The 72,089-nt window shown below is 35.7% G+C and overlaps 3 protein-coding genes across 9 annotated transcripts; all 3 read left to right on the top strand.

Annotated features, from left to right (window-relative positions):
• The first annotated feature begins 780 nt into the window (after positions 1–780).
• Positions 781–26,656, top strand: LOC127813055 (uncharacterized). 7 transcript variants are annotated; one of them, XM_052353768.1, is made up of 5 exons: positions 781–964; positions 1,047–1,124; positions 1,244–2,006; positions 21,407–21,534; positions 25,735–26,656. In XM_052353768.1, exons 1-5 carry the CDS (start codon positions 890–892, stop codon positions 26,203–26,205), a joined length of 1,515 nt encoding a protein of 504 aa, XP_052209728.1. In that variant the 5' UTR covers positions 781–889; the 3' UTR covers positions 26,206–26,656. The 7 variants fall into 7 exon arrangements, with proteins under 7 accessions (XP_052209728.1, XP_052209734.1, XP_052209730.1 ...); XM_052353774.1 differs by having other exon boundaries at positions 25,822–26,656; XM_052353770.1 differs by having other exon boundaries at positions 21,416–21,534.
• Positions 26,657–32,829: 6,173 nt separating this feature from the next.
• Positions 32,830–33,600, top strand: LOC127813464 (uncharacterized). Its single transcript, XM_052354426.1, has 2 exons — positions 32,830–33,311; positions 33,400–33,600. The coding sequence occupies exons 1-2, from the start codon at positions 32,931–32,933 to the stop codon at positions 33,598–33,600; spliced, it is 582 nt and encodes a 193-aa protein (XP_052210386.1). The 5' UTR covers positions 32,830–32,930.
• Positions 33,601–64,744: 31,144 nt separating this feature from the next.
• LOC127813438 (endoglucanase 6) lies at positions 64,745–69,752 on the top strand. Its single transcript, XM_052354399.1, has 9 exons — positions 64,745–65,473; positions 65,631–65,843; positions 66,409–66,609; positions 67,395–67,484; positions 67,586–67,750; positions 67,962–68,246; positions 68,340–68,688; positions 68,792–68,857; positions 68,969–69,752. The coding sequence occupies exons 1-9, from the start codon at positions 65,294–65,296 to the stop codon at positions 69,265–69,267; spliced, it is 1,848 nt and encodes a 615-aa protein (XP_052210359.1). The 5' UTR covers positions 64,745–65,293; the 3' UTR covers positions 69,268–69,752.
• Positions 69,753–72,089: the final 2,337 nt, after the last annotated feature.

Below are 72,089 nucleotides of genomic sequence, written 5' to 3' on the forward strand. Positions count from 1 at the left end.
AAAAAGAAAAAATACCTAGGTGTGGTGTGGTGGATGCGGACGGACGAGACGATGGATAGACAGTGGCCGGTCGGCAACTCAGTGTCGGCTCTGAGCATAACCAAAAACAAAGTTAAATACCAGAGAGAGAGAGAGAGAAGCGATGGCCGATCAGAGACTCATATGTGGCTGTGTGAGTATATTGATGTCTAACATAAAGGCGAGGCGACGGACGGGCCAGGACAACGGAGGCCACGAAGGAATCGACTACCAAGGGCGACGGACGACGGCAATGACGATGCGTCGACGACGACCGGGGTTCGAATTGGGGTTTCTGGGTTAGGGTTAGGGTTTCGCTCTCTAGCTCTCTGAAATTGGGAAATTGATGTATGACGCGTGGACGAATCGACTAAGGGTCTAAGGCTAAGTGGGGGATTAACGCAAAACAACGTCGTTTCTAGATATACAAAATGACGTCGTTTAATATATCGGTTGGTTCGATTTCTTCAAGTAAACGGTTGAGAAAATCGAACCGCTCAACCTCTATCCCTTTAAATTGAACCGGTCACTGCCAACTTAAATAACCGAATCGAATTGGTCGGTTCGATCGGTTGATTCTGTTAAATCGAAATAATGCACACCCCTAATTAGAGTAGATGTATAATTTAGAAGTACCATAATACTATTTAAAATTATAAAATAATAATTTACTAACTCCAAAATGGCACACCCCACGAGATGCTCTAAGGCACACAATCTCAAAAAATAGTTATATTTCTCTACTTCTTTGAATAAATCATCTCACTGTCACTCTCACTGTCCCATGACTTTCAATAAACAACACAACCGATTCAACCGATCTCAGATCTCCATAAAGAAACAATTCTAAAATAGCTTGCGCCCGTCTCCCATGGACTCTGGTCCAACCTTCGTCCTCAATCTCTGCGGTGAGAGGCGTTGCGTAGTCGAATCTACAACCGACAAGGTTAGCACTCCATCAATTTGCGATTGTGTGAAACATTGGCTTATTCTTGTGTAAAATGAAGTAGTTGCGTTAATTTGAGAAGATGGAGCGGAGTAGTGCGATTCTGCTGGTTTTTTCTTGGGTCCTAATCGCGGTTTGCAATGCCGGTACAGATTTGGAGGTAAATAACGAAGGAAATTATCATTTTGGTTTAGTTACATGGTTTGTTTAATGAATGTAATGCCTTTTTTAATTTGAGATACGCAGTTTGTTTGCTGATTTCGAGCTTTTGGTATTTAGGCAGGAGTAGATCCGGTTGTTGATTTAGGTGTAAAAAGTTCCGCAACTTTGAGAAATGACAGCAATTTGAACGAGAAAACTGGTGGGCTGAACTCGATTGTAGAGTCTAACATAGTCGACCCAGTAAAGAAGGGACAAGATCAGGTGGCTGGACAAACAGAGTATGCTCTGAGTAGTAAGGCTAGCGAGAGGAATCCAGAGGAACGAAAGGAAGGGGGGTTGAAAGAAGATCCCATTCAAGAGAAAGATAAGAATGGGTTTGTGGGGGAGGGTGGGAAGAAAGAGATATTGGGTGAAGATTCTGAATCCAAATATGTGAAGAAATTGGGCGAAGGGTCTGTGTCCAAAGACGTGAAGGAGGTTGACAAGCAAGAGAAGTTGGGTGAAGGGTTTGAATCGAAGAATTCAAAAGAAGGGGTAGAGGCTGATAAGGAAGAGAAATTGGGGAAGGTGTTGGAATCCATAGAAGTAAGGGAGGGTGAGAAGCAAGAGAGATTAGGTCAAGGTTCTGAATTCAAAGAAGTGATGGAAGATGACAAGAAAGAGAAATCAGGACAAGAGTCTGAATCCAAAGAAGTAATGAAGGGTGAGAAGAAAGAGAAATCAGGAGAAGGGTCTGAATCCAAAGAAGGAAGCAAAGAGTTGCCAGTTTCCTTTCCGTTGGGGAAGAAGGAGGGCTCCCATGGCGAAGAATGTGATGCATCTAATAGCTGCAAGGCCGAAAACAACAAACTGGTAGCATGCTTGAGAGTCCCTGGAAATGGTATGTGTTGATTCCTTCTCTTGTCAGTTTTATTTTCATTTTGTTATTTAGCATTTTCATCCTTTGTATTTTAATCATTGTCAATGGTTATGTGATTTGACATCCAGTTCATTTAATTTCCCAAATAGCAGTTTAAATGTGACTCCCAGTGTAATGCGTCACTCATCTTGTAATTATCCTTCAGCAATTTTCCAAACAAGAACAAAATATAATTCCGATTAAGTTCCTTCATCTGCTGGCAGTTCTTCCTTATCTATGAGTGGGAATGCAACAAACAGATCAAAATTAAAAACTTATTTATGTTTTGGTTGTCTGAGGTGTGAGAAGTAGATGAAAAAGGATTTGTTGAAAAAATTAGTATAAGAGCAATTTCATTTTCCTTCCCTTGACAGATCCAAGTTTCAAGTGTAGCACTAAGGGTTTTATTAGGAAAATTTTATAATATGGTAGGATTAAATTTTAAAAAATTAGCAATCTGGACAGATAGCCATTTTTCTGTTTGGGTGGACCAAATTAACTCTATGGTGTGGATTCTATGATATCCTGGAATCCCATATTAATAGTTGCTTATCATTCCACATTTAGAAAATGTTTCCTTTGAAATTTCATGCCTAAGAAAGGCTTTCCACTTGCTTTCTGTTGCTTCATTTGAATAGATGAGTTTCCATGCCCACTTCAAACTCTAGGAGTCACCTTTGTTTGGGTTTATAGACAAAAGCAGCTTTTATTTATACATTTGAATATTGTGAAAAGTTCTTTTCTTAGTGGACTATTGACAGCTTTAGGAAGATATAGTAGACTTGGAGCTAGCAAGAGTGCACAACAGTACTGCTTGTACTTAGTGGAATGAATTGTGGTAAGTTAATCCAAGTGGAAAGAGTGAGGTTAAGATTTTAGGAAAGAAAATAGCTATCTAGTCACTAAAGAAAGATGGGCTGTGGAGAAAGAGCATTTGAGTTCCAAAACACAAGAGTGAGGGCTGTTGTGTTGCCTCTTCCCAAGATGATAAAAACCTTCTATTTATAGTGGAGATATGGGTTTAAAATATCAATGTTTAGGGTATGTGAACAGTTAATTTTTTATGCTCTGGTAGAGAGGGTGAAACATGGAGGTAGGAAGTAGTGGAACTGTTATATTTGGGCTTTGGAACATAGGTGTAGAAGTAGAACATCCCACATTCTGATTGGATTATTTCTCTTGCGACTAGTTAATCTTGAGCCTTCCTGGGTGAAGGCGCTAGCAACAAAATGGCTCTTGTTGGAGAAACTCGTAAAAAGTGATAAGAAGAATCGGGAGATCATCTAGAAGCTGCTCCAGTTTAAAAATAGATAATTCCAAGAGTTTAAATGTTGTATTTTAAATTGTAGATATTGTTGTATAAGTTTGAATTTATTTCCTAAGTTTTAGGAGATAAAATTTCCTAGTTTTTAGGAAGTAGATAGTTTATATCTTCTCCTAAATTGAAGGAGAATTATTAGCAGTTAGGGTGTATATATTTCATTCGTGCCTATAGGATAATTATTCAAGCCTTTTCAACTATCTCAAGCTTGTTTCATGGTATTAGAGCCTGCTTTTCGATCCTAAAGCAGCCTCTATTCTATTTTTCCGTCCACACCTTACTTCATCAAGCAGTTTTATTTGTTTCTTTTGTCTGCATCCTATTTCGTCAATGACTGATACTCAACCTAATCCCACTCTAACTGAGGCTTTTGCCACAAGTTCTCCGATCAATCCGCCTGTTCCGCCTTCGAGTTCTGCAACAAATCTTTACAACAACTCAATTGATCATCTTCCTATATAGATTACTCACCATAAGTTGAATGGGAGTAACTTTAAAGAATGGTTTCAGTCAGTTATGCTAGTAATCAAGGGAAAAGGCAAGGCTGGTTACTCAATTGGCTCTACTCCTTCTCCATTGAGCACAATATCCACATATGGTACTTGTGAAGCTGAGAATTCCACCATAATGGCTTGGCTGATCAATTCGATGGAGCCTAGAATAGGAAGAACTTACCTATTCTATAAAACCGCAAAGAAGATATGGGATTCGGTCTAAGACATATACTCAGATTTGGAGAATTCATCTCAATGCTTTGAGGTCAGATCTGCCATTAGGACCACACAACAAGGTAATTTAAATATTACTGATTACTTTAATGTTTTGGTTGAACTTTGGCATGAGATGGATATGTTTTACACCATTAATTGAGAATGTTTTGCGAATAGTACAAAGTATAGTAAGATGATTGAGAAGGATCGGGTGTTTGATTTCCTACATGGTCTTAACCATGATTTGGATGAAGTAAGAGGTAGAATCTTGGGTACAAAACCTCTGCCTTGACTTCGAGAAGTTTTTGCTTAGGTGTGGAGGGAGGAAAGCCGAAGAAAGGTAATGCTAAATCAGCAAGGTGAGTCCCCTTTAACTCACTAAAATTCTGCTTTAGCAAGTTTTAAACAAGAAGAGAGTCAATCAAGGAATCTAGGACGGGAGAAGCAGTGGTGTGACCACTGTAAAAGGCCATATCATACCAAAGAAACATGTTGGAAAATTCATGGGAAACCGACTACTGGAAGCCAAGAGGAAGAAGGGAGAGTGGAAGGACTGCCTACATAGCTAATGTACCAAAGGAAGTAGGAAACAGTACCAGCCTTAACCTATTAGAGGAGCAAATTTAGACCTTGTACAAGTTGCTGAATCAAGGTATATCCTCTCCAAGTCCTCCTATGGCAACTACTGCTTTACAAGGTAATCCCCATTACTCTCTAAATTCCAACAAACTCTCTAAGAATACATGGATAGTCGATACGGGTGCTTCTGACCATATGGCATGTTCAACTTGTTCAATGACAAAATACACCCCTTGTGACAACCCTATAAACATTTCAATGGATGATGGTACCACTTCTCTAGCCAAAGGACATGGAACAGTTTGTATTTTTGGTTTAAAACTTAAATCAGTTTTACATGTTCCTGGTTTAAGATGTAATTTACTGTCAGTCCATAAGATTACTCAAGATATGAATTGCTGTGTGACCTTTTTTCTTTCATATTACTTATTTTAGGATCAAGTATCGGGAAGGACGATTGGTAATGCTAAAGCTAAATATGGGCTTTATTATTTGACAGATGATAGGATTTTTTCTTCTACAAATAAGGTTGTTTTGACAGCCACAACCAATGCCAAGGTTTTGTTGTGGCATAATCGTTTAGGTCACCCAAGTTTTCCTTATCTTAAATTCTTGTATTCATCAATAAAAATCAAACTTTCTCATGTGAACAGTGTACCATTGCCATACAGTCTCATTCTTCTCATCCAATTCAATCCTATAAGCTATCTAAACCATTCCATTTAGTTCATAGTGATATTTGGAGACCATCTCAAACCTCTAATATTTTTGGTTCTAAGTGGTTTATAACCTTTATTAATGAACACTCTAGGGCACGTTGGGTGTACCTTATGAGGGAAAAATCTAAAGCGTGCAACATTTTTATGAAATTTCACAAACTCATCTTAAATATGTTTCAAACTTCCATCCAAATTCTTCGTACTGATAATGGTCAAGAATATTTCTCTCATGACCTTACTAATTATCTATCCGAACATGACATTCTACATCAAAGCTCTTGTCCAAACACACCACAGCAAAATGATGTGGTGGAAAGAAAAAACTACCATCTTCTAGAAATGGCTCGAGCTATGATGTTCACCACCCATGTCCCACATTTCTATTGGGGGGAAGCAGTCCTTGCAGTTGCATATTTGATCAATAGACTTCCCTTAAAGACTCTAAAATTTTAAACCCCTCTTGTTGTCCTTTGTTCTCTCTACCCAACTGTTAGCCACTTGCATTCTCTTCCTCCAAAAATTTTTGGTTGCACTGTATATGTTCACAATAATTAGCTCGACTGTACCAAATTGGACCCCAAGGTCCTTAAATGTATCTTTATTGGGTACTCTTTCTCCCAAAAAGGTTACAAATGCTATAACCCTCTCAAAAGACAAGTCTTGGTCTCCACAAATGTCACATTCTATGAAGACCAATCATTTTACCCCTCACCAGTTTCAGTTGTTGCATCTGCATCCCTCTCGGATCCTACATCTGCATCCCTCTCGGATCCTACTCCTCCTATTTCCTTTCCTTCCCTTAATGTTCCTCTGCCCTTATGCTCTCAAGGGGGAGAATTTTTGGCCTCTTTACCTGTTACCCCTTCAAGTTCTGATAACATAAGGGCAGATCCTTCAAGCTCTTCTCTTATTTCTCCTAATCCATCTTCTCAGCCATCCTCTCAGCCAGAAACTGCAATTGAACCTCATGTTCCAACTAGGGATGGTGATTGCAACCGAAATCGTGGGGAATCGAACTGAAAACTGTTTGATTGGGTAATGGTTTGGTTTGGGAAAAAATCGAACACTATTTCAATGGGTATGGTTTGGTTATGGTTTTCACTAAATCCAAACCAAAACCAAAACCGAAACTAAATCGAATGTGTGAGTAACTGAACCAAACCAAATTGAATATACATTTATATAATATATATATATTTATTTAATATATTATATATACACATAATATATATATTGACTAATGCATTTTTTGCATTACAAATATATGAAATATTTAACATTTATAAAGTAATTAACAAATAAAAATAAAACCTAATCTTAAATTATTTTATTTTTATCAATCAAATAATTATTAATAAAAATAACTAATTAAATATTTAAAAAAAAATAAAACCTAGTGGGAGATTATGGATCAAACTAAAAATTATGGTTAAAAGCGAAATCGAATGGTTTGGTTATGATTTTTAATTTTTAAAACCAATGGGTAATGGTAGGGGTGTGTGCGGTGCGGTTTGGCTGGTTTGAACTATTTTCAGCACGCCAAACCGCTAGTGTGGTTTGACGACCAAACTAGACCGCGGTTTGGTTTGGGTGCGGCCAAACCACACCAATCCAGACCGCAAATACGGTCTGGATTGGTGCGGTTTACCACAGTTTGAAAATAACCTATTTAACATACAATCTCCAACCTGTTATAAATAAACAAAACGTGCGATAACATTGTTATAACCTATTGAACTATTTAGCAATAATTCTATCTAACATATTCAGCAATTATAACCTGTTGGCAACATCAACAACACTATTTAGCAATGAATTATAGTTGACAACCACCAATCATAACTTAAGTATTTAAAGTCCAAAATGGCAAAAACAAGTGTTATCAACTGAGCGACCAGTGGCCACACAAACAAACAAGGGTGCTCGAAATTAATCCTCATTCCAACAAGAATGTTTTTCTCTCTAGATATTAATAAAAAATTAAAAATACACTTGAGAAGTGCTATCAACTTGAGAAATACACGCAATAGTACCCATTTTAGGCTGCACTTAGCCGAATCTCTTACCAACTTGAGAAGTTCTCACTGCTCACAAGTCACAACCTATTTTAGACCCAATAACAACAAACAAACAAATACTAGATATTAATAAAAATACACACACCTACCTATTGGAGAATCGGTATTCGCTGCCAGGTACACGGAACGATCCTTGTTGGTGAGATCGGCGAACCGCTTTGGCCTGACTCCGAGCTTCGGCCCCAGCTATGTCTCGTAGTTGTAGCCGTCGGTCCTTTCCTCTACCTTGATTTGTCGTAGTCGGTGGTGGAACCGTGAGTGTGGGCTGCCGACGATAATTCGAGGACGAGGAGAAAGAGAAAGAAAAAGAGAAGACAATGGAATGGAAGGGTGCAGCAGCAGGGCGATCAGATGATTTGGATTGGGGGGAACTGGGGAAGGGTTGCGTGGGTGGGGGAGGGCCGGAGGGGGCTGTCGATTAGGGTTGCGCAAGTGGGGGAAGGGACTGCCAATTAAGGTTGTGCGGGTGGGGGAGGGTGCGCAGGAGAAGGAGGGGGCTGTCGATTGCGATTAGGGTTGCGAGTGGGGGAGGGGGCTCTATCGATTGTGAATAGGGATTAGGGTTTCGGGTGGGGGAGGGGGTTGGGCGCGCAAGGCTGGGCGTTTTTATAATATATATATTTAATTTTTTTTATTATTTTCTGGGCGGTTTGGTTTAAAACCGAACTGCCTACTGTCCAAACCGTGAACTGCGCGGTTTGGACAGCCTTCAAACCGTTTCCGACCGCCAAAAAAAAAAAAAAAACCGATCGGTTCGGTCTGGCCGATTTTCGCGGTGCATCGGTTTTTTTAAACACCCCTAGGTAATGGTTTGGTTTTGGTTTTAGTAGTTTAAGTTTGATTTGGTTATGGTTTTGGCAAAAACCGAAACCAAACCGAACCATTGCCAACCCTAGTTCCAACTCCATATTCAGCAGCTAAACATCCTCTGCAAGTGTATTCTAGATGGTCAAAGGCCCATCCTGAGGGACAGCAAAACCAATCATCATTTCCAGATGCTGGTCTATCAGAAAACAACATTGAAAATGAGTCTACCAACAGTGATAATTTGGATTGGGCTATGCCTATTGCTCTAAGGAAAGGGGTAAGATCTTGTGTCAAGTATCCTATGTCTAATCACTTGACTTATGCTAAATTATCCCCTCTGTACAAGGGATTTGTTGCAAGTATTGACAGCATTGCCGTTCCAAGGAATATTCTAGTTTATGAATTAATTCTAACCAAATTCAGATATCTCTAGAAGGAAGGTTTTATATTAGACCAAATCTCCATTGCCTTAGTCTCGGATATCCTCATGATCCAACACTCCCCCTCAAGCTGGAGAGTGTATGTCAATCATTCCCAGCTTGCATACTAAATCCTTGAACCTCTTAATTGCAAGGCTTTTAGTTAACACATCTGCCACTTGGTCCTTAGATGAAACATAGGGTATTTTGATCAAGTCTGCATCCAACTTCTCTTTAATGAAGTGCCGGTCTATTTCAACATGTTTTGTCTTGTCATGTTAAACAGGATAAGAAGAGGAGTGACTGGACCTTTGAAGTAGGGGACAAGGTCTATTTGAGAGTGAAGAGGTCTATGCAACAACCATTCACAGCTACCCCGACATCCAAGCTAAGCCCAAAGTACTTTGGGTCATATACTATCGAGGCTAAAGTGGGGAGGGTTGCCTACAAGCTCAAATTGCCACCATAGGTCCACATGCATCTTGTATTTCATGTGTCGTTGCTAAAGAAATTCATAGGACCACATACGACAATTAGTTCAGATATCCCTACGATGGATGAGGAAGAGGAGGTGCTAGTGGAGCCACATGCTATTCTGGACAAGAGGGTGATCTACCAAGGATCGTTGCCCCTAACACAAGTGCTGGTCAAGTGGTCTCACATGGATCCTCATCACACCACCTGGGAGTACCTATCGAAATTGCTTACCAAATTTCTGCTAGCTACTGGGCTCCTACAGATTCTTGAGGACAAGAATGTTTTCTAGGGGTGGGGAATGTTATGTCTTAGTGGCAGTTTTGTAATTTTTTTGCAATTATTTGTTATAATAACCGTACCCCACATGGGCCACTTGTGTAGCGGGAACTAGAACTTTCCCCATGGTTACAATATGAACTATGGGAAGGGCTTATATAAGGCCGATTGTAGGAGAATGGGATTTCTATGTTGAGTAAGAAGATCATTCCCTATTAAATTCTCTCTTTTCCCTCTTGTTTCTCTCATTTTCCCTCCCAATTCTATCTCTATCTCTCCTTCTTGATCTTTCTAAATTTCTGTTCTACAAAGTCTTATCCCCAAGACTTGACAACCAGATTCTGGGGCCGATGTTAGCAGAATGGGAACAATTGAAACTGACTGAACAAAAGATCAGCCATCTGTTTTGGTAGATGATGGAAGAGAAGGTTGCTGCCATCTGGTTCAGAAGTTTTGACATTGGAGAAGAGAGCTTTGAAATGGCAATCCTTGAGATCTACATTTTATGTTTGTAGGAAAAGTAAAAGCAATGGAACATAAGAGAAGAGGGGAAAAGGCTTTGCAGGAGAAAGTAAGAAAGGAAGAAGAGAAGAAGAATAAATCCGATAGAGAAAGTAGGGATTGGATGAAGAGAACAGTGGCCAGTTATTGTAAGTTCTTGGGGACTAGAACTCTCTCAAGGAGTGGGGAATTATCACAACTCCAAGGATTCTCAAGAATAAAGTAGTCATTATGTATTATATGTAATTCTTTTGGTTGTACTCTTCTGTTTTAGTTGTTAGTACCTTCAATTATAAAGCCTATAAATAGGCTTGATTAGTTAGAGAATGACTATAGATGAATGATAATTGAAATCTTGTTTCTCTCTCAAGTATGATATGATGTTTTGCCTTTGATATAGTTCTGATGATGAAAAACAATTGTATTTTGATGATGAAATTATTAATGATTATTATCTTGATGCACTAAATTAAATGAACTCATATTATTTCCCCAAAGTTTTTCATATTAGTTCTCAAGTTTCAAAGATGTTTGGTCAAAGCATTTTTCAATATATATGTGTTGTTTATGATTTAAGAGATTGGAAAAATAAAGTATTAAATTTCTATTAAATCTCAAAATATTGGAAAATGAAGTTAAAGGTAAATTTGTAGCATTTGTCGACTAAGCGGCCATGATCTATCGACTAACAGAATCAATGTATTGGTTCTGTCGACAGAAGGCTTCAATCTGTCAACTAAGTCTTGAAATTGGCTTGAATCTATCAACTAACCATTTTCTTCTATCGACAGTTTGTGTCTCTGACAGCTTCCAACGACTAGTTTGTCTTCTCCAACGACTATATTTTTGAATGGGCTTGAGATGCATTATAAATAGAAGATAGATGGATGACTCAAGGCATGCAAGAGAGTCCATTACAAGCATACAAGTGTTTATTCTTCAAGAGCTTCATTGTTTTATTCATTTTTCTCTCAAAGGTTTTACATTCATTTTGTATCACTTGTTTTACAAGCCTTGTGATTTTTGAGAGATCTTGTAATCTAAGAGTTTCATCTCTTAGAATCTGTTTTCTGTATTACTTCTTATATTTCCTTGCTTGTAAGCTAGAGTGCAAGTAGGAGGTTTGTAATTTCCTAGTCATGGACTAGAGGGCCTATTTGGATCAAGTAGGAGGTTTTAGTGAATTGGTTTAAAATCCTTAGTGAGAGCTAAGGTAGTGGATTAGACTTGGTTTAAGTCGAACCACTATAAATCATTTGTGTCTTTTATCTTTCTTGCTTTATATATTCTTTAAGCTTTGCATTTGTTATTTTATATGATTTATGTTTTAAATCACTAAAATATCTTTTGGAACAAAAAGATTTCAAGTTCTATCATCAAGTTTTAAATCACCCAATCCACCCCCCCCCCCCCCCCCCCCCCCCCTCTTGGGTTCTTGCCATAGTATTTCAAAACCCAACATGATCTCTCTTGTTTCTCTCTTATTCTCTTTCTTGGTTCTATTCCAATGCATTTCTCCCTTTATTCTTCTTGTTATTTCCCTCCCCTTCAGTCTATTTTCCCCTCCATTTATGTTATATATCCCTCGGTTCCTTCCAGATTTCCTATTCAAACCCTAGCTAAACCCTAGGATCCTGACATAAGATTAAATTTTTGTTTCCTTCTTCATGGTTTGAAACTGTTATATACATGAAATTATTTGTTAAGTGGTTGGTGTAGTTAGATACACATAATAAATAAGGGCAATAATTATCTTTGTCAGTGTATAAAGTGATTGAATATATTATTTAATCAACTTAAGTAATGTGGTTTTTATAGTTAATACTTGTATGACATTGCTAGTTTTGTAATTAGGGTTTATTTTTGATGACTCGTTTAAAACGTGTAATTAGGGATTATCAGTCATTGTTTCTGAAATGAAAGTAAACCATTATTGTAATTTTAGTGAAATTTGACATGTTTGATTGTTTTGCATCGTAGATACATACTCAGAGTGCTTCACCATTGTCATGCATCATATTGGAAAGCATGCCACAATAAGGTATAGAGGAGGGAAAGTTGATTTTTTTTTTTTTTTTTTGTGTTGATAAATTGTTGATATTTGAAATTCGAAGAATGGTTAAGGAGTGTGGTATCATTGGGAAAGTAGAAACCTTTTGGTAAAAGCCAAACAAAATACACAGTGAGGGTTTGTTTAAATTAGCATCTGATAGTGATTGTTTGGATATGAGATTTTGTGCAGATAGTTTGAAAAATATACATGTGTATGTCAAAAGCATTAATGACATGGCTGAGGCTTGCAACAGTGGTAGCAAGAGTAATGTGAATATGAGGGAGATGCAATTCCAGTTGGGGAAAGGTGATGGTTTGAGGGAGAAGGTTAGTTTCAGTTCTAGAAGGTTGGAGGGATTGATGGAAGTGAATGTGATGGTTTGAGGGAAAAGGTTAGTTTTAGTTCTAGAAGGTTGGAGGGATTGATGGAAGTGAATGTGAGTGAGACTGGCACAGTGGAAAAGAGGCAGAGAACTAAAGTGAGGGAAGCATTTGTGACTGTGGGCAATAGAAAAAGAACAGGGGGGGAGGGAAGTGAATGTGGAAAAGATGGTAGCAGTGGGTGATAAGGCTTGTCATCAAGGTAGTAAATTGAAAGGGAAATATAAAATTCCTGAAGAAGAAATAGAACATGAGGATGAGGGAGAGGATGACAGTGATGCAGATGAGGAGGATGAGGGAGAGGATGACAGTGATACAGATGAGGAGGATGAGGATTATATTAATCCAGAGACGAAGTTTAATGACAGTGATTATGACGTAGAAGATGGGGATGATCTCTTTGATGTGGATAAAGGAATTGAGAGGGATGTTTTGAGGAGAGAACCTAGAGTGCAGGTTATTATTGACAGAGTTATTGGAAATGTTGAGTGTGATTCCAATGACTTCGATTTTGCCCCTTCTAATGAACTTCACAGTGTGACAAAGAGTGACAGTGAGGGTGAGGAGATGATGAAATCTAGGGGTTAGATACCCTGAATTTGTTGATTCAAGGGATATGGCAGATCCTGCATTGAAGGTTGGTATGATGTTTAAATCCTTGTATGAATTCAAAGAAGCTTGCAGGAGTTGGGCTATTAAGAACATATGGCAAATCAAGTTCAAACCAAATGACAAAAAAAGATGCAAGGCAAAGTAGTAAGGGCTATGGGTGGTGTATTTGGTGTGATGTAATGGTAAGAGACCCTCGTACATTTCAAATCAATTCAGATAAATTTGAGCACAGTTGCACAAATGAGCACACCATAAGACAAGTGACATCTAAATGGTTGGCAGAGACATACCTAGAGATGTTTAGAGCTGATCATGCCTAGAACCTAATAGGTTCATAAAATGTGTAGCAGAACAACACAACATTGAAGTTACCATAACTAAGACATGGAGAGCAAGGAAAATAGCTGCCAGATTGATAGATGGGGATGGTGAAAAGGAGCAGTTTGCAAAGATGCAAACTACAAAAAGGAGATTTTGAGAACCAATACTGATAGCAGTGTGGTGTTTCTACCAGATGAAAATGATGAGACAGTTTTTGTTGAAGTATACATATGTCTTGGTCCTTTGATTCATGCATTTAAAGCTGGATATAGAAGACTAATTAGGGTGGATGGATGTTTCCTCAAGGGTATGTATGGGGGTGAGTTCCTAGTAGTAGTTGGAATTGATGCTAATGATTGCATCGTCCCAATAGCTTGGGCAGTGGTGAGGAAGGAGAACAAGAAAAATTGGGTGTGGTTTCTAACAAACATTGGGGTGAATTTTGAGGTCTTTAAGAATTCAATGAAGTGGACTTTCGTGTCCGAAAGGCAAAAGGTAATATCCTACACTTAATTCAAGCACAATTCATATTATTTGCATATTGTTAAATGCAAGAATAGTTTTAATTGCTGGTTCCATTGGTTTCCAGGGGTTGATTCCAGCCTTTGATCAAGTGTAAGAGGTACTGCATGAGGCACATCTATACAAATTTTAGAAAAAATTGGAAAGGAAATGAGCTGAAAGACATTTTATGTGATTGTGCAAGGTCAAGCTAGGTCTAGAGCTTCACCAAATGCATGGGGAAAGTCGATAAGAAGTCATATAAGACATATTAGTATCTAAATGCAATTCCACCTCAGCATTGGACAAGGTCACATTTTCAAACTCATTGTAAATGTGATTTGCTCTTGAATAACATTTGTGAATGCTTCAACAATTACATCTTAGAAGCTAGGGATAAGGGCATTATCCCATGTTTAGAAATCATTAGATGTAAGTTGATGAAAAGGTTGTGGAAAAAGAGGGATGCCATGAAAAAAGTACCTGGACCATTATGTCTCAAAGTACCAAAAAAAAAAAAAAAAATTTAGAGAAAATTAAGGTGCCGACCTTCATTTACATGTCCACTTGGTTTGGAAGAAGTAAATGTCACGAGAGGAGCTGTAGCTGTAGGAGATGGGATCTCACAGGAATCCCATGTGAGCATGCAGTCAATGCATTGTTCATAAATCAAGAGAAGCCAGAAGATTATGTGGATAAATTTTACACTATTAAGACTTGAATATTTACACCACTTATATCAATCCAATAAATGAGTTTGGAAATGTGACCTTGTCTAAGGTTGAGGTGGAATTGCATTCAGATACTGATATGCCTCATGTGACTTCTTATCCACTTTCCCCATGCATTTGGTGAACCTCTGGACATAGCTTGACTTTGCACAATCCCATAACATGTCTTTTAGTTTTTTTCCTTTCCAATTTTTTCTAAAATTTGTATAGATGTGCCTCACGCAGTACCTCTTCTTTGATGCAGGGGATACTTGATCAAAGGCTAGAATCAACCCCTGGAAACCAATAGAACCAGCAATTAAAATATTCTCACATTTAACAATATGCAAATAATATGAATTGTACTCGAATTAAGTGTAGGATATTACCTTTTGTCTTTCGGACATGAAAGTCCACTTCACTGGATTCTTAAAGACCTCAAAATTCACCCCAAATGTTTGTTAGAAACCACACCCAATTTTTCTTGTTCTCCTTCCTCACCATTGCCCAAACTAGTGGGATGATGCAATCATTAGCATCAATTCCAACTGCTACTAGGAATTGACCCCCATGCATACCCTTGAGGAGCCATCCATCCACCCTAATTAGTCTTCTATATCCAACTTTAAATGCATGAATCAAAAGATCAAGACATATGTATACTCCAGCAAAAACTGTCTCATCATCTTCATCTGGTAGAAACACCACACTGCTTCTTCATTTGTATCACTGTCATTTTCTCTCTCATCCTCATGTTCTGCTTCTTCTTTAGAAATTTTATTTTTCCCTTTCAATTTATTGCCTTGACGACAAGCCTCATCATCCACCGCTACCATCTTTTCCACATTCACTTCCCTCCCCCCAGTTCTTTTTCTACTGCCCACAGTTACAGATGCTTCCCTCACTTTAGTTTTTTGCCTCTTTTCCACTATGCCAGTCTCACTCACATTCACCTTCATCAATCCCTCCAACCTTCTAGAACTAAAACTAAGCTTTTCCCCTCAAACCATCACCTTTCCCCAACTGGAATTGCATCTCCCTCACATTCACATTACTCTTGCTACCACTGTTGCAAGCCTCAGCCATGTCATCAATGCTTTTGACATGCACATGCATCTTTTTCAGACTATCCACATTGAATCCCATATCCAAACAATCACTATTAGATGCTAATTTATACAAACTCTCACTGTATATGATGTTTGGCTTTTGCCAAAAGGTTTATGCTTTCCCAATGATACCACACTTCTTAACCATTCTTTGAATTTCTATTATCGATAGTTTATCAACATAACAAAAGTCAAAAAAATCAACTTTCCCTCTGCTATGCCCCCTTGTGGCATGCTTTCCACTATGGTGCATGACAATGGTGAAATACTCTGAGAATGTATCTATGATGCAAAACAATCAAACATGTCAAATTTCACTCAAATTACAATAATGGTGTACTTTCATTTCAAAAACAATGACCGATAATCCTTAATTACATGTTTTAAACCAGTCATCAAAAATAAACCCTGATTACAAAACTGACAATGTCATACACGTATTATTAATTATAAAAATCACATTACTTAAGTTGATTAAATAATATATTGAATCACTTTATACACTGACAAAAGGTAGTTACTTACTGCCCTTATTTATTATGTGTATCTAACTACACCAACCATTCAACAAACAATTTCAAACCATGAAGAAGGAAACAAAAATTTAATCTTACCATATTTTGGTTCCACTCCCCCTAGATCTCTGCATAGCCAATCCATCACTAATGTTGCAGTTACTATCGCTTTCTTCTTTGCCCTATTTTGATTTGCAATTTGCTTCAATATAAACCCTAGCTTTACTTTTGCACTAATTTCTTGACTTTCGAAACTAAAATTTGAAGGTGCACTCTACTTCTTAATTCCCGTGCCTCTCAAACCTCTGTTCACTCTTAAAAATTTTGGGTTTGAAGTGAGGGAGAGGGAAAGAAGAGAGGGAATTGCAATTGTAAGAGAGGGATTCTCTTGCCATTTCCTTGTGCGGATTAAAGAGTTAGGGTTTCTGGTGTTAGAGATAGATGATGAGAGTGAAGTGGATTATGAGATCTAAGAAGAAAAATGGGTTAGAGGCAGGAAATAGGCTACCGAAATCAAAGTGAGTTGGGTTTGAATTGAGAGGAATTGCAATTGGAAGAGAGGGATAGAAGAGAATGAGAGAAAAGAGGGAATCAAATTGAGAGCAGAAGGGAAAAGAGGAGAGAGAGAGATGGGCTAACATGGAAACAATAGGAGAGGCGGTCCCACTTGCCACGTGGCGACCTTCTATTTGCTCTCAATGCATGGTCAACATGTGGGCCACCTCTAGGCTTGTGATTAGGATTAAGGAAGGCCACTTTAGCACCATGTCATCAACTCTTACGAGGTATTCGACAGAAAATTCTAAATGAGACCACATTGTGAAGAAAATCAAATATTAGTGATTCACCTGCAAGAAATTGAAGGTTAGTGACTAAATTAGAAATAAGTACAAAGTTTAATGACCTTGGGTGTCTTTTACCCAATTACTGCTTTATGAATATACACTGAAATGCTGGACTTTCAGATAAAATAAAAGTATATATGTTCTATCGTAATAATGTATTTAGTAACTTCAGCACTGTTTACCTCTTGTGAATACCTCCACTGTGTACCTTTTGAATTTTGAATTTGTGTCTATGTCTATGTTACATGAACTCGGGTACGGGTGTTGGATGCGAGTATGTACCCAGAGGTCGAATGTGTCAATTTTATGAATTTTAAGGTATAGGGATATGTGTAAATGTAGGATGAGGGTACTGGAATATAGCATAGAGAATAATAAATTTTTCTACCTTACCCTTACACATACAAATCGTTTTTATTTTTTTGTTCTATAACTAAAAATTAAGGGTATGTTCCTCTACATGTAAGATAAAATAGTTGCCCATAGCAAGGCAATTTGGGTGATCTCACACAAACATATATTTTAAAAAACTAAAGCATATTAACATAAATAATAAATCAAAATAAATTGTTAATTTTTATTATTTTAAATTAAAAATAAATTAAATATATAAAAAACAAGATAACACAGACTTGAAAAACAAAGAGTCTGGCACATACTCATACTAGTACTAGCACCAGTATTATGTCATGTCGATACTGATATAATGCTTGAAAATGCAAAGTCCTATGTAACATAGGTCTACATTGCATCATGAAAACCTTGTTTGGCACTCTGTCTATGTTCAGCACTTTGTGAAAGATTTGTTGCACCATGACATTTGAATTTACCTTTTGTTGGATGCTTTGTTTCACTTCCAGTATTGTTGATTTTATCTTTTATATTATTAATTTTACTCTTAACACTAGCCCTCACATATGGCCAGAGTTCATTGCTTAACTAGTCTAAACACGTGCAACAAATAAAATATTGGGTTAGTGGTGAGGTTTAAACTTAGGACTTTTTCCTACTCTACTACTATGTTGAATTATTAACCACCATATCATCTAAAACCTTAAAACTATTAAATAGAGAGTTTTATCTTTTATATTATTAGTTTTAGTCTCAACAACTATCACAAAGCATAGTCAATTTTACATATTTTTGCATTGTGCTCTTTATCCTTTTCCACTAATGTGGACAATGTCAAATTGTTTTCAAACTTCACTCCTCACTATATATCATTCTATATATCATTTTAGGAGGAGAGCAGGAAGGTTAAAGAGATGATCTATTATGGCGGGACAGTTATGAATGATGACTATAGATGTGATAACTCAAATATATATATATTCAAATATTTTTTAAAAGACAAAAATTGCACAAAATAATGCAGTTAATAATTTTTGGAGAGGGTGAACAATTAAGAACTGAAATGTTCACAAAAGTAATATTTGAATGTTAGAAGTTAAACAATAATTGAAGTTTTGGAAGTTCAGAGAGAATAAAAAACAACACTAAGAGGTAAGAGCACTTACAACAGAATTGAGATTGAGAGAGAATGAGAGATTCGCTTGCAAAGTGTTCACATTTTGAAAAGGAAGCCCTTTCATATGTTGATGCAAATAGAAATAGGAAAATAGTAGAAGCAACAAAGATTCAGTGTTGAAGCAATAGGACAACAAATAACACACTTCTACAACTTAATTACAACCTCATAACCAGCAAGGATAACCCAATCCAAGCTCTAGAGAACCATTATCTTAAGGCAAAAAGAGAGGATACTTTAAACCAATGCAAATCTGACCCAAATACTTGAATATAACATTGTTTCAAGCCTGGAACAGAGCAGTAATGATAGCTTCTTGCTAGTGCGTAGTGCCTATGGCTGCAGTGGAGTGACCAGTAGGTGTTTTGAGGTTGAATCCTCAAAACCCAAGCCTCCAAGTCTTCAAAATCCTAGCTGGTTTGGAGCTGAAATTCTTTGTAGAGAATTCCTCTCTTGAATAAAAGCTTAAAAGTGCTATAAAGTGGTTGGGAACAGCTATTTATAGCTGTCCTGAAGCTTCCAAGAGAAGGGAACTCCTACTTTACAAATAACCCTCCTGGAAGCCACTAATCTTCTAGGAACCTCAACAAAAAATTGCTCTTACAATGACCGCCCAAAATTACAGAAAGGACCCCGGAACAAACTTACACCAAAGTACACTCCAAAAGTTAAAATTACCAAAATACCCCCAACACCCAATTAAAAAAAAAAAAAAAACACTTGAAAAATGAAAATTATATACAGGCTTCCATCAATATACCCCATTTTATGGCCTGTAAGAAGACTTTTGATTCTTACCAAATCTCTTCTTTCATGAGGTAGTCAAACTGCATAACATACCAAAAACTCATCTTTGATTGGGACATGAAGTTTCTTAGCCATTTTTAGAGGAAATTGTGGAAAATATTGGCAACAAGATTGTGGTATAGCAGTGCTCATCATATGCAAATGGATGGACAAACTGAAGTAATAACTAGGAGCTTAGGAATTTATTCTGTTGCCTTGCAAAAGACAACATTCGACGATGGGATCTAGCCTTAACACAATCTGAATTTGCTTATATGAACACTTTTAACAAGGTTGCTGGGTGGAGTGCTTTCCAATTCGTTTATGGAGCAAATCAAAATTAGATTGTTGATCTCATGGATGTCTCCAATCTGCCTGGATGATGCAGTTGCTTAACCAACATTACAAGGCAGTAGCAGATCAACATAAGAGATATAAGGAGTATCAAGTAGGTGATTGAGTCATGGTTTTCCTTCAAAAGAAAGGTTTCCAGAAAAAACCTATGAGGAGTTAAAGAGTACAAGGATTGGGCCATGCAAAATGCTACACAAGTTTGATGAAAATGCGTATGAAGTTGAACTTCCCCAGGACCTTGATATATCAACAATTTTTAATGTGGTAGACTTGTATCCTTCCATGGCAATCTACAAGTTCAAATATAAGGATCCAGGCTGTTATACATGTATGAGAGGTGAGGACTAAAGCTAGAAAATATTTTAGAGATCTGGTAAAATGGGCTGGCAAACCTAATTATGAAAATTCTTTTTTTTTTTTTTTTCTGTAAGTAAAAAATTCATGGATTAGTTAAGAGGATTTTGTGAAGATTAACCTTAAAATGTGTCAGGCATCCAAGTTGGCAACTCACTTTGAGGCAAGTTCTTTCTGAGAAAGGGGGAAGGATGCAAAACTGTACATAATTTTCATTTTTCATGTGTTTTTTTTCTAATTAGGTGTTAGGGATATTTTGGTGTAAGTTTTGTGGGCTTTTTTGTAATTTTAGGGAGCCAGCAGCTATTTTGTTGGGGTTCTTAGAAGCTTTTAGTGGCTTCTAGGAGAGGTTATTTGCAAAATAGGAGTTGGCTTCTCTTGGAAGCTTCAGGGCTGGATTAAATAGAGGTTCTCTGCAACCTTATAACATTGTTTAGCTTTATTCAATAGAGGAATTCTTTGCAGAGAGTTTCAGCGCTCTCTCTCTCTCTCTCTCTATATATATATATATATATATATATACACACACACGCACACACACACATATATAGGTTCTCTAGACCTTGGATTGGGTTATCCTTGCATCATATGTGGACTCCAACTTTGGCCTGTTGAATAGCCTTGCACGCACAAGCTGCAAGCCACTAGGCTCAGGTATAGTAGCACAGGCCAAGGGTTGTTACGGGCTGTGCTGTGGCCCACTGGCATTTATAGTCTTGTGGACCTCATAGACTTCGGCTTAGCATGGTTCAGTACTCTAGATTAGGATGGCCAATTTGACACCTCTAGGGTTGGTCAGTCAATGGAACAAATGAGGTGGTGACAGCAGCACATGACAACTGACTTGTAACAAAGATTCTGATGAAGACAGGGTGATGTTGGTGATGGTGTATAGGCTTGACTATTGTTCCAATGGTGCTTGGGGGCTCTTTCACCTATGATTATTATGTTATTCTCCTATTCTGCATTTTTTTTGGCTGTGACTGAAGCAGGATTCAGAGTTCTGCTTGGCCAGGGAAGGTGTGAACAGAGAGGAGATTAGGGTAGAAGTTGGTCTCCATGGCTAGAACACAGGTTATCTGGCTGTGAACAGAAAGGAGATAAGGTATGAATATAGGTTTTGGTGCTTAGAGACAAGGTTGCTATTTTGTACCAATTGATGTAGGACAAGGCTGAGAAGAAATCTCAAGTCTTAAAACATTAGTGAGAACAAATCTCAAAACCCTCAAAACACTGAGAACAAATACCTTTCTATTCAGTAGTAGCCTTTTCTAGAAATTCCAAATACCAAATCCCTAGATTTAAATTTTCCATCAACTTGTGGTTCACTATTGCGCACTGTATATTTCTCAATTGCCATTGAAATTTTCCCTTTACAAGGTTATTTTCATTTGATACTAAATTATGAATGTTGATTTGTGTCCTAGAATCTCCAGATTTATCACTTTTGATTCAGAACAAGGGAAATAGCCCTCTCAGTGTTACAATTTCTGCTCCTGATTTTGTTCAGCTAGAGGAAACCAAAGTTCAACTCCAAGAAAAGAAAGACAAGAAGGTATTGCATAAACAACAGTACAGAATAATTAGAAGTATGATGAAAGAACTCTTGTTGCTTATTTGCTAGACTAAATTTGCAGTCCATCCTGGTTACTTTAAAAGCCCGAGTTACTTACTCTTGGAGGACTCTCATCCATAGATGCAAACTATTATGTTCCTTGAATCTAGCTGCATTTACTTTTTGTTTTCGGGAGATGTCATCTAGTGTGATGGATATAATTTATTAAGTTGTACTGTACATGTCTTTATTTATTTACATTCTAAACTGACCCATTTTAGTAAAAATAGCACATGGACATAAATGTGTAGGCTTGTGGATAAGAGTGTGCATGTCCAAACTGGTCAAAAATGCCACAACTAGGTAGGTTATATTGATGGATGCAAAAAAAGATATTTGTAACATATAGATGACCTTTTGTTATGTGGATATTCTATTTGCGTATTTATGTAACTAGAATCCACATGTATCATCATCGGTGTATGTTGGTGCTGTATACTTTTTATGTAAAATTGCTGTAATTGATGCCAAAACCTTGTCCATGGCAGGGAGGCCAATTTTGAATGAACTGAGATAACATGCCATCAATCTTTGAGTTTTCTGCTTGAGGAATTTTAATTTAGAGAAAGAGCATAACAGATGGTTCTGTTAATCAAAGAAGAGTCCTTTTTCATTACCTGAAAGAATACAATAGGCAGACATATATATACAACTCTAGGTTTCCTAAAATAGATCCTTTAGAACCTAAAATCAAGCTGGTGCTGATTCTGTGAATATTCTAGATATTCACTTCCTATATTTACAACAAATATATACTTTCTATATTTACAGCACTCCCCTCCAAGCTGGGGCATAGATGTTAATCATGCCCAGCTTGTTACAAATGTAATCAATCCAAAACATACCAACCATTAGGGTTGCAAATGAGCCGAGTCATTTGGACTCAGCTCGGTATTCGGTTCTAAAAAAGCTCGTTCGAGTTCATTCATTAAGGTAAAGAAGCCGAACTTGAGCCTAACTTTGAAATTCAATTTGTAAATGAGCTTAGTAAAGCTCGACTCATTAGCTTGCGAGTTGACTCAATTAGAGGCTCATGAGTAGACCCGATTAGAAGTTCACGAATAGATATAATAATATATGTATGTATAATATATTAGATAAATATGAATTCTAAACAAACTATATATTGAGGCATAACCCATATAGAAGTCTAGAATTCATATAGCCGACCCTACATAGTGGGATAAAGGCTAGATATGTTGTTGTTGTTGTAAATATATTATTTAATATTCATACATATATATACATATTATTATTACATACATATCATATCATCACTTTTCCTCTTCCCCCCCCCTCCCCCCAAGAAACCCATTTTCTCTACTCTCTCTTTCCCCAAGAAATCCTTTTCCTCTCCCTCTCTCCTCTCTTTTTCCCTTTCCTTCTCATTACTCTTCTTCTCCAGCATCCATTTTCTTGTTCCTCTTCCATTTGCCGCCTTCCTCTCGCCTCCTCGCCTCTCACTGCCGACCACCGCTACATAGGGGTGCAAATGAGCCAAGCCATTCGGGCTCGGCTCGATGTTCAACTCGATAAAAGTTCGTTCGAGTTCGTTTGTTAAGGTAAACGAGACAAGTTTGAGCCTAATTTTGAAACTCGATTTGTAAACGAGCTGAGGTTGAGCTCAGTAAAGTTCGGCTCGTTAGCTCGAATAGAGGCTCATAAGTTGGCTCGATTATAGGCTCGTGAGCTGTCTCGAATAGAGGCTCATGAGCTAACTTGCTTATAGGCTCTTGAGCACCTTGTTAGTTAATATTGGTAAAAATTATTAATTTTTATATTTTTATATATAAGATAAAATCATTGAGATTCTTCTGCCACATGAAATAAAACAAGGTATGTGATTCTTGGAAGCTTTTGATGTGTTGGTATTTTGTAGGTTGATATATGTGATTTGATATATAATTATGATTATTGATTAATATTATAATTTCAAATTGCAGGTTGATATTTGGAGCAGCTAATTTGAAGTTGAATTGAAAATATCTTAGTTGTGCCGTAATTTTGATTCTGTTTGTATTTTGAAAATAACTAAACAAGTAATTTGATTATTTTTTTGTACGGTAAATGATATTATGTTTATTGTAATTTGTGAAATTATTATTACTTAATTATCATATCGATGTTATATTTGTTGATTATCAGGTTGGGTTTATTTAGGTGTATTTGTTGATTATCATATTAATATTTGTTTTTATTATATATTAGTTTATTAGGTTTTTTTAAATAAAACTTTGATAAATTCTAGCCCAAGCACAGGTTGGGGCTTGCTCGAGCTTGAGCCTGTGAAAAAATTTGTCGAACTAAGCGGAGTTAAGCGAAGCTCGGCTCGGCTCATTTACACCCCTACCACTACATCCTCCATCTCTGCCACTTGTTGCCATCGCCACACAACCTCCTCTTCTTTTAGTGGCGGCGAACCTAAGCTCTTCTTGTCAACCGAATTGATGAGCCAAGCCCGAGCTCGGTTCATGTTAACCGAGCTTAAGCTCGAGCTTGAGTTCAAGTATGCCAAGCCAGAGCCGAGCTTACCGAAGCTCGGCTCAGCTTGGCTCGATTGCAACCCTACCAGCCATGGTCGAAATCTTATTCTATATATCAAAATATTGGTAATTTCTAGTAATATATTTACTGGACCAGTATATTTTCCATGCATAGAACTAGTTCATCCTTCCATCTCTTTCCTTTTCTTCTTGCTCTAGAATCCCCTAGTTTGGGGTTTAGCTTATGAACTAATTTAGGTGTGTTTGAGAGCAGAAATAATAATATAAAAGATAAAATTAACCTTCTATGTAATAGTTTAAACTTTTAGATGAAATGGTGATTAACAATTCAACATAGTATTGGAGTAGACAAAGATCTTGAGTTCAAACATCACCACTAACACAATATTTAAATTGTTACACTTGTTTGGACTAGTTATGCAATGAAGTTTAACCACACATGAGGAGATGTGTTGAGAGAAAAAATAATAATATAAAAAATAAAGTTAACTGTCTATCTAACAGTTTAAGCTTTTATATAAGATGATGATTAACAATTCAACAAAGTGCTTGCACATATTGCATGCACAAATGTTGTTCAAGACTTCTTGATTGCTTCATGCATTGCATTTTGATATTTCCTATGTATGCCTGACAGGAAATCAAAACCCCCAAATTTTATTCAATACTAGGAACTTTCCATTCTTACCTACTCCAATGTAGTTTACTTCATATAACATTAAGATAACTTTTGCCAGCTACCAAGCTCATTAACTTGTTTAGATGGTCGCAAACATGTCATCTAGTCCACTACTAGGCAACAGACATTTCATTTTTGTTAAAGAATGATCTAAATTTCATTTGAGTTAAAGAAAAATTTAGTTCATTTGCCTATTTACATAGTTCAACAAGGCCCTTGATGCCTTCATGATTTTGCCTCATATGCCTTATGTGGTTTTGTAGAGTTGTTTTTGCTGTGGTTGGATTTCTTTTTTAGTTTTATTTCCTGTTTTATGGCACAAGAAAAGATAAAATTAGAGATGAGATTGTCTATAATATGGTTGAAGTGGCATCTATAGAAGTTAAGATTTATGAAATGCATTAAGATAGTTTGGACATATAAAAAATACCAATAGACACATTGCAAGGAGAGTGGATTGAAGGAAGAAGTTTGTAGCGAAAGAGGTAGAGCCAAATTAAAGAAAACTTAATGGGAAACTTGTATGCATGATACGGGATATTATGACCTTATGAAAAAAATATGATTATAATACAAATGATTAGTGAGTTAGAATTCATATAACTGACCCTAACTAGTGGGATTTAAGACTTAGTGTTGTTGTGTGGGCACATGTTGGAGGGAAAAAAGAAATTATTGAGTTACAAATTGAAGGCTTATTGTTCATCAGAAGACACACATACTTATGTAAACTGTTGAATTCATGGTCCTTCCATTGGGATAAATGTTACCAAATAGTATAAGTAGAACCACTAAACATCTATGAACAATTTCAGTCCAATAGGCTTTTTTATTGACATTTGATCTTTACCAATGTGCACGTATTACATTCCTGTCCTTTTTCTCTTAATATATAATAATCTTGATTGGCCATTCATAAGGGAGAATCATCTTTGACCTAAGATGTGAAGCATAAAGCAGGTGAAAGTCTCAATCGGGAAAGGTGGAACTGACAGCTTGATTGTTCTAACGGCGGGAAATGGTAACTGCAGTCTTGGTTTTCAGGATCTTATTCCGCTTGATCAAAGGAAGGAAATTGACTACAGCAGCAAGTTTAACTTCATCAGCCTTGTTAAGAGAACCCATTTGATTGCATTGATTGTTTTTGCCGCTGGACTGATAACAGCATCAGCTTGGATATGCATCAGCTTCCAGAGAAGAAGGTATTTCACTGGCAAAAGCGCAAAGTACCAAAGGCTAGACATGGAGTTGCCGGTTTCAAGTGGGGTTAAAGCGGAATCAGTCTTTAAAGACGGGTGGGACAACAGTTGGGATGACAATTGGGATGATGAAGAGGCACCCCAGACGCCCCCACTGCCCGTGACTCCAAGCGTCTCGTCCAAAGGCCTCTCCTCCAGACGACTTAGCAAGGAAGGGTGGAAAGATTAGCTACTGCCTATAGGTTAGAAGTCATCAATTACTATGAAGCAAAGAGCAAGGACAAAGAAAACAGAGATACCCGCCCTCCTGTAAAAGGTGCATGCTTTGGAACTGGGTTTTGAGGTTTTGCATCTGTTGACATGATAGTGGCTTTTTCTACAAGTTTTTTGTGGTAATGTTCGCTTCTGTGAGAGATTTTTCTAATCCAATGTGTAAAAGCATGTAATTGATGTGAATGTACCATAGCTGAAGTTTTTTTTTTTACTTTTTATTTTGAAAGGATCACTGGGCCTGCTCACTCTTAGGCACTCTGGGAGATGTAAATGTTGGAGATGGTATCTTTTATCTTTCTCTGGCATGAAAGAAAGCCAAAGAAAAGCAGTGTGGACATGGTCTTTTATTCTTTATTATTGCTAATTTGTATTAATGTTGTTATTGGGACAAGTATGCGACTTTAGCATGTTTCTTTTGCATGGAATTATAGTGATCATAATTGGTTATATAAATTTATATTTATTAAAAATAAAATAAAATCTTATCTTAAAAGGAAAAGCAGGGTGTTCACGGTCTAGAGATAAACTTTTAACCTAAACTAAGTTGATTTCATTTGATTATGCCCATCTCCTAGAGATAGGAGAGTTGGAAGAAGAATAGGGTTCCATGGGTGGCAAATAATGGGAGAAGCGAAAAAGAGGAGGAAAGAAGATACTCTGTAACAAGAAAAAAGATAAGAGATGAAAAGGAGAATGCTTCTCTAATAAGTAAAAGGTGGCAATAAAGGAGTAAGTAGGAAGGGGGGTGGAGTGGTAAAGCTTTTAAAAACCTAGTAAATGACACAGCCTATCACTTGGACATTAATGGCACATCTTTTTTCAACTACTCTAGCTGCAGGATGCAAAATCCACCTCAAAAGAAACAAAAGAAAATGGATTGGCAAAAACAAGTGTTCTTATTGTTCAAAGGAAAGATTGTTCAGTGGTCCAAGGCCTAGAGACTCTTAAAGAAGCTTTCAGATGAGAGCCCCAAAATCGTAACGAATAGGAGGGAGGTTAAGTTTTGGATTTTGCTCCATTGCATTTTGAAGTGTATATTAAAAGCCCCCCTTGGGGAGCCCTCCCCAAGTTAGCGACACGGGTGGCTGACCTTTGAAATTTTTGTTAATCTTAAATAAACCTAATTTCATTTAATTTCAAGATATTTTTTAAACAAAAATATTATCGATACATCATTGTATAAACCTTAGACTACACAATGATGTACTAATATCTAAAATACTCTCACCTAAGATGGTGAGACATAATAAAGCGAGAGATATTTATATTATTTATGTGACTTGTGTAGCGCAAGATGTACATAAATGATGTACAAATAATATGATCCATCTCTAAATAGATCCTTCTCCACTCTAGAGGCCCAAAACTCTGACTCATTTGACGTTATATTAACCACTTGAACTCGCTCCTCCCACAATTTATTCAACTCCTAGTCAGTCTCGTGTCTACATTGTGCCCTCTTGCTTTCTATTAGGTCTGATCGTGCACCCACCCACGACATTTCATGAAAAGCTATTTGAACCTTTCTTTTCCTTGTAGCCAAGGTGTTTGTTTGGCCCCGCCGATAGTTTTCAGCCTTCTCTGGGTTCTTCTTAGACTATTGAAGCTCCTAAGAGAACTTTATTTCCTTCACCCAAGTCCTTAAGTTTAGCAAGTTGATCCCTAACCTCCTTTATGCATTCTCGATGGCTTGAAACACTTCTCTTTAGGGGCTACGGCTTGGCCCGTGAGGGACCTTAACAAGTTAGCCCCTCCTTTGCACACCAAGACTTGCCCAATGGGTAGAGAAGTTGGGAAGAAAATAAGCAAAGTAGGAAGGAAACTCCCCTCAAGAATGGGGATCCCCACCAATGCATAAATTTAGTTAAAATCGTTAAAAATTAGTGAAAAAACTTAAAGTTAGAATAATTTTTGAAGAATAGTAAAGATTGATTGCTCGTCTCAATTTCTTATATATTCTATTACATTTCGAATTATATTCAAACCTAATCTCGTATGCATGACATGTTTCATTTCATAAGTTGTACAATAACCTAAAAAAAAATTTCAAAGCAACACAAATCAAATCAATTTTATAATAACAAAATATTATTGTTATTAATTTTAACTCGAATACAACAATGAAATGTACTGCAACTAAAATATGAAACCCAAATAAATTTACCTTCTCTATATCATAAAATTAGCCTATTAAATCCTCAAAAATGACTTGAGTGGTAACTCACTCAATGATAAGTATGACATCGTGAATTAAAATCTTTCTACACACTCTTTATTCACTACAAGAATTTAGGGGATTTACCCACACATAAATTACTCACACATATTATACGTGGGTATTTACCCACACATAATGTTAATATGTGTGGGTGATTAAATTAGACAAACTCGTTACATTATCCACATTTATTATGTGTAGGTAAATTAATATACCCACACTTATTTTGGCGGAAAAAATTCCCTCCACTTTTAGAGGTTGATGGGATAATTCTCAATAAAATTTTATCTGATGTGGCACTTTTTTTGGATTATATTACCCACACATATTAATAAATGTTACTCATGTGTGGGTAATGATTTAAAAATTTACCTACACATAAGTACAAATGTTATATATATGTGGGTATTCACGTATTAGCTGATGTAGTAGTTTTTTTAGATTATATTACCCACACATATTAATAACTGTTATGTATGTGTGGGTAATTATTTTTAAACTTACCCACATATAAGTTACCCACACATATTATGCGTGGGTATTTACCTACACATAATGGTAATATGTGAGGGTGATTAAATTAGAAAAACTCATTACATTATCCATATTTATTATGTGTAGGTAAATTGATATACCCACACTTATTTTTGGCAAAAAAAATTCCCTTCACTTTCAGAGGTTGGTAGGATAATTTTTCGAAAAAAATTTTAGCTGATGTGGCAATTATTTTAGATTATATTATCCAAACATATTAAAAAATATTACGTATGTGTGGGTAATTGTTTATAAACTTACCCACACATAATTACAAATGTTATATTTGTGTGGGTATCTATGTATTAGTTGATGTGGCAATTTTTTGAATTATATTATCCACACATATTAATAAATGTTTAGTATGTGTGGATAATTATTTATAAATTTACCCACATATAATTACAAATGTTAGATATGTGAAGGTATTCACATAATTACAAATGTTAAATTACCTTTTGATATAAATTTAAAATTTAGATTAATACGCTTCCTAAAATAAAAATAAATTAAATTACAACTACATAAATGTCATTTTAAATTACATTATTAATTTAAAATCCCTTTATATAAACACAATTTTACAAGGAATTTTATATATATGACTATATTTTCAGTCAAATTATTATTATTATTATTATTATTATTATTATTATTATTATTATTATTATTATTATTTGGGATAAGTTGTGAAATTGTTACATCACATAAATTTTTCATTAATTTTATATATTTTCTTTCTACACCCCTTTTGACTTTTGGTGAAAAAATTAAAGTGCTGTTTCTGAATAGTATTTTTTCAATTATTATAAAGAGGAATGGAAGCCCAAAATGCAAAATCCATACAGCAAAAGCAAGAAACACAAACACCTAAAGAAAATAATTTTAGGCAACGTCTGGTGCTAAATTTATTATATAAGACATATACCAAAATGTAACCTTAAAGAGACTTAAAAAAAAAATTGTAAGAGTTACTAATAAGATTTTTATAGTGAGAAAGAATATAAAATATAAGGTTTTTATAGTTAGAAAGAATATGAATATAAGGTTTAATTTGTTTGTTTGGATGTTCCTACATTTTGGTGTTTTGTTTAAAAAATAATAAAGATAAATATTTTTATCTTACTTGTCTGGGTGGAGCATTATGGGTAAATTGGCATGTCCAGACGAATTCGGGGTAAACAATGTTATACAGGGCATAAATGCTTCTTAAGTAAAACACACCCGTGGCGAAGGAGTATGGAGTATGACGGAAAACCAGAAAGAAGGGGACCACCTCGTCAATTTACCGGTGATGATATTTTGTTGCAATTAGAAGAGGTACCTATATGCACCCCAGGTAAAGCACCTAATAATGATGATAGAAAACGTAAACGTGGTGTTGATGAGTTGAATTGGTCAAAAAAGAGTATACTGTTTGAACTACCATATTGGTCAAAGCTATTGATGCGCCATAATCTTGATATCATGCATATTGAAAAAAATGTTTGTGATAATATTGTTGGAACCTTGTTGAATGATCCCATGAAGTCGAAGGATACTGTGAAGGCACGCTTAGACTTGGAAGATCTTAACATTCGTAAAGAATTATGGTTGAAGGAGCGGAATGGAAAATTTGAGAAACCTCATGCAAATTACACGTTGAGTAAATCAGATTGTGAGGGGTTTTGTGACTTTATCAAGTCAGTTCGCTTACCGGATGGGTATGCTTCAAACATCAGTCGATGTGTGACAGACTCTCATACGCTTGGAGGGATGAAAACACACGATTGTCATGTATTGCTTCAAAAAATACTACCAGTGGCCATTCTCCCATACTTGGACAAGAAAATACGTGCTGCGTTGATTGAGTTTTGTCAATTCTTTCAAAAATTAAGTGCGAAGAATTTATATGTCAACGAACTTGAAAATATGAAGACAGGGATTGTTATCATACTGTGCAAACTTGAAAAGATATTTCCTTTGGCATTTTTTACAATCATGGTTCACTTATGTGTGCATTTACCTGAACAAGCATTGTGGGGTGGACCAGTCAGTCCAAGATGGATGTTTGGCATTGAACGTCGCATGGGTACATACAAGGGATACGTTCGTAACTTTGCACGTCCTGATGGTTCCATTACAGAAGCATATGTTGTTGTTGAGGCTGTGACATTTCTATCTCGATACTTGCATAATATTGAGACGAGATTTACATGTCTAGAACATAATTGGGATGTACCTATTACACAACATAAGATGGAGTTATTCAACAATAATGTTCGTACAATGGGGGCCTCTAAATTTGGTGAGCTAGGCGTTTATAGCCATGTGGTGCAATGGTATCTTTTGAATAACTGCGGAGATGAACTTGATGGTTACATAAAGTGAGTTAGGCACATATAAAATATTTTTAAATTATTACAAATGGTTCATTTTAAAATAAGTACTGACCTGTTGTTTCATTGTAGTGAGCATAAAGAAGTATTGTGTTTGAGAAATGTGCGGGAAGAAGATTTCGAAGCCGTACAAAAACATGAATTTCCTTCTTAGTTCAAGAACAAGGTTAAAATCTTCTGTATATATATATATTTATTTTTTGTAATTTATCTTAAACTAATATTAGTTGTTTACAGATGGCTAATTTTAGAGTCAATGGCGATCCTAAAGCAACTGATGATTTGAACTCATTGTCACAATATGCGGATGATCGTTACACAATTTGGTATAGTTGCATTGTCAATGGCGTTAGATTTCGTTGCAAAGAACGTGACGACAAGTTCAAAACACAATGTAGTGGAGTTTGTACAGAGGGTGATTATGAGAGTAGCGATATCACATATTATGGTGTTCTACTTGAAATTTTAGAATTGGATTTCATCTATCAACGTATGGTATTCATGTTTCGTTGCAAGTGGTACAATACTGATCCGAAAGGAAAAAGAATAGTGGTTAATAATAATTTGACATCACTTGACATTACATCTAATTGTATGCTGAAGATCCATTTATTTTGGCCACACAAGCTCAACAAGTTTTTTATCTAAATGATCGGAGTCGGGGAAAGAATTGGATGGTTGTACAAAAGGTAAATCATCAAAACATATATGATATAATTGAGCATGACGATGATGAAGAAAGGGTGAATGATGATATCTTTCAAGAGGAAGAATCTAGTGAGTTGCCGCCTTTTCAGCCAACAGAAGAAATAGTCGATACGTCTTTATTGGTTCGATAAAATGAAGAACCAATAACTCTGCCTCATGAGTTGGTGGTTAAACTACGTAGGGAACAAGCATTTATTAATGATCGAGAACATAACTTGGAAGATATTGAGGACAATGATGACGATGGTAGATTTTTTATAACTGATGAAGTAACTTTAGAATCTGAGACTGATGACGACTCTGATGACCCAGATCTTGATGACGATGACGATGATAATGCATGATGCGTGATTTTTTATTACAGTTCTTACATGGCTATTAGTGGGCGAAGAGGTAGGGCTGCACGAAGAGGAGGACGAGTTGGCGGACAAACAAAGCCTATTGTTGCCCCCATTACATCAGATTCTGGTTTGTTGCATTTAGATTTATGATTGATTTCATTATTTTTCCAACAATTGTTTTCAGTACTTACATGCATATTCATTTTTATATAGGAGGACATGTTGGAGGACAGGCAGAGCCTATTGTTGCCCCCACTACATCACATTCTGGTTTGCTGTATTTAGATTTATAGCTAATTTGATTATTTTTCCAACATTTATCTTTAGTGCTTACATACATATTCATTTTTATATAGGAGGACAGACAAAGCCTATTGTTGCCCCCACTGCATCTTCGTTAGTGGAGCCTATTACAATCCCATCTCCACCAGTTGTCACACATTCTGGTTTGCTAACTATCACAATCTAATTTGCTGCATTTAGATGTATTGTTGATACTATTATGAGTTTATTTTCTTATAATGTTAGGTTTCATATAACAAAGTTAGAATTCAATCAGTTTTTGTGTCTAACATCTTTGGCTGCAGATGTGGATGTGCACACCTCATCTCGATCAACAACTGCAGATGTGGATGTGGATGCACCTGAAGGTTCAAATGTACGCAGGAGTACTTATGGACAACGTGCTCGGAAGGTGAAGAAACATGCTAAGGAAAGATTGACTGTGGAGTTCAATTTTACTCTTATGCAAGCTATTTGTGACAACGCAGAGATGTTTAATAATGAAATTGGATACATTGTACGTAAGAATTGTAGTTTTCAATATAAAGAGTGGAGATGTGTACCTTCGACAGTTAGGGCATCGCTTCGTCACAAACTTCTTGTAAATAAATCATCATTTTATTATTTTTACTTTGTATATTTATGTGTTTTCTTATTGCTAACATTATATGACTTCTTTTCTTTTTTAGACTGTTTTTGATATCAACATTGAGGATAAAAATATCCAAAAGGTTATCGATAAACAAATGCAACGAGTTTGGAGAGGCCACAAATATAAGCTATATCCTTACTTCAAAGAAATTGGAGGAGAGAAAGATCCAATTAAGGCCAAAAGTAAGCGCCATGAGGAAGTGAGCCAAGATGATTGGGATTACCTTTGTGATCTTTGAACAAATCCTGTTTTTATGGTAATGCTTATAACTGTTTTTTAGGATTCTTTTTTTTTATTAATGAAAATATATATTTATTAGTGAATTGTTAATTTTTAAAGGAACGAGCACAGAAGATGTAACGCCCCGTAAATGCCAATTTAATTTAATTTTGGGGTAATTTAAATTAAAAGAAATATTAAAATAATTTGTTGTGATTTAATAAAATTTACTTATGTGATTTTAAGGAAATAAGAAATTAAAATAATTAATTAATTTGTATTAGGAATTTCTGGAATTATAGGAAAATTAAAATAAATTCAATAATGGGATTTTCAGAAATTTCGGGAGTTAATGTAATTAATTAAATGGGCGTTAGTGCAATTAATGGAAAGTTTCGGGTGCTGGCGTGTATTGCAGAAAAGGGCTCAAAATCACAATAAATATAACATAATGCATATATAGGTTGAAGATGCATGCGAGCGCGAGCGGTCGCGCGCCAGGCGGTGGACGCGGCTTCGAATCCGCGGGCAGGCGCGCGAGGGGGGCATTTTTGGCTGATTTAATTCAGCCTCTAGACGTCGAAACGACGTCGTTTCGGTGAGGCGGTGGCCTCCCAGTGGCTGGCCCGCGCGCTGCCACGTGGCCGCGTCTCCTCCGCTTATTTTTGGCCGCATTTAAGCCCGATTTCGGGCGTGATTTTGAGCATAGAAACAGTAGCAATTTCAGAGAAAAACCAGCGCGCGCACGGGAGAAATTTGTGAGATTTTGGGGCTAAAAAATTTGGATTAAATTGCGTTTAACTCCAGATTTAATTATCCAGGTATGTAGAGCAGCTAGTAATTAATATTCTGTACGGTCAGAATTTCGTTTTGCGTCCAATTTTATTAATTTTGGCAAATAATTGGGATATTGCAGTTTGTATAATTTTTACTGCTTTTGGACCCAACAAGCCCAAGGATATCTCTGTTAAGGCAAGTTCTTCTTACCTATCTCGTCGTTTCTTTCGTTGGCGATTTATTGGGCCTCCCTTCGTTTGTTTCGGCCATTAATTAATTATGAAGTTTTTAAACGGTTAGTTTAAGATCTAATTTATTAAATGGATCTCGTGGGTTTTATTCGTTGGTTGCCTACGGGGGTTTGTGCCACCCCCTGCCTGTTGGGAATGATACCATACTCACCCGGGGCTAGGTTCTTAGCGGTTCGGGTATTAATTGGATTTTTGGTTATTTTCTGGCTGGAGCGGTTGTGCAGTGGGGGCTAGGATCGACGGTTCGGTGACGGAGTGACTGTCGTACGGACTACCTTAGGCCGCCGGCGATTCTCTCCTACCCACTGACCGTTGACCGGTGCCAGGCACTGCTAACTTGCTTAGCCGTTATGTGATTATAGCATGCCTGCTTATATTTTATTCTCGTTGCATGGCTTGATGTGCACATGGGTACGGGCTGCATGTTGGGATTAACATGATTTGGTTATGCTTGGTCACGGGCATTTTAGCTTGATTATGATGCATCCAGCACGGGCATATGCATCGTGTGTGGCTTACTATATGGGCGGAGCATGGCCTGATGCTTGGATGTATGGGCGCCTGATATCACGTTGATGCTCACTACGCCATTGCATTTTATGTGCATTGCATGGCTACTGATAGTATTTAGTTCTCGGACGGGAGTACCGTTCCGAGAGAGCCTATGGCTCGGTTGTCGGGAGTACCGACGTGGATACGGGTGACGGGAGTACCGCCCCGGGACAGTGCGCACAGGTTTGTTGAGGATATTGTTGCCTTTCAGGGCAGCGGCAGGTTGGTATGGGACTTGGGTGCCAGGTGTCTTGTGTGGGCCCCAAGGACCGGTATGTGCTCTTACTATACTGCACTGTTGTGTTGTAGCGTCTCATGACTTGTGTGTACTTGTGGGGCTGTGTTTGGGATGGTTTCTTCTTTTATTTATAGCCTTTCATTTCTTATAAACTTGCTGAGTCTTGCGACTCACCTTGCTTTCCATCATTCCAGGTAAGGGTAAAGCAAAGGCCGAGGGCGAGGATCGTTCCACTTAGCAGCCGGCCGCGTTGGTAAGGTGTACAGTTAGCTGCCCCCGTCATCTCTGATGTTTTGCTAGAGTCGTTGTTTTTTATTTTTGACTGTGCCAGGTTGTCATGTGTACCTCCTATTGTTGGCACAGGGTCTGTATGTATTTTTTTATATCCTCCATGACCGCTGTATCAGCGGGGTGCTTGTGGGCATGCATGTTTACCGTTTTGCTTTCGCTGTTAAATTTCTTATTTATGCATGCCAGGGTATTTTTGTCTTTTATCTATTTCTCTTCCCTTCTGTGAGCGCACTCGTTCGGATAGATCGGGTGGTTGGGATATCCGAGCGGGGGTGCTTACAGAAGAATTCTAACTCTCGTGCAAAACGAAAGTGGGAATCTAGAAATGGTTCGAGGAGTACAGCGCGTCATCACGTTGTTCGTGGAGCTAACTTGGATGGCCCGACAGGACATATTGAGACTTGGCATCTTCGACATTGGCATTCCGAACACGGTTGGTCGTCTTCAGAGTTAGAGGCTAAATATGTAAGTATATTATTTTTACTCTGGATTAGGGGAGGAAAAAGATGAAATCAGGGAAGATTGGTTTGCATAGTTTTATTTTTATTAATTGAAGAGCTTATGTTGGGTATTTTGTGAAGAGTATTGAGTTCAATCAAGGATAAGTGTTTTGTAAGAGTAAAGAAAGTTATCAAAAAGAAAAAAGGAATGGAGAAATGCATTGGAAATTCTTTTTTTGGAATCAGATTGATCTTAAAACTTGCATTTTCGTTTCTTTTCTAGTTTTTCTTTGTACTTTTGCGATGCTTTTTGAAAGGTGGGGGGAGTTGATGTGTGAAGGGATTGATTAATTTTTCTTTGTAACTCTTAATGAATTTGAACAATATAGAATTTTATCATATTGTGGAGATCTAGTTGTTGCTAGTTGTTACTTAAGTAGAAAGTATTTGTTGGATTTTCCATCATATTTCTTTGTCAGTGGCATGAATAGCATTGAGTGGGTATGCTTGTGAAAAATCATGATCGATTTTGATGATTCAATTGCTTTATATTGGCATAATTGAGACTATATTTTTAATTTAAAAATAATTGATTAAGAATATGTTATATTTTTTTACAAGAACAAATGATTCAGTTGAGGCGAGATAATTCTCCAGATAAAATGACTGATAAGGATATCTTAGAAAAAGTTCTTGGACGACAATCTGTTCGCTTGTTTGGTTGGGGGCGATCTCCTAGTACTTCCGGGACAACATGTACTAGTGAGGAGTCCAGTCGTCCAACTTACAAACAATTGGTTGATGATTTGAACAGGTACAAATCTCTTTTTCAAGAGCTCCAGGGAGACGTGAACATGTTGCGGCAAGTATTGATTGAAAAGAATATTATGCCTCCTCCGTCTACTGCGGATGTACCATCGGATCATAGTTCAGGACGATCTCGCCTCAATCCATCTCGTCTCGACCTATCCAGTTCTAGCCCTTCCCTCCATTCTACTGAAGAGGAGTTTGGCGACGAGATTTAATAATTTGTTTTATGCTTTTTTTTCAAGAATGTTTGAACTTTTTAGGTGACTTTATGATTTTATGCTTATTTTGTGACTTTATGACTTTTTATGTGCGTATATGTTTGAACTAAATCGTAATAGATGACTTTTTATTTTGTGACTCTTTATGTGCAACAATTGAAATTTTAAATATAATATTTTAGCTTTGTCTACACATAATATGGTTTTTAGCCACATGGAAATTATCCTTTCATACAGAAATTATTTTTTATATTATTGCCCACACATAATATGTTTGTTACCCACATTATATTTTTTTTAGCCACACATATTTAAATTTTTTTTAAATTATTATCCACACATAATCTTAACTTTACTTACACATAAATAAATACATATGTCACGCCACATCATCATCCAATTAAAGCCACATCATTAGCCACGTCATCAGCCACATCAGCAGTCACGTCATCAGCCACGTCACAATTATAACTTATGGATATAAAAATACCTACACATACAAAAATATTTACCTACACATATATGTGTGGGTAATATATTAAGATTTACCCACACATGAATATATGTGTGGGTAAAAGTTATTTTCTAACCCTCTTTACCCACACATTTTGACATTTGCATTATGTGTGAAGAAAAATTATAATTGACACATAAGGTGATTTTTACCCACATTTATGTGTGTGGGTAAATCCCTCAATTTTTTTGTAGTGATTGTGAATATTTTCAATTATTTTCTATGTACCAAAAACCTACCATGCTATTACTATTCACCCCAAAACCCTAGAGGCTGCCAACACCAACCATGCATTAATTCGTTGCCATTACCATGCATTTTCACCTAATAAAGGTAGCTATGGGCTTGGGAGATAGGATTTTTTTAAGAATAAATAAATTAAATCGAACCAATCAAATTTGTCGGTTCAATTCCATTTTTTTCTTGCATCAGTTAAGTGGTGTTAATTTTTCTCAAATGTTCGATTTTTGATTTTCAGTTTAATTAAGAACCTAACTAATCGAACCGACTAAACTTTAAAACAATTTTGTTTTGATATTTATAAGATGATGTTATTTTCTTCGATTTTGTGTATTTTCTATAAATTATTTCAATTTTTTTGCATTTCTTTAGTTTAATTGATTCGATTTGATTTATACAATTTGACTTCTATTTTTTATTATCGATTAGTTCAATTTTTTGGGTTAACTGATCGATTTGATTCGATTCGATTTTATTCATCGGTTCAATTTAATCGATTAGTGAATTTCGATTGATTCGATAATTGAACCAATCATTTGCACACTCCTACCCAAAGCCATAATAATATCACAATTATGTTGAATGATTCATCTTATTTCTATTGTTTGACATTTATCTTCATTTTATCAACAATTTAATTATTTAATTTTCTTATTCAAGAATTAAAAATAATCTTGTGCATAATTTAATCCAAAGTTTTTGTCCTTCATGAACCAAAACCCTGAATTTACCTCTTTGGAAATTTATTATTTAAATTTTTTTAATAAAATATAAATCCTTTAGGTTATTTCTAATATCTTCAATGATATATAATTGAAGTCTATTGAATATATTTTAATTAGTAAATCTTAATTAAATATACACTTAATGGTTAAAGTGTAAGTATTAATTAAGGAATAATGATAGGAGTCATGACTGATAACTGTGTCATCAAATCATCTTTTTATTGGAGGAGGCTTAAAAGATCATATGCTATTATTTTTAATGAGAATGCGACACATAACTAATAAAATTGTTATCAGTCATAACTCTTAACATTATTCTTAATTAAGATGTATTAAATACATTATAGAGTACATGATAAAATAACGATTATGATATAATAAATGTATTTTATTTTAATAAAATGTACATTTATTACACATTATTTTTTATGTCAAAACAGAGCCTCATTATTGTTGTTTAATATTATCCTTTCTTTATTTAAATAATATTGGATTATAAATCAATAAAAAAGGTATAAGTTAAGGTTGGAATAATTTTAGACCGAATTGATTGTATACCTTTAAATTTTGGATTTTTATTTACACACCTCTTCAATTTTATATTTTGTAAAATCAATTCTTAATTGGTTAAAGTGTAAGTATTAATTAAGGAATAATGCTAGGAGTCATGACTGATGATAATGTCATCAGAGTATCTTCTCATTGAAGAAGATGAGAATATGTCATTATCTTCAATAAGAATATGACACATAACTAATAATACCATTATCAGTCATAACTCCTAACATTACTTTTAATTTTAAATCAAATTAATTGTATACCTTCACATTTTGAATTTTTAGTTACGTACCTCTTTAATTTTATATTTTGTAAAATCAATTCTTAATTTTTATGAATTAACCACAACACCCTTTATTACTAACAATTTTAAATAAATTTTAAGTAAATTGTTCGTACATCCTCTTGAACTTTGGGTTTTAGACACCTTTTGAATTTTGAGCTTTTGACTAAACACCCTCTATTAACTTTATTTTTTATTGAATTGATCCTTAAACTTTGTTAAAATGTCCATGATACCTTTTTCATATGATATATGACATTAATTAAGTTAATTTAAGTTAAGATTATCTCTAATTTTTATTAACTAAATTAAATTAAATCAAATTTAAAAAAAAATAAAAAATATTGGCTATAGTTTATTGGAATCCACAGTTCATAATTGGTTTTTTTCCGTCATTTTTTTCCCTTTTCTTCCTCGACTTTTTCTCTATATTTTTAGTTTATTCCATTTCACTAGTCAGAGAGGGCAATTGGTTCGTGTTATTTTTTATTAGGGATAATTTTAATTTAAATTAATTTAATTAACATTGTTTCTTAATAAGAAGTGTTGTGACTATTTCCAGAAAGTTTGGACACTGCTTTAATGAAAAATAAAGTTTAGAGATACCCAAATCAAAAGTCTAAAGTTAAAGGGGATACACAGTCAATCTACTTCAACATTATTAATAATGAAAGGAGTATACATTGTGTTACTTTAACAAAAGTTAAGAATCGATTTAGTAAAATATATATGAAATTTAAGGGTACGTGAACTAGAAGTCTAAATTTCATAAGTTGTATGGTTAATTTGTCCACAAGACCGGCTCAAAGGCTTAGGGGACTCTAGATCATCATTAATTTTAAGGGCCCAACCTTTAATGAAAAGTTAAAAATTTATTAATTTTATTCTAATAATAAAATTAAAATAATTATTTATTAAGCTGATGGAGTTGAGACCCTAGACAATTGCCTTACCACCTTACCCCACCAACCGTCCCTGTTTGTCCATAATTTTATTTGAGCGTTACTGACATAAATATATCTTACATTTCCCAAGTATTATTTGGCCCCATTTGATGGGATTAATTTTTTATTCTAATTGAACATTTTCCCACTTTTTAACCATAAAACACCCTAATACAAAACCTACCCATGTGATACACATAGTTGCTAGTGACTCCTAATCTATTTGGGAGTCTTTTTTATGGATCAAAGTCCTCCTTTGTGTGGCCATTCCAATGATAAGTTATTGGTAAGGTGGAGAGTTTTAAGGTTGTCTATGTCGATTTTCTAGTGATATATGATTAATGGATAAAAGGATAAATACTTTTTGGCAATATTTGGCTAAAGTAATTTTTATTTTTTTTAATGGCGAAATAGTCATTTAACAAAAATATCTACTTATATCTTATTCAAAATTTATTATACTAAAAATAAAATAGTATTATTTGAATTTGAATTTGTACCTCCTTTAAAATTAAAATATCTAAATATAAAATTATTTAATTTTTAATTAATTCGAAAAAAAAACGGGCCCCATTCGTGTTACTGTGATCCTTCCCCCAATTCACACGTAAACGGCCATGCCCATCGTGTGGGATTGAGGTTGTTAGGAGACCATGTGAGGGGAGGAGGTTCACATGGCACCACGCGTCGCGAGCTGATTGGACAACCTACCAAGAAGCACGTGCAGTTGGCGTCGCCTTTATGGGTGCATGAAATGTCGGAGGCGGATCACGTGGTGGGCCCCGCGGGGGGTGTCAGAGTGCTGCACGAGCACTCACATGAGGAAATGAGAGGCGTAGCGCCACACGTGTCACCGTTGTTTCAGGATGTGGCGGCCACCGTCGATTGGGGCCTATCATCGCGCCAGTCACGGAGCGCATCAACGGCTCAGATCTGTTTCCGCCATATTCCTATCGCGTCGCCTGCCTCCAATCTGTCTGCTATTTTCTATTGCTTTTCAAGTCCGCCGACGGCGACAATTTTTTTCATTTTATTTATTTATTTATTTTTATTTTAACAAAATCCTGAATGATAGTCGCTCTTGATTTTAGCCTCTTTTTATTTTTAATGAAATCTATAATTTAAAATTTTAATAACTGATTATTGTGAAAATCTCCAAATATATTTTGAGATCATTTTCATAAGCTTAAAAACATTTTGGTGTGATTTTATAATATTAAAAACTTATTTTTATTTCATGACCACATTGAAGATAAAAGTAATTCTGGGTCTATTGCCCCCCATCAATTAGTTAAAGATAAAAATAATTTATATTTATATTTATTTAGATGGTCGATCCAAAAATTTGTGTAAGAAAGGCTATAGAATTATACATTACAGATTTTAAGTCGACTGTAATTTGTTTTTACTATGTTATTATTAAAAATTAATTTTAATTATAGATTTGAAATAATCAGATCCGTTATTATATTTATTTGAATGAATGATAGAATTTATGTTTATTTTTATTAAATAATTATTTTTATAATTTTATATATTAAAATTTATGTCTTTCCCTGCATGTTTATTTCTTATTTTTTTTAAAAATATTATATTAAACTATTTTGTTTAATTATCTAATTATATTTGGATTTAAGGCGGTAAAAGGAAAGCGATGGGGGTGGGGGGGTAAACGATTCGGTGTGGACGGTTGTAGTCGCTATCGTGGGATTGTGAATCTCTAGTGGGGATACGCTAAATCAATAGTTCGGATTTGTGTGTCGGCTTTTAATATTTTTAATTTATTTTTTCTCATTTTAGAAATTAGAAAAATGAAAATAAATTGATCAGTACTAATTTTTTATTTAAATATTATTTATGATTAGAATTTTACTAATTAGTGCCCTAATGCATTTAATTTTTATTAAATTATTTTAAAATATAATATATCTATTATTAATTAATAAAATATTTAAATATTAATAATACATTAAAAACATAATACACTTTTGTACTTTCTTATAACGGCTGGGTGGGGTGCCCGCACGGAGGTGGGTTGAAATGTTGCGCTTTTTCTTTTTGGGGCTCTATGTGATTTTGGAACATTCAAATTCATCGCTTTGAAAGGAACAAAGATATTTTTTATTTAAATAATTTCTCTTGGTACCATTCACAAATTTCTTGAAAATATTAATGACTTACAATTTACAATTTGTACTATTAAACACCTTAAATTATAAAAAAAAAATTAAGAGTAATGGATTTAATTATCGAATCGACTAAATTACTCAAATGGAATAAACCGAACCAACTGAATAGATTAACAAATCGAATAAAAAAATAAAAAATTTAAATTAGTAAAAAAATACAAAAAAATTGGAAAAAAAAAACAATTGAAAAATTGAAATAACAGTGTTAAAAATGATATCATTTTAGATATTTTGATCAATTTAATTATTTTAATTTTTTTAATACAAAAATCGAACTGAATTTGTCATATGTATTTTCTGTATCACTCCACTTGGGTCAGACTCGATCCGATGGACCTGCCCAATCACCTGAAGTCGAGAAGGCCCAAACAACCTCGCCAAGAAAAGTCCAGCCACCATCGAAATCCAAAGCTCGTAAAGCGAGCTCCCAAGAAGCTCCCAACAATCGGCTAACGAGCTCCCGACAATGTCCTTCAGTTCGCTGAACCACCTAGGTTGCTAGCCCAAAATCCCCCGCTCGCATGAGTGTCAAAGCTGCTAAGAAGTCAGAGGTGAGGTCCAGTTACTTTACTTGCAACAGCCCATGCTCCTCGTAATGGGGATCCCACTCCCGATTTTATGTAAATGATAAGGGCAGTTTATCCCCAATTATCCAGTCTTTACATTTCTATATATTATCTAAATTGTAAAGACCCCTCAGTACAAATAGGGGGTCAGGGGAACAAAAGAAAAGAGAAGATAATCAGATACCGCGATTCTGAGAAAATAATCAGAGTGCGGTCGTGGAGTAGGCATCGTTCTAGTCGAACCACATAAAAAGATTCCAGTGTGGACTCACGTTTGAAACTTTGTTTCTTTCTTCCTCTTGGTATTTTTGGACTTATTTATCGCGGCCCAAAACGAATCACGCTTGGCTAAAATCGAATGTCGACAGAATTAAAATAATCAAAATTGTCAAACTTCAAAATTGAATTAAATCTAACTGACTTATAGTTTGAATTGAATCGAACTAACAATTTCAATCAATTCAATTTGATTATTTTAGTTTAGTAGAAGTGATATTTATAAATATACAAATCGTACGAAACACAAAGTGCATATAAATAATAATTAAAAATCTTAAAAATTATAAATAATTTGAGACTAATAATACGTAGTCATTTGTGACTTGTAGTAGAAGGGTCGCAACGCAAGAGGGTGGCCAAAGGCCAAAAGCGTGACAAAGTTGATTCGTATCTTGAATAGATTAGGAAAAGGGAAAAGAAGTGTAGTGACATAATAAAAGGAGATGGACCACCCAAGAGGCAATTTGTCCCCTTTTGCCTCCATAATTCGTGCCTTGTCCCTCCCTGTACATTCACTTTCAATTTAAAAAATGAAGTTTATTTGAGTCCATATTTAAAAAAAATAAAAATAAAAGAACGATAGCTACCCAAACATATTATGTTTTATGAATAATGCTAGTTGCGCCTCTCTCAGAGGCGCAACACACCAGTCGTGATGGATAGCACTACTCATGTTTTATTTCTCGATACAATTGAACAATCTCGTTAATGTTTTGTTAGTAACGATACTAACGTTCGATCTAAATTTATGAATTTTATGAGTAAAAGATATTAGGGTGCGTTTGATAGGGGTGAAAAAAAGGAGGGAAATTAATTTTTCATCCAAATTTTAAAAAATTACATCAAATAATTTTTTTTTTCATAAAATTCGAATTCCATCTTAATTCAAAAAATAATTTTTTTTAAATCAAGAAATTAAAATTCTTAAAAAATAGTATAAGAATTAAAATTTCATAAAATTAAAATTTTACCCCACTTTTCATTCCTCAATCAAACAAACCCTTAATGGAAAATCCATTGTTTTGATATCTAAAATTGTGATGGGATGAGATCAGATTTTTGGGGGAAAGATGCGTTGGATGTGGGGCAATCGAACGTGGCTTTTTTTTGTTAGGTTGGTTTTGGTTAGGTACGTAACATCACGTACGACAATTACAAATGGTGTGGCCGTATATATAGTCCACCACCTTTCATATTTTAATACGGAATTTTAATATTTATATTGATATTTTATATTTTATATTATATTAATATAAATATATAAAATATTATTATAAGTGAGGGATTTATGTGTTCAAATAGTATTTTCATTTCTAATATTTTTCAATTTTCAAAGCCCAAAACTTTATATTTTCTATATATTCAATTTTCAATATATTCAACTTAAAATTTTAAGACTATAAGGTGTCTTTCTATAATTCAAATTTAATAATCTAATAATCTTTTGTTTTATTTATGAAGACGACATCACCTACTATAGTTAAGGTGGCCATTCGATCGGTTCGGTAACAAATAAATTCTCAAATGAAAAAAATGAATTGATTGGAAAAAAAAATAAAGTGCAAAAATGATGTTATTTTTGATATTTTGATTGATTTGGTTATTTTAATTTTTTTCAATACAAAACTAAATCGAAATGAAAAAATTGAAATTATTAAAGTTGAAAATTGAACCAAACCAAATCGATAATTTCGGTTAATTTAGTTTGATTATTTTGGTTTAACTGAAATGTTCTTCATTCCTTAAGTATATTATATTTATTTACTTAAAAAATACTAATTTTATATATGTACATAAAACATAATTATAAATGTTTACAATAAAAAGTTTAAAAAGTACAAGAAGATTATTTAAATCCATAATTTTATGTTAATTATGAAATATTAATCTCCACTTCAATTATCTTAAAAAGTAAAGACAGAATACCTTAAAATAAATGGACTATACACAGAGATAAAATAATGTTGTGGGGGAAGGTTTAATTTTTGTTTTTAAATTATTTACTAATTTGGTAAATGATTGTCTCATTCGAGCGAAAAGTAATAAAAAAATCTGGACCGTTGATCGGATTACATCTTAAAGGACAAAGTAGCTGATGCGGAGAATAGAAAAGTTAAAGGAAAAGAAAAAGGAATGATTAGTATTGGGAGGGAATCATAGGCATTGATATCAACAACATAAGCTCTCAGACAAATTAAGTGAAAACGACACAAATTATATAAAATTATGATAGTGATTAGAAATGGGTATGTCGTTAATGACACAATGATTATAGCGTTGTCACGTCGTTAAGACACGATATTTTTAATTTTCGAATCATATTAATTGTTTTAATAAATATCATTTTAATATGTTAATGGTATTTTAATTCCATTAACTCCACCCTAATTCGGGAATTATATTTCAATTGCATTACATACAAGAGATTTAGGATTGTAGTTAAAGTTCTTGTATTTTAAGACTTTTGCACATGTGAATTTAAATTTGAAGTTCGATTTGATCGTGATTGAGATGAATTTACTTGTAAAAAGTATTTAAAGTTCATCAAATCTAATTTATCTTGACTTGAGCTACCTATTCTTAAAGATCTAATAGTAACTTGATCAAGTGAGTTAACTCGACACTAAATGTGGCACAACAACAGTGGCGGAGCTACGTTTTGGCCAGTTAGGACCTTAGCTCGAGCTGACTTTTTTTTTTATATATATATATATTACTATAAATAATTATAATTTTTATAATTTAATCAAGATTAAAATTATAATTTAGCTCGAACTAAAATTCTTTTTTGACTCTGTCACTACACAACAACTAGCTTGCACCATTGAAGTATGCTAAAATGGTTAGAGTCTATCATTTCTTAATCAAAATCAAAATCTCAAACTAAATTGATGAAATCGGTTCTATAATTTATTAAATTCATTTTAATTCAATTTTAATTGAGGATAATGATTTTTGATTTTTAATCAAATGTATCAAATTATATTATTATTTTACAAAAAAGTAGCCAAATTTTGTATTTATTTTTGCAAAATCATAATTTTGTTAACTGAAGATTAAATAAATTTTTGTAAATATCCATTTAATTAATTCAATTGGATCACCAAACTTTTTTTCATGATCCAACTCGTGTAGGAGATCCATACATGGGGCGTGACTTGCACGTGCCACGGGTGGTCCCAGTTAATCCACCAATATTTGATTGGAGCACATAACATTGCCTTGCCTTGCCTATGTAAAGGCAAACTAACAGTTTGAGTGTGGTCAAAAGCTGAGGCGTGGAATTAGTTGGAAGTTGGAACTCTCCTCCATAGCATGCGCCATGCGGATGGATGGATGGATGGATCCCCCTCTTTTCATAAAGACACCCTTCCTAAGCTTCTCATGCGTGCGTGCCAATAGCAATGAGTAGACTACCACTTTCACATCTTTTTAATTACCCTAATTAATTCATACCATATATATATATATTAATTGAATCCATTAGACCCACTTTGTAATTGGAAAAGGCAATTTCATTATATATATTAATGTATATCACGTGAGTTTTCGTTAATAAGAATATATAAAACTTAAAGGAGAGATTAATTCTACTAAAAATTAAAATTTAGTAGATATGGTGACAAAAACTAAAGCACAATGATTAATTTGTTTTGAAACACAAAGTTCCATGTCTAATGGTATAATTTTTCCGATCACCGAATTAGTTAACTTATTGGAACCGATAATAAAATTATTTTTAAAGTTAATAGATTCAACTCGTATTATTTTACTTGTCTGGTATCAATAACATATTCAATATTAAATTTAAGCCCATTAATTTCTTACAAAATCAAATAAAGGAAGATTTTTAAAGAGAAAAAAAAAAAAAAAAAAGACTTGAGAAGGGACATGTGATGTATGGGTGGGATTGTGGGTTGAGGAGGGATCCAAGAAAGGGACCATGGCTTTAAGATATGAAACATGGTGAGGTTGCATCCACATGTTATCAATCCTCTCTTAGCCTTAGTGGACCTCTCCCAAAGGAGAGTTGGTTGGGAGATGGAGGGAGGGAGGGAAGTAAGTACAATTTTTAATTAATAAAGACAACGATACTGACTAATATTATTTTTTATTATTGCGTGTGTTTGATAGATAAATTATTATTATTTGATAAATTAAATTATATCTTAAAGGGTGGGAGAACCAAAATATATACAATTAGTCAATATATTAGTTACATCTATAAAATGATTTGATATTATTGGTATAATGAATATTTTTTAAGAAGAATTAAATTTGTAAGAAAATTAAAAATAAAAATCAAAACAATTAGAAAACACAGGCGCAATGACGAAGTCAGGATATTGGATCGAGAGAGAAGAGGGACAGAAGTCTCAAGTTTGTATACTAAATTTTTTTGACATTACTTAATTGTCCCATATTTTTTTTATTTTAGGAAAATATTTGTTTGACGATATAATAATTTATATGCATAATATTAAGAGGATAAGTACAATTTTAAAAATTAAGGGAAAAAAAGGAATTGCCCACACTCAAATATACGTAGATCTATCACTGCACCGACGGGTTAGAACCCATTGCTGGAAATTATGAGATTTTGAGAACCATCGCAATATTTTTGTGGGAATTTTTAAAATTATTTTTAAAAAATAAAAAAATCACTATATGAATGGTTTAAATGTGAAAGTTCTGAGGGCAATTTAGACTTTATATTATTGTTTATTATAATTGACAAAGTAGTTGACGCCATTAAAAAAACATGAAATTTCAAAAGAACATTAAAAAAAGAGCACAACACTCTCAATCTTATAAAAGATCACAACACATTGTAGCCGATAAACTCTATATATATTGGACTATCTATAATATAGTTGACTAATACAACGATGCTTGAAAAATAGTTGACGCCACTATTTCATGGTATCTCCATGACCAAAACCAGCAAAATAGTATCTCCATGACCAAAACCAGTGAAAGAGCAGAGAAAATTCAAGGAGGAACTACAATGCATGCACGGAAACATCTAAGGGTGTCGTTTTGAAATTTTTGAAACTTTTTTGTTTTCGAAATACCAAAAACTGTTTCACGGACATTTTTATAATTTTAAAAGTATTTTCTAATATTAAGAAAATATCAAAAGTAAACGTGTTTCTATCCACATAGATTATAGACAAGAAAAAAAAATTCATATTTACACGTGTCGCACACCTCAGCAATTGCTACGCTTGCTTGCAATGGCTTTCGCATTGCTTCGTTGCAGCTAGTTCACTTGTGCCTCTAGTCTTCCCTGCTGCTTTATGATTTCTCGACTTCTTACTTTTTCTCTCGCGCGAGATGACCCTCTTCTTTTTACAATTTTTCTTCTACCTTTATCTTTTATTCTTTATATTTTCCAATTTCTTCTTTTGTTTTTCTTTATCTTCATCTTTCCTATTTTTCTTTTATTTTTAATATTAATTCTCTAATATTAATCATCAATTAATTTATAATTTCCTTTTTTTTAAAAAACCCCAACTAATTACATTTGTGTTATTTGCTATTTTACTATAAGAGTGTGTTTGATTCCACATATTTTTCATAGAAAATATGTAATTATTACATATTTTTTATGGAAAACAATCAAACACTCTTAGGGTGCGTTTGATAGGCATGAAAAATAAGGGTGGAATTCAAATTCCATCTAAATTTCAAGAAATTCTATCAAACAGCTTTTCAATTCCATGGAATTCGAATTCCATCTTAGTTCAAAAAGTGCAAATTTTCCTTGAAATCAAGAAATTGGAATTCCTAGGGGTTGGGGTGAGAATTGGAATTCCATGGAATTGAAATTCCATCCTTATTTTCCACCTCTATCAAACGCACTCTTAATTTTTTCATAAAAAAATATGTATAGTACAACCATTTAAAGTTTCTTTTCATAGAATTTATTTTCCAAGGGGGTGAGATGGTTTTTGTTTTCTAGACAATATTACTTAGAATTAAATTCTAGATAATGCAATCAAACACACCTTAAATTCTATAATAATCAAAATAACCCAACCCCCATTCGCTTCTTAATTGATTTGATTTGATTGTTAACGTTATGTTTTAATTTGGGGTAAATAATATATATATATATATATTGTTGTCAAAATATAATAATTAAAATTTATAATCTGGAGTCTACTCGAGCTTGGTGTCAGGTGAAGTTAAGTTGCCGTAAGAGATGTTGCCTTGAGGGAGATTGTCGTTAGGATGCTTGCTGCAAGGATTCGTCACAAGCTCTCGCCACTAGTTTCGCCACAAGATATTGTCACTAGCTCACCGCTAGATTCCTCACTAACTCTTGCCACAAGCTCTCGCCACAATCTCTTGCCACTAGCTTTAGTCACTAACTCTCGCCACTAGTTTTTGCCACAAGTTTTTTGCTTTCGCCGCTAGGTCTTACCGCAAGCTTTTTCTTTTGCCACGAGGTCTCGTCGCAAGCTTTTTTCTTTGCTATGAGGTCTTGCCGCAAGGCTTTTTGCTTCGCAGCTAGGTTCACCGCAAGGATTTGACCCTGTTGATGCTCAAAAAATGGGTTAGAGGGCTCGCAGGAATCTTCTTCTGCGAAGATCCTCCAATACCAAAGTCAGTCTCGGATCCCAATGAATATTTACGAAAATAGTAAAAGTGTATTCAAAGTGACAAGATTTACAGAAGTTGGAAGTCCTCATTAATATCCTGTAGTTGAGTATTTATAGAGCACGATTCTCAAAGGTGGCTGGAGTCGACACGTAGCGATTGCTGAGTGGGGCTTAGGCTTGGTCGAAAAGAGCTTTTTGCTGTCACTCTCTAGCCGGGGGTGGTTCGCGGCATGCTGCCACAAGGCAACCCAGCGAGCTCGCGGCATGCAGCCGCAAGCTGATTGCTTGCAGCAGCTTGCGGTAAGCAGCCGCGAGTGGGCGTGCTTCCGCAAGGCAGCCCAGGACAAACAGCTGCGCTCGTGGCTAGCCTCCAACTGCGAGGCTGGTACGCGGCCTCGCGGCAAGCTGCTTGCCACGAGGATCGCATGCGGCAAGCTCCTGGCCGCAAGGCCCGCGGCGAGCTTCATGCCACGACGAGCTTCATGCCACGAGCGACTCGCGGCTAAGTGCCGCGAGGCTTGCCCTCACGGCAAGCTGCTGTGTGGCCAGCCCTTACGACAGACTGCCGTGAGGCTGGTGGCCGCGTGCCAGCTAGTGACAACCTTTTTTCACCAACTTTTTCCTTTTTTTCTCTTTTTCTAAAAATTTCTCATTATTTTTATCCCCTCTTTTTTCTATGGCATCACAATATATATTTTTTAATTTTAAAATTCTAGTTATACATTTTTTGTACAAGTATTTGATTGATGTTAAATATTTTAATATAACAATAATACTTTAATAAAAGTTGGAATCGCTCGCCACCAAGCCCCTTCAAAGTTAAGCAAGTCTGATAACTTTTCGGGACTTACTAAACCTACAAGGGTGAGGTTCACTCTCTTGGTATATCCTTTAAATATAATGTTAATTTTGATATTAAAGATAGAATAAAGTAATAATATGTAATAAATGACGTATCGATTTCTTGAAATTCATGTATTGTGTATGAGAGCTAAGAGAAAGTTTTGATTACATCATGTAGGCAATTAGATCTTGTAGGTATTTCATGCACTACTTCTTATGGGCTAAACTCGACCCAGCAGCCCGACACAATCGCCTAAAGTTCAGTAGGCTTCAAACTGAGTCCATTGGAGCAAGCTCACACGTCGCTGGAGCTTGAGCTTAGGTCGTTGGACCAAGCGAGCTTTAAACGAGTCACCAATGATACTCCTAGCGAGCTCCCAAAGATACTGCAAGCTCCCAGCGACGCTTCCAACTCGCTGACCTAATTAATCAGTTCACATAACAAGAAGGTCGCAAAGTAACCATAGAACAGTTATGGGCTAGGGGTTACTCTGGTTAGGCCATCCAGGCCCAACTTGGCCCTTTCCTCTTGGCCTATTTTCTTGGCTCATGGCAATCACATTCTGGCCCTGTACCCGCTTGCAATATCATCATGGCAGTCACTTCTGGATTTTTGTGCGCCTACCTCAAATCTCATATCCTCATTAATGACAATTCTAATCCCTATTAATAAGGGTACCGTCGACGCCATGCTGTCATCCGGTGCCAGGTATTTAGTCTCATCACCTGCAGGCATACGACGTACCCAGGGGGACATTCTCTCTTCCTATATATCTGTCAGCTCTCTTCAGAGCCAATGGTATATTTTTCTTGCTAGCCTACTGCTACACGGTTGCTCCTGACTCTCACACTTACTTGAGTATTAGAGTGTTTGCAGGTACCAGCGGCCGGAACACCCATCACAACCACGTCAAACTTCCTTGTTGTGCATATTTTCCTTCCCGGTTGTGTTTATTTCATCAGTGCAGACTAACGAATCATGATCGACCAATTTCCAACGTCGACAGATCCCAACTCATGGGATAGTCTAGACAATTAGAGATATGGGATCGAATCAGGGTGGATCTGATTATTTGGTCTAAGATATTTACCCTAGGTGAGTTAGGCTCAAACAAGGATCTAACTATATTGGGATACATGTAGCCAACTCTAGAGAGCTTTAAGGAAGGGTATTTTGTAATTTTTTCTAGAACTAAAATGTTTTTTCATCAATTCTCACGTTTTATTTCCTCCCCATCTTTTCCTCATATGAAAAATTAGGTAGAATTTGATTATCTACGGGTCTCTTTCTAGGTCAATGATAGTTTAATTAACTATTACTAAACTAGAGAAAGAGATCGATAAATCATTAGATTTCAACCAATTTGTTGGACAAATAGAGGGGAGAGAAATTGCGATGATATTCTCGTCATACTAACAATTTTAATAATGATAATGAAGAAAATATAGGTAGAGTTATAAAATTAAAGAAATCACTATCATTTCTCAAATGTCAAGAATGTCTATATTTATATCAAATCTCTTCAATGTCAAGTGTAATTTATCAATTTGTTATTAATTTCTTTTATCATTTTTATTGCTAAATTTAAAGGAAAAAAAAAATAAAAATGGCCTTGTATGATATTTGATTGCTTTCAAATAATAGAAAATATGTCTCACTTTTTCTAGATAATGAGTTCACTCCCCAATTTAGTCTGTTGGGTGTAATAGTGTAGTAATTGAGTTGGGTTTTGTTTTGGAGTTTCTTAAGTTTTAGAGGTTTTTAGGTCTCCTATGAATACTATCATAAAAGTTTAATGGGAATCTCTTAAATAGTATCTTAGCACAACTGAACTTTGCAATTATCTAGTAAGTAATCGACACAATATGTCTAATCTCATGGGTGTGCAATAAGTTATGATTGTGCAAGATGTATTCACACATGCGATGTTGACATGCCTTAAAAATCTCTCTTACCCTTTTACCAAGACCAAAAAGTTAAAAAAAAAAAAAAGTGAATCGATTAATTTATCTTAAATTTAGGGTCATTTTTGTAATTGTATTCAATTTTAACATTTGCTTCAATTTGATTATTGAACTTTAATACCGGTTTCAATTTTATTCTCAATCTATCAAGTGTATACCCCAACATATGTGACACCTAAAGTGGTATGTTGATGTGTCTTGGTTATATTAGGCAGAGCAGTGTAGTAGGCAGAGCAGAATAGTTAAATGCTTATATTTGTATAGTGGTAGTATGTATATAAAATGAGATCAGTTGTAGAGGATTAAGGATAAGTTGTATATAATGTAAATAGGCTTGATAGTGTTTCTTTACCAGTTTGATGAATAATAAAGAAGTTATTCATTCCTTCTTTTCTCTGTCAACATGATATCTGGTTTTTTGGCATCTTTAGATCTTGATTTTGCACATGGTATCAGAGCGGAGATCCGTGGAGTTTATCTGATCTGAAGGCTAAATTTTCATCAGTATTGTCGGATTAATTGTTGGAGCAATCGTAAGTTCTCGATTCCATTTTTCTTCGTTGAATCAGTTTCTTATGGCTTCGATCGGAAACAACACAACAACAAGAAATCCGCTGCAACTGCATCCTTCGGATCATCCAGGTATGATCCTAGTTTCTGCTCCATTAACTGGACTCAATTATAGATCTTGGAGTAGGGGGATTCAAATTACCCTAGGAGCTAAGAATAAACTAGGGTTTATAAATGGTGAAATTTCAATTCCGAATGAGAACAGCGAGGAGTTTGACATTTGGAAAAGATGTGACTACATGGTCACTTCTTGGTTGTTAAATTCCATTTCTAAGGAACTCGTAGATGCTTTTATATACACTATGAATTCTAGACAACTTTGGTGTGAATTAGAGGAGAGATTTGGGGAGAGTAATGGAGCTCTTGTATACCAGCTCCAACGTTGGATTAGTTCCGTTAGTCAAGAAAATTTTTCTGTGTTCGTGTACTACACTCAGTTGAAACGATTGTGGGATGAGTTAGCGACAGTTAGGCCATTACCAAATTGTAGTTGTGGTGCCTCTAAGGTCGTAACAGAGTTTGCTGAAGAAAATAAGTTGATGCAGTTTCTTATGGGACTGCATGATGGTTATGATCAGGTGAGAAGCCAAATTTTATTGCTTGAACCACTGCCGAGTGTTAACAAGGCTTACTCGATGATTTTAAGAGTAAAGTCACAAAGGCAGGTAACTTTAGCTCTAAATGAAACAAATGATGGAGCTGCATTATTTTCTAAACAGAATGTGAATAATAGAAAGGATTCGAAGAAGTTTAAGAATAAGGCTTTTTGTGAGTATTGCACAAAGAATGGACATTTGAAGGAATCTTGCTTCAAATTAGTTAGATATCCTGACTGGTATAAGGAGAGGATAAATAAGGATTCAACACAAAGGATAGTTGCAAATGTTACAAATCAAGTTGATTCAGTTTCAGAAACACCACTTGATGCAGCAATAATAGCGAATCAAGACTTGGGGAGTTCGATTGCAGCTGCTCTTCTCAAAATGCTCAAGCAAACTCCTGGAGCTGGAAATGCCAGTCTTAACACAGCCTTGATTGACTTTGCTGGTAACCCAAATTATATCAATTCTTGTTATTTTGGTATGCTTGATGAAGGTACATGGATACTTGATAGTGGTGCCACTGACCACATTACCTATCATAAAAGGTCGTTTTGTTCCTTACATATCTTATCACACCGTGTTTCAATTCACTTGCCAAATAACACAACCACTTTTGTTTCACAAGCAGGATCAGTTTGCTTAAATCTTGCTATTGAGCTTCAGGACGTTTTGTTCATACCTTCATTTCAATTTAATCTTTTGTCAGTTAGCAAGTTGCTTTTTGATCATCAACTACTAGTAACCTTTCTTCCTATGGGCTGCTTTATTCAGGACCTGAATACGCGTGAAGTGTTGGCTGTGGGCAAGGTTGAAGGGAGATTGTACGAGCTGGACAAGTTAAGTTTTCATGTGGACACTATTACCAAATTCTTTTCCCAGCTAAAGTCTCCCAATTTACGTATATCTGATTTTTTCCTTTCCAAGAATAAAACTGCAACTGCTGATATCTCTTTTTGTACTGTTCCTATTACTTTGCAATATCAAAATACTTCTTTTGCTGCAATTTCTAATTCTAGTTTGTGGCATAATAGCTTGGGGCATATGCCTGTTAGAAACTTGAAACATATACCAGTATTGAGGCATTTGTTTAGTGACACTTATTCTTGTGAAACTTGTCCCTTGGCAAAGCAAACTAGATTGCCATTTCCTATTCATGAACCTAAAGTCACTAGTCCTTTGGAACTTTTACATGTTGATTTTTGGGGGCCATATTCAATTCCTTCTTTGACTGGAGCAAAATTTTTCCTTACTATTGTGGATGATTATTCCAAAGCTACTTGGATATATATGGCTCAACATAAGAGTCAAAGTCTTTCTCTTCTTCAAGCCCTTCTTCGGCTAGTTGAAAACCAATTCCAAACTCCAATCAAGACAATTCGAACTGACAATGGGTCTGAATTTGTCAATCATTCAGTCTCTACCTTTTTGTAATCCAAAGGTATTTTTCACCAATGAACATGTACATATACCCCTCAACAAAATGGAGTTGTTGAGCATAAACATAGGCATTTGCTTGAAGTGGCCAGAGCTTTACAGTTACATTCCCATTTACCTAAATCATTTTGGTCCGAATGTGTATTGACAGCCACTTATCTCATTAACCGAATGCCTCTTTCCATTTTCAAATGGGAAACTCCTTATTTTCGCCTATTTCATAAACACCCTGATTATACCTCATTGAGAACATTTGGATGTCTCTGTTATGCCACAAATACCTTTCCTCACAAAGATAAATTTTCTCTAAGAGCCATTAAATCTGTCTTTATTGGCTACCCTTACTGTCAAAAAGGATACAAGTTGTTTGATCTTTTAACTAGGAAGATTTTTGTTAGCAGGGACGTTACCTTCTTCGAATCCACGTTTCCTTTTCAAGATAATGTTTCTATTGAACTTTCCATTAACACACCATTACCTCAAGTTCCTATCAGCTTGCCTACCCAAGATTTTGTTTCTACACCTGTATCTACTTCATCTTCTTTGGCTGATAGGACCTTTGATATATCTTCTACTTCTCCAAGTTCACCAATAGTTACTTCTCAAAACCAAATCTCACCTTTACTTAATCCTTGCCGGAGTACCCGTGTTCCACAAAGGCCCATTTGGCTTAATGACTTTGTCAGTTTGGTTCAAGCTTCACCTGTCACTGCTGCTACTTCTACGTCATCAGGTAACATTTCTGACTCATTTTTCTTTTCTTCTACTCATGCTTCTTTCTTAAATAATATTTCTTCCACTCCCGAGCCTTGTAACTTTCATTAAGCCTCTCAAAATCATAATTGGGTTACCGCAATGGAGAATGAGTTGCAGGCTTTGGAACTTAATCATACATGAGAAATTGTTAATTTACCTAAGGGTAAGAAGCCTATTGGTTCTAAATGGGTGTATCGTGTGAAGTATAAGCCTAATGGTAAGGTTAATAGATACAAGGCACGTTTGGTAGCCAAAGGATATAATCAAATAGAGGGTCTTGATTACAAGGATAGGTTTTCTCCTGTGGCAAAATTGGTTACTGTCAGATTATTCATAGCTGTTGCTACTTCCAGAAATTGGCCTATCTATCAAATTGACATCAATAATGCCTTTCTTCATGGTCATCTAGATGAGGAAGTGTACATGACCCCACCTGTTGGTTATTCTGTGGATTCAGGTAAAGTATGTTTGCTGAAACAGTCTCTCTATGGGTTAAAACAGGCCCCACGTCAATGGAACTTGGAATTCAGTGGTTTTCTAATTCAGTTAGGGTTTGTTCAGTCTCCCTATGATCACTGTTTGTTTACCCACAAGACCAGTTCTCATTTTGTGACTCTTTTGGTCTATGTTGATGATGTTCTTATTACTAGAGACAATATTGATGTTATTGATTCTACCAAGGCTGCCCTTGATGCCAAGTTTACTATTAAGGATCTTGGTTATCTCAAATATTTTCTTGGGTTGGAGGTTGCTAGGTCCTCTAGTGGAACGTTTTTGTCACAACACAAGTTTATTAAGGACCTTATTCTAGAAACCGGCTTGCAAGATTCTAAGAGTTCTTCCTTCCCTATGTCTAAGGGTCTGGTTTTGGAACCAAATCAGGGACCACCTCTTTCCAACCCTGATCAGTACAGAAGATTAATTGGCCGATTGTTATATGTCAATCTTACCCAGCCTGATATCAGTCATGCAGTGCAGCATCTTAGCCAATTTATGTCCTCTCCTTGTCAGCCTCATTTTGATGCTACTCTTTAGGTTGTTAAATATCTTAAAGGTACAGCATCTCATGGCCTTTTTTATCCAGTTACAGCTGAACTTTCTCTTTCAGCCTATTGTGATGCTGATTGGGCCACTTGCAAGTTTACACGTCGGTCTTTAACAGGTTTTTGTGTTTTCCTTGGTGGTGCTTTGATTTCTTGGAAAACTAAGAAGCAACCTATAGTCTCAAGATCCTCTGCCGAGGCTGAATATCGAAGTATGGCCTCTACTACTTGTGAACTTGTTTGGATTTCTAATATTCTCAAGGATTTTGGTATTTCTATCCCTCTGCCTATTCCTCTTCAGTGTGACAACAAAGCTACCTTACATATTGTCGCTAACCCTGTTTTCCATGAACGTACGAAGCATCTTGATATCGATTGTCATCTTGTACGTGATCATCTTAAACGAGGCTTTATTGCTTCTCAGTTTGTTCCCTCTCATTTGCAGCTGGCAAATTTATTCACTAAACCTTTGACTGCAGTTCATCATCATTCTATGGTTGCCAAGTTGGGCTTGTGTTCTCCACAATCTCCAACTTGAGGGGGGGCTCTTGGTTATATTAGGCAGAGTAGTGTAATAGGCAGAGCAAAATAGTTAAATGCTTATATTTGTATAGTGGTAGTATGTATATAAAATGAGATCGGTTGTAGAGGATCAAGGATAAGTTGTATATAATGTAAATAGGCTTGATAGTGTTTCTTTACCAGTTTGATGAATAATAAAGAAGTTATTCATTCCTTCTTTTCTTTGTCAACATGATATCTGGTTTCTTGGCGTCTTTAGATCTTGATTTTGCACAATGTGTCCAATAAAGGGCACATCAACAGAACGGGTAAATTGGGCATGATTTGGGTTGGATTTATGAGTAAATTGGGTCGACTTGAGTCAGATTCAACCCAAACTTAGGTGTGCTTGGAATGGCTGCTTTAATGGAAAATAAAGGCAATGATGGACAGTTATGAGAAATTTGGAAGCAACGTTAATGGTGAGAGAGATCGGCGATGATGGCGAGCAAGTCGATCAGCAACTGTGAACAAGAATAAGACATCGGTTAGTGGTGACGGATCTAAGTGTTGTTGGCGATCACGTTGTAGGGAATGTGATGAAGAAGACGATTGGATCACGGTGGCCGACGTAGATGAAAGGTCGATTTGTGGTCATCGAACGTTTGCAGAGGCCTACTCGATCGAAGGCAATAAATCCCCCCAATTGATTCACCTCATCCAAACCCATCTCTCTATTCAACTGGCCCGCCAGAGAAAATGGTCGCCGCAACACCACCGTCCTTACCAATGCCTCACATATCTCTTATTTGCCATTGAGGACTCTCTTTCTACAACCCTTCATTATTTCTTGTATATTTTTTCTTCTGTTCGATCGGTCAACAACGTTTTTGCTGGTTGTCTCATCATCCCCGATCAATTGCTTTCGTTCTCGTTGACTGCTTATTGCCTTTCACTGTTGAAAACTTGAAGATCTCATCCTTGGTCAGCCATTGAAGCAACAGTCCAAGCTTTCAACCATTGATTACTGATTTTGTGTATGTATGTATTTTATTATATTTATATATTTAATTATTAATTTTGTGTATGTATATTTGATAATTTTTTATATTTAATTATTAATTCTATCAAAAACGACGTCGTTTGCCTTATGATTTGTGATAAGAGCAGAGCAAAATAACGTTATTTTGCTAATGTGTCAATTATTAGACACATCAATATGTCACCTCAATCGTTTAAACACATTAGCACACCACGTCATCGTCACATATGTTAAGGCACGTAATTGGCTGATTGAGGATAAAATTAAAATCAATGTTGAAGTTTGATAATTAAATCGAAACAAATGTTAAAATTAAATAAATTATAAAATAACCCTAAATTGAAGATAAATTAGCCGATTCAACCCCCCCCCCCAAAAAAAAAAAAAAAAAAACTATTCTGCATTTTAGTCGCTTCTATTTTTTGTTAAAACAAATTAAATTAGTGTCAAATAGCTGTCGTGTGCCAAATGAGCCTCACCCATTTCTTATCTTGTCCATGAGATTAGTTTAAAATTTCATTAATTGTGCTCCCGATGGCATGATTACTCCTTTTTACGAATAACTTTCACAAACTATTAGTCGCATAATAAACAAACTTTTTACCTTTAAAACATCACTTGAACATAATGGATGATCACTTAAATCTCCTCTAAAAGTTCAACCATCCAATTTACTTGCCACTCTGAGGCACATAATTATAGCTTGCATGACATTACTATTCCTTTACATTCATTGGGTTTTTTTCAAAAAAGTCACTGATAGCGATGTTCAATTACACTAAGTCAAAAAGTTTTCTACGAAGAAGAATAAGTAGTTTAAAGACCTAAAATCTTAAAGTGAATCTCCTCAAAAGGAGGTAGCTGGCAATGTGAAGGTGGAGTTAGGTTGAAACCTTAATTTTAAAATTTCTTTTTTTTTTTCTTAAGATGTAATAAATATTTTTTTATCTAAAATTAATATGTATTTATTAGGGTTAATTACCAAAAAAAAGGGACACACCTTTTGTCGTCATAGTTTCAATTATGTATCGAATTTTTAATTTTTTTTTCCTAGGATCAATTTTCAGTTTGTTTCAAATTTGTATGGTTGCCTGCTTTTCAATAAAATAACTCATAAAAGAGGTGAAATTTTGAATCTATGTATGTCCACTTTACAAAAGATGGAGTGATTTTTTTTTACCCCTTTTAAGAGGGTAATTTTACCCCATTATCTTAAGAGGTAAAAATGTCATTTAAAAATGGTCTCTATTCACTATGTTTCTTTTTCTCTCCCATTACCTTGCTCTTGTCGCCTTCCTATCGTTGTCGCATCGCCTCACCTCGTTGTTGCATTTTCGCTTTGCCCCACCTCGTCTTTTCGTCTCACTACCGCCTCATTTCATCATCTCGTAGTCGACGAGGCAAGAATGCAACAACAAGGCGAGAAGGTTAGCGCATGAGGAAACCTCGGTGGTCGACGCGCGAGAAAAAGCGATTGCAGCATGAGACTAGCTAGAGAAGAAAAGGAAATGAGTAAGAGATAAGAAAAGAGATAGAGAGGTTTGAAAAAGAAAAGGAAAACAGAGAAAGGAGATAAGATGCCGTTAGCTTTTCACGAAGGTTATTTTAACCTCCATTAATGGGGTGAATAAAATCACACTCCAAAAGATGTCAAATTCTTAGTTGTTGAGAAAATTTTTAATTTTAGTTCTTCCAATTTAGAAGATAAAGAGATTTGAAGGGGGTGTAAAATCACCTTATTCAATCATTTTTTTTAAAAATGATGTTATTTAAATAAGAATGACAATATATATTTCGATATACATTAAAAGTCTTAGACCTAATTTTGAACTAATTAAAAATACACTAAAACGGGAATTTTTAAGTAATTAAATCTTATTTCTTGGGGCCCATTTGCCTTTTAGGCTTTCCCCTTTCACCAAGGCATCTACCGCCCCCCACAGCTAGCCAAACCAAATCAACAAGTGCGGGCTTTTTGAAAAATTGCAGTAGGACCCATTAAATCACCAAAACTCCACTTTGGCCTCACACTAATCATAAATGACATCGACGCATGGCCTTTCCACGTGGACACCTCATCAAGCATGCTGTCAGGCACTGCCGTGGCCGTAACAGAACCGGCGCCGGCCGTTAATTGCGGAGCTCTGTCTTTTTGACTTTACACGTTCCGTCAAAATAATCCAAACTCTCAGTATTTTATACTCTTTATTCAGCTTTTGAAAAAATAACACATAAATAACGGAAAGCCGGAGATCCGTCTCTTTTTGGGCGGAGTCCGTTGATTGCGGTTGGGAATAAAGCGTTTCTTTTGACCGTTGCCACGTTGTCGCTTTACCCTTTTCCCTTTACCCTTTTTTTTCTTTTCCCTTTTTCTATTATTTTGCTTTCACGTTATATTTTTCAAACAGTAACCCATAGCCTCACATTACGAACATATTTTGTAATTGAGAATTAATTTAATTAAAATAAATAAATAAATACCCAAATAGCCGAAATTTAATCTATTTTAGTCAGCTTAATTTAGTGATAAACATCAAATTAAATTTATAATAGTAGTAATTAGCGGTATTTACATAAAGTAATTATATATTTCGGTTAATTAATTTTAAAATTTAATTGACAGGTACTGTTGTTTTACCTAATGCGTCGGTGGCCATTTTAAAATTGGTGATAATAAATTAATAATAATTTATTTTATTTTTATTTTAAGAGAAAGAGAGAGAGGGGGGGAGAGATTTTAAGTGATGGGTGGCGAGCGTTGTTTGTCGGGTTGTCGGATCCTCGAAACAAGGTACAGGTCAAATCTCGGATGATACCAGGTGTCACCCCCCCTCTCCCACATGTTACCTCAATTAGTTTGCTTCCATTTATTATTATTATTATTATTATTCATAAATTATTTTATATAGTTCGTGTGAATTTATTATTACAGTTTATAGAAGGTGAAATAAATTATTATACTTTTTAATTTAAAATAAATTTGTTATTTTTAGATTACGTTAGTTATTAGGATAGATGTGAGATCATTTTAAAAATTTTTAATACCATTTTTATTCTATTAATGATACGAACTAGTGTTATTAAAATATAATAATTAAATTTATATATTTTAAGAAAGAGTTTCGCTAGAAAGTGAGGGATAAGGTTTATGTTTGTAAGGAGACGTTGGCAAGTGTCTAATTGGATGATGGTTTGGTTTGTTGTCCGAGAGAATAAAAATCTTAAGATTAGACTCGATCTATTGTCCATGAGAACAAATAAGATGGGCCGAGCCTTCAAATGCCTTTTAGGCAGAAAAGTCTTCCGGGAAGGAGACTTGATCCCTGAAGACTTGAGTTTTTGATGACAGGTCTTCGAATGACTAGCCTCTTAAAGACTCAGGATATAGCACTGACTTTATTTCAAATCAAAAGAATTCTAATATAATTTCAAACTCCCAAAACAAATCCTAATTTTGGATTCGAAAAAGTTTTGCGTAATTATAATTTAATAATTTTTAAAATACAACCACCAATTTGACTCTCATTCTAAAAATATAGTAATTTATTTGACCATCTTCAAAATATCAAAATATAATAGTTTATGTAACGCTTTACTATATTTTAAATATTTTACTACGTGTAATTAAGTAAATTAGTTCTTTAATCATCTAAATCATTTACATTAACATTTTTTTTTTGTCAAATTCAAATAAATAAACAAATATACGTATATGTGTGATTATATATATTATAATCGCACGTGCAAAGCATGTGTAGGCAAGGGAGTTACTGCTGTACCATATATATATATATATATATATATATTGTTTGCGTCTTGATTCAACTTGTGTCTCAAATTCTAAATCTAAATTGTTGTCCTTGTGTGCGTGACTGGTGTTATGCATTTATTTAGAATTAAATAATTAATTAATTTTAAATAAGATTTTCTCCGGCGGGTATTTTTATATAAAATTTTAAATAAATTAAATCTTAACATGGTGGTTGATGATGCGGAACCGATCACCTTCTTCTGTCTCGAGCCAAGTACTTGCAGAAAGGGTGGGAACTTGCTCCCCGCGATCCCTCCGATGCTCAAGTCAGTTCATAGGGTTTTTGAGAAATATAATAGTAATGGAAAAATAATATATGAGTTTCTTAGGAGTCAAATTCCCATACCTGTAGAGGTTGCCTTCTATTTATAGATGTCCCGTGGCATTTCCCTTAGGAGATAAGATATATTTCAAAAGGAGAGGTTGATTCCCTTTCTATGGGGAGAAAAGATAATCTTCCCTAATAGAGATAATTCTTGGGATATTTAAAGATATCATTGGTTGACTTAATCTTCTTCTTTATCTATTTCCAGTTCAAAATCATAATAAAGATTATAAAGATAAGCGGAGCTCTTAAGTCTTGACACGTGGCGATTGCATATTGGTTTTTACTGGCACACATGGCTCCAAATTAATGGTAATCTCCCAGGGGTAGTACAGTAAAATTGCCCCTGTAAATATTCCCTCATCAGTGGTAAAATTATTCATGTTATTTAGAGGTAAGATATTTAAATTTCGTTAATTTTTAATTTTTTATTTTATTAATAGAATTTCGTAATAGGAGAATGTTTACCTCTTGAAAGTGACATTTTACTAGTTACATGCATTGTTCACTTATACCTCGTTGATGGTACTATGGGGAAAAATTCTATTAATAACTTGTAATTAAATATAAACACATCACATCCATATATCATCTTATGCCACTTTATATAGTAAAAGAATATTAAAAGAGAAAAAGGGAGGGGGGGGGGGGGGGGGGGGGTGGTGGAAATGAGTGGACAGGGTTTGGTATTTGGGTCTACACATTTAGGGTCAGCCCCATTAAATTCTCTTCCTATTATTGTCCTTCCACTTTCAACCATTTCTCAATTATCATGTAAAACAAAGAAGAATATAAATGGGTGGCCTAATTATCCTCTCCATTTTGAAACTATTGTTTGCCCTTTTTCAACCAAAGTTGGGTATCATTTGAATCATGACTTGCGTTTAGGGTTGGTTTTTCCTCAAACATTCAATTCATTAGTTTAACCGATCACAGTCAAAAAAGAAGGTTTAGAATGATTTAGTTAATTTATTAATAGTTAATTAAGTACCTACATATTCAAAGCACACACAAAAACAAATTGCAGTCTTGGGTGGCATCACTCTAATAACATAAGAAAAATAATTTTTTGATCAATCTAGTGCTCAATCGACAAGAATAGGTCCACGAACAAGAATAAAAGCAATAACCCAAAAAATTAGGTTTTAAATGGATTCGGTGAGTAGCTTGGTCAACTAACAAGATTAAAAAAACTCCTTGATAATAAACCTAAGTCAACTAAAAATTGGTTATAAATAACCCAATTACACCCTTGTAACTCTAGGGGTGCAGAAGAAACTTCTTCTTCTTCCTTTTTTATATAATCATTAGTCTAGTAAAATGTAAGAATGTAAGGGCATTTGGGTTATTGAACTTTGGGTTTCACTTGGTAAAGTGGGGGGTATATTTAACAAACCGGTATCCAATAACCCGATGCCGCGTCATTAAACAAATGATTGTACAAGGCTAATATGCTAAATAGAGAGGTGCCCCCTGCAGTGGCACTAGGGCAATACCAGAAATCAACCAGGGGCATATTTGACAATTCAGCAATAAGGGCACCCTGGACCAGGTGGAGGACACAGTCCGCTGAAGCTCTTTGAACTCTCTTTCCTCCTCTTTTTCCGGTTTTGGTAACTCAAATAAAGCCAAATTTCTAAATATATATTTTTTGGATACCATTCAAAGTTCAGTAAAATAGCAAACAAAGTTTTACGGTTAAAACTCCAACTCATCGTCCTGAGTGAGTTCACTATCCCAATATAATATATATATATATATATATATAGAGGGAGAGGGAGAGGGAGAGAGAGAGAGAGGTGGACAATCTCATCTTGGCTTTCTTATGGTCTGTGAAAACTCTTGGTTCGAGAGATGGCCTGGAAGGATCTGAAATTGCGAAATTTCAGTGCAGTAATTTTGTGGGCATGAATAATCCAACACCGACCGACCCTTCCCAGAAAAGAGCAAAACAATCCCACATGCCACTGCCCTTTCCCACCCCTGCCCGATCCCTCAAATCTGAATAGAATATTCCCAAATTATCATCATAATAATAATATCATTCAAAAAAATTAAACCTACATTTGTTAATAATAATCTCTCTCCCAGTTTCCCTCCATATATACAGCCCCCTCCCCTTCCAACCCCTTCCCACAATCCCACCCTCTCTTTCTCTCTCCTTCTCTCTGTTTTCTGGTTTGGTTTCATCAGAATTTTGGCCTGATAAACCACATACCAGCATTGCCGTTTTTCCTTATACATACATACATACATATCTCTCTCTCTCTCTCTCTCTCTCTCTCACACACACACACACACACAAAATCTTGTCTCTGTGGTTGCGTATTTTGTTCCATGGCTGCTCTGTTTCTGGTTCTGGGGCTTCTGCCTCTGGCCATGGCCGGCCATGACTACGGCCAAGCTCTCAGTAAAAGCATTCTGTTCTACGAAGCTCAGAGATCTGGGTACCTTCCCAGTTCCCAGAGAGTCCACTGGAGGAGCCATTCCGGGCTCAACGATGGCAAGGCCAGTGGGGTAAGTAAAATTATATTAATCGGGACATAGTGGAGGAGCGTTGAGGCTCCCGAGACTGAAACTTAAAAGACTTTGGTCTCACCAGTAGGCTAAAATTCTGGTGGTGATTTCAATTTCTGCAAATATCTGTTCTGAGTCAAATGGGTCTGTGTTGCAGGTGGATCTGGTGGGAGGGTACTATGATGCGGGTGACAATGTGAAGTTTGGGCTGCCCATGGCTTTCACCATTACCATGATGTCTTGGAGCATCATTGAGTATGGAAGGCAAATGACCGCCAGTGGAGAGCTCAGCCACGCCATGGATGCTGTCAAGTGGGGCACTGACTACCTCATCAAGGCTCACCCCCAACCCTATGTCCTCTACGGAGAGGTACCCTCTCTTCCCATTTCTCTACAAATGAAGACCGGGCAAACTCGCGAGTAAACAGTAAATTAAGTGCCAAGCATTCAAAACTTTTTTACTAATAAATTGTGTGTTTATATCAAGAGGTTTCCTCTGTTTCTTTTTCTCGAAACATCGTTTTCTAGTTCATATTATGGATTCAAAGCTTCAACCCTTTTCTCAGTGGTCAGTAAAGTGAGGATTTATTCTTGTGGGTTCCTTCCGTTTGTCATTTTCAATTGAAAATTTTACGGTTACATCATCATTTTCTAGTTCATGTTCTCGACTCTAAATATCAACAACCCTTTTCTCAGTGGTCGGTAAGGTGAGGATTTATCCTTGTGGGTTCCTTCCGTTTGTCATTTTCAATTGAAAATCTTACAGTTATATGCATCATTTTCTAGTTCATGTTCTCAACTCTAAACATCAACAACCCTTTTCTCAGTGGTCAGTAAAGTGAGGATTCAAGCTTGTGGGTTCCTCCCATTCGTCATTTTCAATTGAATAGTTCACAGTTTCTGCGCATTACTTAGTATTTTCTTTTTACTTATAGGTGGGAGATGGAAACACAGATCACTACTGTTGGCAGAGGCCGGAGGACATGACGACGCCGAGACGGGCCTACAAGATCGACCCGAGCAACCCCGGGTCCGACCTCGCCGGCGAGACAGCCGCCGCGATGGCCGCTGCCGCTATCGTGTTCCGCCGCTTCAACCCTTCCTACGCCAGGCAGCTCCTCGCCCATGCTCAACAGGTCCGCCGACACACCCACATGAAAGCATTCATTTCGCTATCATTTCCGTCTCAAAACTAACGCAATTAATTCCTCTTTATTGCTTTCAACGATCCCCTCGCCAAATCATCCTTCCCCTATTTTTGAATTAAAAAAAAACACACAAAATCTCCCCCAAAAAGTACACTTTTTTTAGTCGGAGCACGTTAGCCAGGGCGCGGTGGTGCGCACTTTAGCAAAAGGGGCGCAGTTAATGGGTAGTTGTTTCGTTTGTCAGCGAGCTGGTTGCTGGTTGGGAAGCATTTATGACCAAAACCTCACGGCATACTAACACCCCCCCCCCCCCCCCCCCCCTCGCGGCGCATATTAGGAAACCCCCCAAAACCCCAACACACATCAAAAGCAATATAAAAGTATTAAAAGATCATTTTATCCTCTCTTGTAAAAATATAATTTATGTCTTTTCAAGAATTTTAGTGTGCTAATATTAATTTTAATGCATTAGCATCATTATGTTAAAAACAAAGGCCGAGAAATAAAAAAAAGAAGAAAAAAAGTAAACCAAAGCGACGTCGTATGGAGGGAATCTCGGCACCGAAATCGCCGTAACTTTTCCGTCAATCACGCGTCGTGGATCCAGGGCCGTACAGGTCTCTGTACAAACGAATCCCAATCGTCCACGTTAGGGATCCGTAAATGCCGCTACCTAGTTGTCGTCTATCACGTGCAAGGACTGTCGGTGCTTTTTTATCTTCCTAATTTTACCCTCCTATTTGACTAATATTTACCCCTTCAACTGCTTGCAGCTGTTCGAGTTTGCGGACAAGTACAGGGGCAAATACGACAGCAGCATCAGTGTGGCCCAGAAGTACTACCAATCTGTCAGTGGATACGCTGTAAGTGATCACATCCACTCTTAACGGTCTTTTTGGTTTTTTGCCGTTTTAACGGTAAAATATTTTGTTTTACTGAGATCTTGTTGTAATGTGTGGAACAGGATGAGTTGCTATGGGCGGCTGCTTGGCTGTACAAGGCAACCAACAACCAGTACTACTTGAGCTACCTCGGCAACAACGGCGACGCCCTAGGCGGCACCGGCTGGTCAATGACTGAGTTTGGCTGGGACGTGAAATACGCCGGTGTGCAAACCCTTGTCGCCAAGGTAATCTGATTGTAACGCTATTATATCTTATGTTATATCTAAGAATTTAATGGGAAGGCCCGATCCGAGCTTATTAGGTGGGGCGGGAAAATGGGAAGCTTTAGCATTGTGAAAATGGAACTTGGTGACTGAAGCAGCTGAATTCTAACTTTCCCCCTCCATTTGAATGAGGTTATGGCCTTACAAGTCTTGAATTGTTTGTTGCATGTAGTTCCTAATGGGAGGGAGAGCCGGTAAATATGAATCAGTCTTCGGAAAGTACCAGCAGAAGGCAGAGTCTTTCATGTGTTCGTGCCTTGGGAAGGGCACTCGCAACGCGCAGAAGACTCCCGGAGGCCTTATTTTCCGGCAGAGATGGAACAACATGCAGTTTGTCACCAGTGCGTCCTTCCTCCTCACTGTCTACTCCGACTACCTGGCCTCAGCCCGGAAGAATCTTAACTGTGCTTCCGGCAGTGTCTCCCCATCCGAGCTTCTTTCCTTCGCGAAATCTCAGGTGAGATTTAATCAACTTTTAAACAAGAATATTTCTTGGATCTCATTGAATGGGGACTTGAATGAAATAGTTGTAATGTTCTGAAATGGTTAGGTGGATTACATTCTTGGAGACAACCCAAGAGCTACAAGTTACATGGTGGGATATGGAAGCAACTATCCCCAGCAGGTTCATCACAGAGGTTCCTCAATTGTGTCGATCAAGGTTAACCCGTCATTTGTCACTTGCCGGGGAGGCTATGCCACTTGGTTTAGCAGGAAGTCAAGCGACCCCAATGTCCTTACCGGCGCCGTTGTTGGCGGACCTGATGCTTACGACAACTTTGCTGATCAAAGAGACAACTACGAACAAACAGAGCCGGCTACATACAACAATGCCCCTCTTCTTGGCGTATTGGCACGACTACATGCCGGGCCTAGTGGCTATAACCAGCTCCTTCCCGGTATGTTTTTTCCCATTCCGTGAGCCATGTGTTGATTTCTGTTTCCATCTTTTTGGACTCAATTCTTTTGTTACTCATGATGTTCTATGAATTTGATCTGCAGTGGCTGTTCCAGTGCCAAGAACCCAACCAAAACCAGCCCCAACAACCAAAACAACACCAACTAAAGGTATTTTTCTTCACCATCCTGATTGATTCAATGAATTTCACTATATTAAGCAAAGAATTCGACAATCCTCTTGGACTTTGTCCACCATCTAAAGAAGTGTTTGTTTCACAGGTTTGGCTTCTGCTCCCATTGCCGTTGAACAGAAGATGACAACCTCATGGAATGACAATGGCAAAACTTACTACAGATATTCTACAAAATTAACCAATAAATCTGACAAGACAGTGAAGGATCTCAAGGTTTTGATATCCAATTTGTATGGTCCTCTCTGGGGCCTCACAAAGTATGAGGACTCTTATGTTTTCCCAGCATGGCTCCAATCTTTGCCAGCAGGCAAAAGCTTCGAGTTTGTGTATATCCATTCAGCCCCGCAAGCAGATGTCTCGGTTGCAAGCTACAATTTGGTATGAGAAAAGAGGAAATTCACACGGGTTTTCTGGTTTCTAATGTAAGGCTGTGCAGATATACAAGAAGAAAGCAGTCCAGAAAAAAAAAAAAAAAAGGAAAAGAAAAGGTCTCTTTTTCTTTCAGTTGTGATTTTCAATTACTTGTTGAATTGGAATGAGTAGGTTTTAGACGGATTTAGGTCAAATAAGGTTGAAGACTGGAGGAAGAAAGGAGCGAAGAGACGATTAAAACATGTGTGCTCATCCTCTTTCTGCTCCACTTCACTGGTGATAGATAGATTTGGGAGAGAAACAGTGAATGAAAGATTAAGTGTTTAGAAGTGAAGCAAATTCATTCTTGACCAAATTCAAAGAGTCTTCTCTTTCTTAGTGGTTGAAAAACAGCTTTGAGTGTTTTCCCCTTCTTTCTTGCTCTCTTTTTTGTGTTGTGATCCTGTAAGCTTTGTAACATTTCATCACTCCAATATAAATACAGTTTGTTCAATGCCCACAGATGCCTCCTTGTTTTCCCCATTCGGTTGATCAATTATTGCTTCTTTTCTCCTAACTTGTTTTGGGTTATTGATGGCAAACACTGAAAACGTTCAGTTTCCATCATGTTAAGAGGAGAGGATGGAAAGATCAGAAAACTTCTTGTTTACTCTATTCTTAGAATTGAATCAAATACAATTCCCACAGAAAAAGAGAAGAAAGAACACAAGGATTAACATTGTTAGGTAGTCTAGAATTTTTAACATGGCTTGATCTCTAAATAAACTGTTTGATTTAGTGGGGGCTTTAACAAAATTGCTTAAAGGATAAAATTGCTTAAAGAGGAATTCTATGGAACACGTGATATGCAGAAAAATTGGGCTGCTGAAACTCTAATTCTTTATTTGATGAAGCAATCTTTATATAGGCATGATCATGAACAGAAACAAACTTGGAGAAAAATAAGGATCCAATACCCACTAATCATATCCTATCAGACTTCCTAAATATCAGCAACAATTCGACTTTGACTAGAACAATTCAGCAGTAAATAGAAAGGAACAACAATGGAAAAATAATCTGAAAGTATATCTACATTCTCTTTAACATAAGCTTACATCCATATATAAAAGGGGGAATTTATTAATCACTGAAGTTACAGTTTTTGAATGAAAAATTGTGAATCCCCTCTTAAATCACATCACCTTAACAACCCAATTATTAGGAGTGAGCAAAACTTCAGTTTAACTCAAATAACCGAGTCAAACTGACCGAAATTATTAGTTCGGTTCGATTCAAGTTGAGTGTCTGTTCTGTCTGGTTTTCAAGTTTGGCAATTTCGATAATTTCGTTTCAGTTTTCGTATTGAAAAAATCAAAATAATTGAACCGATCGAAATTGTCAAATGACGTCGTTTTTAATTCGAACTTCGACAGGACAAAAGAATTGAAGAACAAAAAAAATCGCGATTGACCCATAGAGATGACTTTGTAATTCTTGTAATTTCAATTTTTAATTATTTAAAATAGGATTTTCAATTGTTTTAGTGTGGATTTCTGATGTATATATATATAACGATTAAATCAACAATGAGTGCATTCTGGTAAAGTGCCCCTCAAATTTCAGCATTCAATAATCTCCTCATCAATTATTTGCCTCCTAGTTTGTATTGCCGATGCCGCCATAATTGGCATTATTTCTTATTTGGATTAGGCAACAGCAAAATAATAGTCAGTTTGAAAGATTTATTTTTAATTGGGATTTAAGTATGTATATTTACTAGCTAGTATGGATATTTACTCTGCCTGACTTATAATGCCATTTCCTTTTTGAGATAGCCTCACACTTTACCCTAGATGGTGCACTCCTAGGTTATCCTTTCCAAAATGCAATGCCGATCTATGCCATATTGTTATAGTCAACCACTATAAAAGCTTTATACCATATTGAAATTTGTTAATGCACCATGTCTTTACTTGTGTAGGCATTCCAAATAGGAAATAACCAAGACAACAGAAACAAAAGAAAGTAATAATATAAATTGTATTCTAATGAAATATAATTTATAAGAGATATCTTATCAGAATTCAATCAGTTATCAAAACATGGTTGTTTGTGTTATATTTTTTTTCACATTTTACAAGCACATTACATTGCACTCCAAGTTTCTCACGTAACCTTCTTGATTACCCGAGTAGAATTTTGATTACTCGATTAATGTTGCATGTTAATCGAGTATGATGTAATAATTACTCACATAGTTTCATGAATTAATTGACTAATATTGCTCGTTACTCGAGTAATAATAGTCCAAAAATCAAATTACTCTCTGTTTTCAAGATTAATCGACTACTTATTGCTCATTAGTCGAGTAATAATTAAATTACTCGCATACAATCTCAAGGATAGTCGAGAAATAAATGGAGAATTTTTCAACCCTTTTTTGTTTCGAAAAAATAATTAACTAATTCTTTTTGTTAGTCAAGTAATATTTAGGATTTCTCACGTAACTTTATTGTTTACTCGAGTAATTGGAAAGATTTTTCAGCCCTTCCATCCTATTATACATTTCTTGATTGCAATCGAGTAAACTTTTTTCTTAATCGAATAATCTTTCCAATTACTTGAGGAAAACCAGTTACTCGAGTAAACAATAAAATTACGCAAGTAATCTAAGATATTACTTGACTAACAAAAAGGATTAGTCAATTATTTTTTCGAAATAAAAAATGGTTGAAAAACTCTTCATTTATTACTCGATTATCCTTAAGATTGTACACGAGTGATTCAATTATTACTCGACTAATGAGCGATATTAGTTGATTAATTTTCAAAATAGAGAGTGAGCTGATTTT

The sequence above is a fragment of the Diospyros lotus genome, chromosome 11, assembly GCF_014633365.1.
Source record: "Diospyros lotus cultivar Yz01 chromosome 11, ASM1463336v1, whole genome shotgun sequence".
NCBI classification, from domain to species: domain Eukaryota; kingdom Viridiplantae; phylum Streptophyta; class Magnoliopsida; order Ericales; family Ebenaceae; genus Diospyros; species Diospyros lotus.

Bases quoted from the DNA above. Each gene is read 5' to 3' on its own strand.
- LOC127813055 (XM_052353768.1), top strand. From the start codon at position 890: ATGGACTCTGGTCCAACCTTCGTCCTCAATCTCTGCGGTGAGAGGCGT. The intron at 965-1,046 runs GTTAGCACTCCA...TAATTTGAGAAG, and splicing joins TCGAATCTACAACCGACAAG to ATGGAGCGGAGTAGTGCGAT. The intron at 2,007-21,406 runs GTATGTGTTGAT...TTTGTGTCCTAG, and splicing joins CTTGAGAGTCCCTGGAAATG to AATCTCCAGATTTATCACTT.
- LOC127813464 (XM_052354426.1), top strand. From the start codon at position 32,931: ATGAGTTTATTTTCTTATAATGTTAGGTTTCATATAACAAAGTTAGAA. The intron at 33,312-33,399 runs GTAAATAAATCA...TTTCTTTTTTAG, and splicing joins CGCTTCGTCACAAACTTCTT to ACTGTTTTTGATATCAACAT.
- LOC127813438 (XM_052354399.1), top strand. From the start codon at position 65,294: ATGGCTGCTCTGTTTCTGGTTCTGGGGCTTCTGCCTCTGGCCATGGCC. The intron at 66,610-67,394 runs GTCCGCCGACAC...AACTGCTTGCAG, and splicing joins TCCTCGCCCATGCTCAACAG to CTGTTCGAGTTTGCGGACAA. The intron at 67,485-67,585 runs GTAAGTGATCAC...TGTGTGGAACAG, and splicing joins AATCTGTCAGTGGATACGCT to GATGAGTTGCTATGGGCGGC.